General features: G+C 46.3%; 2 protein-coding genes across 4 annotated transcripts; one reads left to right on the plus strand and one right to left on the minus strand.

Annotated features, from left to right (window-relative positions):
- The first annotated feature begins 32870 nt into the window (after positions 1 to 32870).
- Positions 32871 to 48859, plus strand: LOC133897223 (sulfate transporter 4.1, chloroplastic-like). 2 transcript variants are annotated; one of them, XM_062337866.1, is made up of 17 exons: positions 32871 to 33456; positions 35062 to 35110; positions 35219 to 35420; positions 38735 to 38903; positions 40266 to 40331; positions 40439 to 40546; positions 42844 to 42951; positions 43026 to 43091; positions 43738 to 43798; positions 43923 to 44050; positions 45597 to 45638; positions 45890 to 46006; positions 46101 to 46152; positions 47410 to 47548; positions 47799 to 47884; positions 48045 to 48121; positions 48229 to 48859. In XM_062337866.1, exons 1-17 carry the CDS (start codon positions 33151 to 33153, stop codon positions 48550 to 48552), a joined length of 2100 nt encoding a protein of 699 aa, XP_062193850.1. In that variant the 5' UTR covers positions 32871 to 33150; the 3' UTR covers positions 48553 to 48859. The 2 variants fall into 2 exon arrangements, with proteins under 2 accessions (XP_062193850.1, XP_062193851.1); XM_062337867.1 differs by lacking the exon at positions 45597 to 45638.
- Positions 48860 to 50084: 1225 nt separating this feature from the next.
- On the minus strand, positions 50085 to 54549 carry LOC133897404 (uncharacterized). Of its 2 annotated transcripts, XM_062338133.1 has the most exons (3): positions 53156 to 54549; positions 51974 to 52071; positions 50085 to 50628 (listed from the first exon to the last, which is right to left on the minus strand). In XM_062338133.1, exon 1 carries the CDS (start codon positions 54443 to 54445, stop codon positions 53207 to 53209), a length of 1239 nt encoding a protein of 412 aa, XP_062194117.1. In that variant the 5' UTR covers positions 54446 to 54549; the 3' UTR covers positions 50085 to 50628; positions 51974 to 52071; positions 53156 to 53206. The 2 variants fall into 2 exon arrangements, with proteins under 2 accessions (XP_062194117.1, XP_062194116.1); XM_062338132.1 differs by lacking the exon at positions 51974 to 52071.
- Between the last annotated feature and the right edge of the window lie 17540 nt (positions 54550 to 72089).

Genomic DNA, 72089 nt, shown 5'->3' on the forward strand with positions numbered 1-72089 from the left:
CCTCTACGTCCCCATCGACAAGTTCACCAAGTGGCCGGAGGCAGTTCCAGTCATCAAGGTTACCAAGAACACAGCACTTCAGTTCGTCCGCAGTATCACAAGTCACTTCGGCGTCCCAAATAGGATCATCACCGACAATGGCACTCAGTTTACAAGTGCCCTATTCGAGGACTACTACGAGGACCTCGGCATCAAGCTCTGCTTCGCCTCTGTCGCTCATCCTCGGAGCAATGGGCAAGTCGAGCGTGCCAATGCTGAGATACCGAGGGGGCTCAAAACTCAGACCTACGACGTGCTCGCAAAGCACGGGAAAGGGTGGATCGACGAGCTATCTGTTGTGCTATGGGCCAACCGGACCACGCCAAGCCGCGCCACCGGGGAGACTCCTTTCTTCCTCGTGTACGGCGCTGAGGCGGTCCTCCCCTCCGAGCTCACTCTTGGCTCCCCTCGGGTGCATGCCTACTCCGAAGGCGAACAGGAACAGCGAAGGCGCGACGACGTCGACTACTTGGAGGAGCGTCGGTGACGTGCCGCCGTCCGAGCAACCAGATACCAGCAAGGCCTGCGGCGCTATCATCAGCGTCACATCCGGGCTCGGTCACTCGAGGTTGGGGATCTAGTTCTCCGACGCGTTCAATCGTGCGAAGGAAGGATTAAACTGTCCCCCATGTGGGAAGGCCCATATACCGTGATTGGTGCCCCACGACAAGGCTCATTCCGGCTGGCTACGGAGGATGGGCAGCCACTCCCAAACTCGTGGAACATCGAGCATCTGCGCAAGTTTTACCCCTAGGCAGACATGTTTGTGCTCGGGCCAACCAGGCCGGGGGTCCCCCCCGCCCAAGTTGGCCGGGGGCTACCACCAACCATGTAAGTCACCCAATCTTTTATAAAATTGTCAATATATACTCTCATTTTTCAGTTCTTATTTCAAATTCTATTTCAAATTTTCTCTCTAGAATCCATATGTTTAATCTGTCTGATGAGATGCTCAATTGTGCGAGAAAAACACGCTCTCTCATTTTTCCCGTTGATAAAAGAATCCCGATCGGTATGCGCGCAGGCAGTTACCGCTGACCTAAGTCTGTTGTGGTAGGCTGTGGTGTCCGGTGCCATGGCAGTACCCCGAGCATCACCGAGCCTTTGGGGTTCTTGGGTAATCCTACCGCTTGAGCAAAGAGTGGTTGGGACCGCCTAGACCCCAGGGGTGGGCTGTCAGTGCTCGGTCTGGTCAGTCCTTCCCGGGCGCCACCGAACTATAGGACCTCTGGGTTATGCCTCTGTCTGTATACTTCGTCGGCCCGGGTATTCGAGAGGTCTCAGGTAAAAAACTAGAGCAGTCTATAATGAGTACCGCACTAACAGAGCGTACCAAACAAAGAATCTTTTCCTATTTCCTATAGCTTACAGATCAACAATCAAGAATAAAGCAACCCGGCCGCAAGGGCCTCAGTGACCAGGGCGCTGCTCGAGCCTATGGTGTCCTCGAGCAGTCCTACCGCTCAGGCATGAGTGGTCGGGACCGCCTGGCCCCTATCTCCCTCTCATGCTTTCCAGTGCTCGGGCACTCCGTCCGAGGGAACCAAGTTCCGGGCACCCCGAGCTCGGAGCGCATACGCCACCTGGATCGGTCGGTCGAAAGGCTGACAGCTGTCTGGTGAGTGGCTAAAGTCATACGAGTTTACATTCTTACTTACTTAGCAATCTATAGTTCCCGAGTTATCCTTGGGACCCTCACATTCTAATCTGTTCGGCGAGATGGTCTCCTCGCGCACAAAACCCTGCCCACGTGCTCGCTTTTTCCGGAACGACAGAACAGACAGTAGTCGGGTGTACCGTACGAACGATGATGTTTGACCGAAGTCCTTCATGGTGGTCGTGGTGTTCAGCCAGCTTGGCAGTACCCCGGGCACTACCGAGCCTCTGGGGTTCTTGAGTAATCTTACCGCTTCAGCAAATTGTGGTCAGGAATGCCTAGACCCTGGGGGTGGGCTGTCGGTGCTCGGTCCTATCCGTCCTAGCCCGGACACCACCAAACCGTGGGACTCTTGGTCGTATTTCCGCCCACACGTGTCTCCGATCTGCTTGTTTGAGTGGTTGCAAAGTGGAAAAGTGTTCACTGGTTGTGGCATGCTCCGTGCTGGATCAACCTATCTCCCAAGCAAGGAAGTTCGTGCCTTTGTCTCTTGACTTAGCCGCTGCGGACTCGCGAGGGCTCGGGGGCTGAACACACGGATTGGTCTCACTACTCGGACGATGAGTGGTCAGGGCGACTTCGCTCTCGGGGGAGGAAGGTCGGCCTCAGTCCGGCTAAGTACTCCTCGGGACATCAAGTGAAAAGCGAAAAGACTTCATCAAGCATCAAGACAAACATTGGAGTTGCGATCCCAAAGAAAGGCTTCTATTATATTAAAAAAGAACCATTCGGAGGGATCACTCCCATATTTACAACAAAATCAAAAAACAAAGGCCTAATCTAGGTCTATAGGCTCTGAAGGCGGCGAGGAGTCTTCGCTGCTGCTGCCACTGCTCGGTACCGACGGTGGCTCCCACGTGAAGCACGCCGTCACCTTAGCGGCGACGCCCCGAATAGCCTCCCGGGCGGCCCCTTCCTCGGCCTTGACCACCCCCTACCAAACCGACTCCAGCGAGAAGTTGGGGTCTCGACTCTGGTAGCTGGCCAGGACGTGCTCGGCCACCGCTTGGGCCAGAGCGCACCCCTCCTGGGATGCCAACTCCTGCACAGCCCAGGGAAGAGCCTTCAAGCGCCAGCTGATCTCCTCGAAGCCGAGGGCGATGTGGCCGATGGTCTCTTGGTCCATCCCCTTCTCGCCCACGTTGACTCGCTTGAGCCCGACCACCCTCACGGACCTCTGTGCTTGCCGAAGGATGTCTCGCATCATCAGCTTCACGTTGGCCCGCTCGGCGACGACAGTCTCAAGCTCGTCCTTCACGATTTGCAGCCGCTCCTCAAGGCTTAACCCCTCGGCTGCGCTGGTTGGGACACCGCTGCTCGCTGAGGCTTTGGCTTGTCCCTGTTTTACCTACTCGGCAAGGGCAGCAAGGGCCCACTCCTGGGCGGCCAGCTCGGCCTCCCATTTGGCGGCCTGCTCCTCCCGTGCAGTTAGGGCCGCCGACGCCGAGGCGGCCTCCGCTTCGCGATGAGTAAGCTGCCCCTCCCGGCGTCCTAAGCCATCGCTGTGATTTCGACGTCGGTCTCGCAGATCGCGACCTCCTCCTCCTGACGGAGGACTTCGGCGCGACCCCGCTCGAGTTCGTCGTTTCAGCGGGCTAAATCTACCCGGGCGACCACCACAGACTTCTTGCGCTGCCCGATGGCCTCCTCCCGAGCACAGACTAGCCATTCCCGAGCAAGCACCACCGCGGCCCACTGCCGTGACATCTGCTCCAAGCGGTTGGCCTCCTCCTGCACGGTGACTGCCTCCTCGCGCACCTCCTCCAGGGCCTCCCACTACTCGGCCACCGCGCGCATCGCCCTCTCATGGGTTGCGTGGGCCGAGGTGATGCGGGCCTCCAGGAGCCGCCAACCTCTTTTAAGCACCCCCTCTCCTCGACGAGGGCGGCGCGGTCCCTCTCGAGCTGTGCTCGCTCCCCCGCCACAGCCGCCTCCAGCCGCTCGATCACCTCTCGGGCACTTCCTAGCACGTCCTGGAGGGGTTCTGCGGCCTAGCTAGACGACGGCCGGGCGCTGGGTCCCCTGCGAGCCCTCTCATCACAGGCGCTTGGGGTACCTGATTGTTGCCACATCTGCGTCGCCCTCCTCGCGGCCACTTGCCCCGCCCTCAAAGTGCTCGGGGCGGGCTCGGCCGGCGCCGGCTGCTCGGGCGCGGCCGCTGCCCTCAGCTCAGGGCAGGGCGGCGCCTGCGGCTCCGGTTCGGTCGGCACACTCAACTCAGGGGCACAAGCCGGCCTTGGCGCCTCTAGTCGCCTTTGGTCTCCGGCGGTGTCCTTGGCTGGCCTGAAAATAGAAAAAGGTTAGTCCCCTAACTTACATCCGGGCAAAACGCGCTCGGGAAAAGAAGACTCACATAGACTTTGGTCCGCGGTATTGCCACCGTGACTCTGGGATCTTGAACTCCGGGCCCTGAGGCTTCGGCCCGGGGTCCGCCTTCCTCCTCTTCGGTAGGGGGCTCTGTCCCTCAGGCCGTTGAGGGTCCGCCGTGGAGCCTGCCTCCGGCGGCGGGTCGGCCTGGGCACCCGCTGTAGCGCCGCCGCGCCGGCCTTGGTCTTCGGGCTCCCGCGCCCTAGAACTTGCCTCCATCGTAGATTCCGTACTGGACGACTGGCCGCCCCGGTCTCCCTCCTTCACGCCGCCCGCAGACGCCTGCTACCGTGGAGGCGACAGCGACGACAAGGACGATGGCTGAGGCACGAACACCCAGGGGCGCTTTCCTTTGTTCCCTAGGGCCACCGCTCCGCTGCCGGCGGCGCCTCTCCCGCCAGCCTGATGGCTGCTGCCTGCGGCAGCCCCTCAGCTGGCCTGCGGCCTGCCACCTGCGGTGCCCCTACCGCCGGCCTACGTCCGACCACCTGCGGCCTCCCTACTGCCAGCCTGTGGCCTGCCGCCCGTGGCGTCCCCACCGTCGGTCCTCTGCGCGCCGCCCGTTTCTTCATCTACCCTGGGAATCTGTATGGTCCCAGGGTTCCAGCGCCCTGTCCGGTTGACCAGACACTGGGCATCGAACTCAGGCAGCATCGCTTGCAGCGCCACCCAGCACAGGTCTGCACAGAGCGCCAATTGCTCCCGGGGCATGACCGCCCGAGTGAGGTCTTCCACGCCGGTCACCACCCGTAGCAGAGCCGCCAGCGCCCCCTCATCCAGGTTCCCGTCCTCGCCGATCTGGGTCCTGGAGATGTCATGGGGGCCCATGTACATCCAGCTAGGGTGGGCCCGCTCCCGCAGGGGTGCCAGGCGGTGGCGCAGATAGTCCGCCACCACCATCACCGATGTCAACCCCGCCCGGCGCAGGTCATCGATGCGGTTTAGTACGGGCCGCATCCTCGCATATTCCGCCGGGGCCGCTTCCCAGATTGACCTCTGGGGCTCCGCCGCCATCTCCGGCAGTGTGAGGCGGTCGTGGGGACTGATGTCGATGTAGATCCAGTCGTGCCGCCAGTCGTCCCACTTGCTCCATAGTATCTGCGGGATGTATAGCTCTGCCAGCCCATCCCGCAGTCGGAGGTTGCAGCAGCCGGTGACGTCCGTGGTGGAGGAGCCTCGCTTCTTCCTGATCGGCCGTAGGATGAAGAAGTGGCCGAACAGCGCCACCGACGGTGGCACTCCCACGAACATTTTGCAGAAGTGTGCAAATATCGCCAGAATGACCACTGAGTTCGAACTCAGGTGGATCAACTGGATGCCGAACGTGTCCAGGATCTGGAGGAAGAACATCGAGAACGGCGGCACCAGCCCGGCCGCCACGAAGGAGATGAAGACGACGATGTGCTCCGGCCAGTCTGTGATGGGCGGGAATCTCATCGGCCTCACCACCGAGGCCTCCCGCTGGCCTTTGGGCACCATAAGCTTGCTGACCTTCTCCGCCCCCTCCTCTTTGACGATCCGTGACTCCGACAGCACGCTATCGGGCTCCTTGTCAAGACGGCTGCTTCCTACCTTCGGCATTTTGTCGGTGGTGGGGAGTGTGCTGGAACATGTGGGGAAGGAGAGCGTTGTGGGCTAGAGAAAGAGTGAGAGCTCTGGAGCACAAGGAAGAAGAAGAAGCCAAGAGTCTTGATTGCAAGGATGGCGTAAAGGGGCAACGGTTCGCTCCCCTCTCCTTTTATATCCTACGGATTTCAAACGACGCCTACCGCAGCGCATTCGGCGAGACGAATTTCCTCGTTCTGCGCGGTTGCCAGGCGCACTATCCTCGATCTGCGCGGTTGCCATGCGTGCCGCCCACCTCGTTATCACGTGCCTCAGGAGTCGGTTGGACACGTGTCCATTCAGCTCCCCGCTGGGCCGTACCAGAAGCCTGGGCCAGAGAGACCAGTGCCTGAAAAAAGGCCATGTGGCTTCAGCGCTGGGATCGGCCTCGATAAAGACGAGGGCCACATCCACAGTCTCTGAGCCATCGCCTACCGATGGGCCCGGGGGCTGCTGTTGGTGACACAGGAACCAGGGGTCCCCGAGTCCTGAGGCCAGATCAGCAATGTGCCACGTGGCGCCCTCCTGCGGGATCACCTCCGCGAGGTACGAGAAGACTAAGTCCCGGGAGAGGGTGCTCGGGGCCATAAACAGTGGTCCCCGAGTACCCGAGTTCCCCGATGGCCCGAGAAGACCAAGTGTCGGGAAGAAGGTGCTCGGGGCCATGAACAGTGGCCCCCGGGCACTCAAGTCCCCCGATGACCAGAAAAGCCAAGTACCAGGAAGGTGGTGCTCGGGGCTGCGAACAGTGGCCCCTGAGCACCCGAGTACCCCGAGGACCCAAGGGAAGTCAGTTCCGGGAGAGAGTGCTCGGGGCCGTGAACAGTGGCCCCCAAGCACTCAGTTACCCAAGGATCCAAACAGTCAGTTCCGGGAGAGAGTGCTCGGGGCCATGAACAGTGGCCCCCAAGCACTCGGTTCCCCGACAGCCTCAGAAGTCCTTCACCGGTGGCCCCCACAGAGGTCCAGCGGTGAGGTGTCAACCAGTGAAATGCCTGATGCTGCATTTAAGAGGGCGCATGGCCTGTCACCCCCAACTTCTCCTCCACGCTTGCCGTTAGTCCCTGCCATAGCCTGGCAGGGAGGCGTGGAGACATGTAATGCTCGGGTCCCATCGCGGGACATCCGGCACGTCTCGGGATAACATCGCGAAGCCCAAGGCGCCCCGCCTACCACCCTGCTGTGTCAGACTCGCTCTGACCAGGCGGGCACGCCGGGCTGCTAGGTGGCTGCCCGATGGGCCCTCCCCGCGGCGCCCATTGAAGAACGGCATGATGACAAACAAGACCGGACAGGGGCACATTTTCAACCCTCCCCATCACTTCGCGCAGCTGCCCATGATGGTTGCTTTCCATTTATGGCACCTCGGAACTCGCACCCTCTCTTTCTGGGGACACTACCGCCCGATGAGTATTTAAGGCGAGATGAGCTCCCCGGAGAAGACAAGTGAAAAAAAAGAAGTTAGTGACAGCCAAGTGAATGGAAGCTAGGCAAGATAGAGGCTCAGTACAAGCACAGAAGCTCATATCACCGAAGAACAAGGAGCCCGAAGCTCTAGGCTAGATAAATATTCTTGTAACTAGCAACATCTCTGAGAGACATTCTCAGAGCATTTATAGCGTACACACAGGAGTAGGGTGTTGCGCTCAGTGCGGCTCGAACCTGTCTAAAAACCTCCTGTGCATTCACTACTTTCTGCATCCGATCCTTCCATTCCACTGCATTGCATTTACGCCCATTTACTCTACCCGCAAAATAGATTCAGAATCATCCCCCCGGCCGAATCTCAAAGGGGGTCCCTCCGGATCCCTGCTTGAGGAGTTCACCCTCCGACACATATCCTTGTAGCCCGGGCATAATCATGTTAATGTCTAACTTAAAATGTGATACGAGTTGCTTAGTATTGCATAGGTTTACGGTAGAAGTCGAGCGGTGAAATGTTTCATCGTTCGCGAGCATAGGCTTAGCAATTACTTACACAATGATAATGATGATGAGTTGATGAGTGATGAGCATGACACGAGATGTAAGCGGTGTTAGGGGTATCATCTGCCCTAGAGGAGGTTCCTAGGGTAGTTCGGGGAAGGAGCCTGGATACCATAGACCGCTTTACATCGGTTAAGCACCGATCATTGGCTGTCATTGTCTTAAGCACTTACTGTACTCACCACATGCCAATCTAATGGTAAGGCAAGCCGAATACCTTTGTAGCTATGATCATTTGGACCTGAATATAGACGGTGTGAGTGGGCAGGCTTGGAAGAGGTATCTAGTTTGCTCCGGAAGTAGTTCTAGATACCTCTGCGCTGAGCGATGCATGTATCAAATGGTTGGGGCTTATTGGGAAAGGTAGTCACGAGTACTCCCTTGTGTGCACTTTAGCGGGTGGCACAAGCTGAATGATCCTTGTGCCGTGTGGGTAAAGGAGTATCCCCTGTAGGGTGTAAAAATATTTTGAAATGACACGCTCTTGGTCATGAGCATGCCTTCTGTTCATGCGCACCATCGTAGAGTTCCGTTGTAGATTATGGTTGATTATGTTGGTTATGGTGGAGATGGTTCGTGTTACATTTATGTTCGTTATGATTCCGGTTACAATTATGTACAGTTGGTCTCTCCAGGGTATAGTGGTATTGTTGTTAGTTAAATTTAGGTGCTCTGTCAAGTTGCTTTTGTATGTAAATTTAACTTAACCATGTGGTCGTTTTCTTGCTAACATCCAAATGCATGATCCTTGGAATCGGGCTAATTATAAATTGCCCATTATGGATTAATTCTTTCGAGTACCTTCGTACTCAACTGCTCTACAGGTTTTGCAGGTGAGGAGGAGTTGGTCTTTGGCTACTTCATGCCTGCCGAGGGTGGTGGCAGGCATGAGTAGTGCATCCTACTATGTTGGCGTGCTTTTGTGATGGAGCCTAAGGGTATGTGGCTCCATCCTGCTTTTGTTGTATAGTTTTAGCCTTCCCCTGCCTAGTTTCTTTTGTATGTTAGGAGTTGAGAAGGTTTTAGTCTCCTCCTAGCTCTCTTTTGCTGAAAATTGTAATAACTTGGTAAATCCTTAAGAATTTGTATTGTAATTTAATTACTTGCTTTTTCTTAAGCTGTATTGTGATGCTATATGTTGTAAAGGCATGTGTTCCGATCCTGAAAGTAAACATGTGTCGGGACTACCGAAATGGCATTCTTGTTAATCAACGAGGTTATGATTGTGAATAATGATCCACCTAGTGATTAACTAGAATACTATTTGGGCAGTTCCCCCATAGTAGGTATTAGAGCCTGGCTTAAGGAAGTAGCCTAAAGATGCTTAGAACGTAGGTTAGCAAGTGTGTTTAACCCATTAAAGCAACCCACTAAATTTTCTTTTATGCCTCCTCATGATTAATATGAATGAATTTGCTATACTCTACCCCTAAGTATAACGAATGTTTGAGTGATGCACATTTACTTGTTTGCTTATGCATTGTGTCTTTTCCTTTTATGCATTGGATAATTATGTTGCATTGACACATCCCGATAGCAGTCAGTATTTGGGGCTCAACCGGTGCGAGGTATGGGCCCGGTGTGTCCCATACGGCGATGATACGGGAAGTGAATACGTGGGCAACCACGTATGAAACGTCGCTTGTAGTGAATGCATTTTCTTTTCACGCGGAGGGTGATGATTGATGATTTTTATGTATGCATGCTTGTGACGATTATGGGAAGAGATGCATCCAGGAAAGAAACATGAAGATAAGGGTCGAGCATACTTTTATGTTCCATTGTTGCCTTGCACCATAACCTGGAGCATGCATTTTTCCTTGTCAAGGTCTAAGTCTAAGTTTTTGCCCAAATTCTTGCGGACTCTCCGCACCTGACAGGGCCTAGAGTTAATGCATCACTTGCTATTGTTATCCGACTAATACTACTTCAATGATTCACCTAGTCAAATAGGATGCTTTTATAATACTTCGTTAGTATAGTTGGCTTTTATGCAAATTTAAACTATTACAGCTTGTTCCTTTGTTTAAGCAGCATGGCATTTTATTTTCCCACACTTGCGGAGTAAAAGTTGTACTCATACTTGCTGTTTCTTTCCAAATGTCCTCCAAGCGCTGCTTAGACATTGAAGGAGAACCAGACTTCTTCGTCGATGGAGATGAAGATTGCTAGGCTAGTGTTTTCCCCGGTCAGTTGCCTGTGGAAGTTGGAGCTTCGCAGTGTTTAGTTTGTGTGCTTTTGTTTAAGACTTTGAGGTCTTTCTTTACCTATTCAAGTTAAACGTTGTGATAATGACACTGCGTGTGATGCACTGATGAAGTTGCTGCATGTATCAAACTTGATCCTGGCATACATGTGGTTTACACCTGGTTTTGTCCCTTTCTAAAACCGGGTGTGACACATTTCACGTACTGGTGGGGGGCTTGACGATGACTAGTATATAACTACCATATCCGGATACCTTGGGGTTTCCAGCTATTCTAGGAGCGTATTTTTATCTCCAGGAAGGGGATCCCTCGATGAATAGAAATTGCTCATAGGCACCTATGATATCTCATAAATAGGAAAGTTTATCTCCCAGAATGAGAAGGAAGACTCCAGAGGACGTACGCCCCCCCCCCTCTCATATATACGGAGCATGGGGACCCTGCTGAGGAAAAGTCACAATCATTAGAAGCCATGACATGCCTACAAAAGCTCTGTGTCCACCAAGCCTCCTATAGCTAGATCTCCTTTGACTACCCATGAGGAAGCAGTCCTACTAGGTTAGATCTATCTAGGCTATCCACGCACTCCCTTGAAAAAGTCTCGAGATCAATACAAGACAAACATGGCCTTATTTGATCTAGGTGGCTGCAGGAGTTCTACCCACGAGGGTCGGTGATCGGCACTGGCTAAAGGGGTGTTGGGACGCCTATCGATTAGACTACTGAGGTGCATTTGATGCCTCCTCAGGGGTCTTCGAGCACCTACGTCGATTGATGACATCATGTAGATCATTGATTGGATGATCTTTAACCGACGAGGTCCTTCGGTGATTACGCGCTCGACTTTCTCGGGTCATCTTGTTCTGGGGATTTCATCTGTCAGAATTTGATCCATCACGATAGAGGGCAATGCAAGACTTCCCCCGATTAGAGTTGTTCCTGGCGACGACTAGATGAGAGTTCTCGGCCTGAATGAGAGCCCTCTTTGTCAAGGTGGTCATCAAGGTGATCTAGCCCTTACCGACAGGAGTTGTCAGCTCTGTAGCCGGAGGGCACATGAGAGCCTCTTGTAAAAGGAGGAGCCTCTGAGACATTCAGATTTGTAACATTGAGCCCCCTACTAATGGTTGGGGGATATTGGATCTCCTGCTGCATTAGGATTTTGGATCTGGGGGAGCATGTCTAGCGGAAGTTGACCATCACCCGGAGCTAGAGCAGGAGGGATCTGTGTGATTATGGGATCGTCATCACGATTGCCTAGACCATCAACCCTGTCTTCAATGGCAAAGACATCTCAGTGGTAATCTCTGCTACAGGAGGAGTCCAGATCCATCATGGATTTGTCATTGTATTGCTCCGGATAAGTATCTCTACAATCCATGTTATCAGAAGCTACGAGGGAGGATCCTGACTTGTAGTGACCATCACTTTCACGGTTATCTTGGCAGCTGAGCGATTCAAACTCAATGTCATAGTTCTTGGCGCACTAATCCATTGTAACACCCTAATTTATTCCATTTTAAAAAATTCTCAAAATTTGCTAAGTTCAAAATGAGTTTAAATAATTTAAAAGAGAGAAAATCCTATTTTATATGAAAGAAGGTATAAATGACATAGGATATAAATGTTTATTTTGCATTCATGCTGAATTAGGCAAATAGGATTTTTATTTCATTTTTAATGAAATTTATTTGAAGAGTTTTTGCCTTGATTTTGAATTTGAATTTGGATTTGAATTTAGAGAGAAAAGAAAAAGGATTAAAATCTTCACGGGCTGATTTTTCCTTTTTCCGGCCCGGCTCTTCTTCAGCCTCGGTCCATCAGCGGCCCCGGCCTCCTCTCTCACCCGGGCCGCATCCCTGCCTCGGCCCACTTCCGCGCGCCAACCCACGCGCCGAGGCGCCCTCACCTGAGCCGCCGACATGCGTGTCCCGCATGTCAGGCCCTTCTCCTTCCTTCGGTCGGACTCCGACTTGGACACGAGCACGCGCCAGCCGCCACCTCCCGTTCAAATCCGAGCCCATCCCGAACCCCAGAGCTTCTAGAAAGTTGCCAAATCGGATCCCCGAGATCTCCGCTATCTCTAACCGGCCTTATCCCTAAGGATTTCACGGTTAAACGAAGAAACCGAACTCGGATTTAGCCCTCCGCCACCGTGTCCGAGTCGATCATGCTACGCCGACGTCCTGGATGTCCCGAGCCGCCTATATAAGTAGAACTCCCCTCCCCGAACTCATCTCATCCGAAAATCACCGAGACCCGAGCCCTAGTCGTCGAGTTCGGAGCTTGCTGAGCCGCCATTGTTGCTGCTTCAACCGAGCTCGCCGACGTGTCGTTCCAGAGCAACACAGTGCAGCCCGAGCCCACCATCACGCGCGCCTGCACCTACTGAAGCTTTCCCCGTCATCGCCTTGGTCCCTGCGCCACCGGAGAGTTCTTCCTGACGAGATCCCGAGGCCTCCGCCGCCCCTTCCGTCGCCGCCCGCCTTCCCGTGCCGCGCCGCTTTTGGTAAGCCTCAAAACGGGTTCGCCGTCTCCTTCTCGTTGTAATCAGCCACTCGTCGTCGTGCTCCAAGGCCGGCGACGAGGTTAGCACCTGTCTCCGGCGAAAGCGCCGCCGCTACCCCTCGGTCGCCGCCGTCCCGCTCCTCTCCGGCCGCCCGAGCCCCCCCCCCCTCAGTCGTCGGATCCGAAACCCACGGCCGAGATTAGATCGCATCTATACCCCTTCGGTGGCCAGTAGTAGTTCTCCACGTGTCACCCTTAAACCAGTCAGCGTCCCATGCCTCGTCACCCTTCCACGTGTGCGACACATCAGTTGCTCAGCCCATGTGTCATGCCTAGTTAGAGCCAGTCAGCTACCACGCAATAAAAGATGTTTTTCAGTATAAAAATAATTACAGATAATTCCTTTAATTGGTAATTTTGCAATTTAGCTACTGGACATTTCTGAAATAACAAAAAGAGCCCTGTCTTTTTGCAGTTAGGTCCCTATACTTTTTCATAATTACATTTAGGTCCCTCTATTTTTACAAAAAGGTCCCTAAACTTTCTGTTTAATTCAATAAGCCCTTTCCTTTTTTCAGATTTAACCCTAGACTTGTTTTAACCCTAACTTTTTCATCGTAGCTCCGATTTAAGCGATTCTTGCGCCGATGGATTCGTTTTTCAGTGATCTTTCTTTTTAACCAGTTTTTATCTCGTTGTTCTTTTATTTTATGCTCTGTTATTAGTGTATCTTGTTTGTTTGTTTGCCGGTTATTGTGCGATTAGCCGACAACGTCCCGGATCAATTTGAGGAACATTAAGACCAGGAGCAAGAATACACTAAGCAGCAGCAAGGAGAAGGAAAGTGTCCTTGATCATATGGAACCTATGTTTTTAAATGCTTTGGTTTACAAAATTGCATGCAATGTCTATCAACATGATGGGTAGTCACCTATGTTAGGGTTTTCTCTAGATTTTTCCCTTATCATCCCTTGGAACCTAGATGGTTATTGGTTAGGAGTCTTTTATGGGTAGATTGCTTAGCCTTGCTTTTGGGATATTGGAAAGTGTCATAATTTTGACTAATGAACATATGCAGTAATGATGGTTAATATGTTGATGGTCTAGCAACATGGAACCTTAGGCCTTGAGCATAGGGATGTTGGTGATAGTGGTCATGGTTATGATGTTGGTTTAGTGTTTGCTCAAGTAACCTAAGTAAGGACCGGTTCGTGGAGCGACAACCCAAGAAGTAACGTACCAACCACGAGGCTGATATGGGTAAGGCGTGACATACTGATTAGAGTCTGTCCAGTGTGCATTGGGTCAGCACAAAAGGGGGCTTCTGGGTAGGAGCTTTGCTTGCGTAAAGCTTGGCGGTGAAACCTAGTGGGCAGACACACACTGGATTAGTCTCTGGTTAGTGGAAAGTGTCATACAGTGATTCTTGGTGGCACACCACTGACGTGTGTTAAGTGTCTTGCAAACACGGCAACATGGAATTCACTGACTCGTGGGGAAAGCTGGACAACCTCTGCAGAGTGTAAAACTGTTATAACAGCCGTGCTCACGGATATGAGAGACTTGGATCCTCACATGATTAGAGGGTGGATGGTTTTGGTTCTGGTACAGGGAGTACTAGATGGTGTGATTTTGGTCTTAGTACAGGGAGTACTGGACGGTTGTGGTATGCAGGGTGGGGAACCTTGTATGCTAGATGATGGATTGTTGGGTTACATTCATTTTAATACTTGTCCAATGCTTTTGGGTCCAAATGTGTTTTCATTACTCGCATTTACGCAAATATTACCTTGTGTTAGCCTATTCTTGATATAAGCCTGCATATCATTAATTTCCCACACTTGCTGAGTACTTTATGTGCTCAACCTTGCTTTCTCCTACAAAAATATATGCTGCTCAGTGGAAGACTTTGAGGATTTCCAAGACGACGACCTGGTGTTCTAAGGAGCGTGTCTTCCAGTCGGTGCCTGGAGTATTGGTCGCCAATGTTTTCGTCCCACTGCCGTCGTTTAGATGCTGTCGTTTAGGTTAATTTTGAGGTTGCTTAGGTGAAGTCTTTATTGTAAGAAGTGAACGTTTAATTAAATAAAGTATTGCTTTTGTTACTTTACCTATGACGTCCTTATGTGTGTTAAACTTCCTGGGCACACATAAGCCGTACTTGGTTTTGGCCGTTAAAACCGGGTGTGACATCCATGAAGCGACTTACCTCATCATTGGAATCATTGCTAGATAGTTCTTCATCGAGGTTCACCCAATTAATCACCGGATCATTGGTTGGAGGGGTAAAGTTGTCGTAGAACTCCTCGTCTAACAAACTGGTCCTCGGTGCAGGCTTGGGCGATGTCGATGGCATGTCATGTGTAGATGTTTCAACACCTATTGTCATGATCCCCACGGACAACGCCAGCTATTGACGATTGGTGAACCGCCGATCTTACGGATTTGTGGAAGAAGTAGGGGATGCTTCGAGTAGGCGAATCATAGAATACATGAAGGGGGTTTTATACAGGTTCAAAACTCCCTTGGGATAATATCCTTATGTCCTATTTTTCTAGTATTGATCTCTCAGACTATTACAATGGGGTTCTTGGCTATCCTAGATAGATATAAACCTAGTTGAATGGCTCCCTTGTGTCGATCATTTGTGAATTGCCGATCTAATGAACTTGTTGAAGAGCTAGGGGATGCTTCGAGTAGACAAATCACAGGAGAACACTCAGGGAGTTTAGGCAGGTTCAGGCCTCCTTAAGAATAATAACCCTACGTATTGTTTGTCTTGCAATGATTTGAGCTTGTTACAAGGGGTACGTGGCTAGCCTAGATGGATCTAAACCTAATCGATGACTTTCTTGCTTGGCTTCAGGTGTCTTCTGGCTTGTCGAAAGTTGTGAGTGACTTGTTCGACATCTAATGGCTCTTTCTTTCCGTAGGGGCCCCAGGCTCTGTATATATTGGGGGTGTCATACATCCTCTAGAGTCTTCCTTCCCATTCTTGTAGATAAACTTTCCTGTTTACGGGATACACTGGGTACTTACAAGTAGTTTCCTTTCCTCCAGAGATCCCCTTTCTAGAGATAGAGATATACCTCGGGAATTGTGAAAAATCCTGGGGTGCCCAGATATGGTAATTATCCAGTATTCATCATCACCTTGTATATAGTTGGGGCGATTTGCTAATATAGATCTAAACCACAAAGGCTCTGAGGTGCAGAACTTCCACAAAGCGCTAATGGAATTGTTTGGCTTCAATTGGTTTTTTCCGCTTCTCCCTCTGCAGGGCCCCCTAGCTCCGTATATATGGGGGGGTAATTGTACTGCCTCTAGAGAACTTCCTTCCTGGTTTTGGAGATAAACTCCCCTGTTTATGAGATATAATTGGTGTTTGTTGGTAGTTTCCATATGACCCAGGGTTTCCCTTTCCAGAGACAGAGGTATGCCTCAAGAATAATGAAAAACCTTCGGGATGTATCTCTATCTCTGGGAAGGAAATCCCTAGATACATGGAAATTGACCTCAGATGCTCAGGATATCTCATAAACAGGGAAGTTTATCTCCAGGAATGAGAAGGAATGACTCCAGAGGCCGTACGATGACCCCCTATACACAGAACCAGGGGATCCTATGGAGGAGAAGTAGATACAAGCCCATTGAAGCCATTCAAGTTTATAGGAGCTCTGAACTCTTGAGCCTTCTATAATCTATATTTGTATAAACAACTCTCCCTGACTACATGCAAGGGAGCCCTCCTACTAGGTTTAGATCTATCTAGACTACCCAAGAACCCCTTTGTAAACACTCTCAGAAGTTAATACAAGAAAAATAGGATACATTGGTCTTATCCTAAGGGAGGCCTGAAACCTTATAAAAATCTATGTATGCTATGTGATTCATCTACTGGAAGCATCCCCTACTCTTTCTGTAATTCATGAGATCGTTGGTTCACCAATCATTGATATAAAGAGTCTGAATGGATCACCGAGGAGAGTGTCGAAGGGAAATTATACACTTACTTGGCACCCTGCATGGTGAATCTAAAAACCTAAAGTCATCTGAGGACTCGGTGGTCGGGTCATCGAATTTCCACCCCAAGGTGAGCAGCCCAACACTGGCCACATAGTATTCCTCGACGAGGTCGTGGACACCTAGACACTTCAAAATCATTGTAGTGGCCTTGACCTTCGCCTCAACAGCGGATGCCATATTACCACTAGCCTCCCCCGTAAGGCGATCTCCATGGCATTGGAAGACATGTTGCATCCTTTCGGAACGCGGTGGTAGAACCAAAATACGATCCAGTCACTGCTCTATTGGTTCTGATATGCCTTCACTGGCACCACCCACGCCCCATTGGGGATGAAGGACACACTACCATATGAAGTGATGCACTCCTGGCTGCTCACCTACAACCGCTTTGGATAGCAGTGCACGTAGTGCAGGAAGGTGAAGGCTACAGAGTTGGGCATCTAACCTTGAGACTGCTAGGCCCACACGAGGGTGGACAGGAGGACAATGGCTTTCGACGTTAGCTGCTAAATATCCATCTCGTATCGATCCAATACGCTGGCTAGCATAGCTATCCATGTGTAGCGGAGGCTGGCCATGAAAAATTCGATGAAGACTACAACTTTGCCTTTTTGAGAATGTAGTATCATCTCCTCCTGAGAAGGCACCTGGGCATCACTGGCTTTGTGAAGCCAACCCTTCTCCACCATCATCTCAAGATGATCTTTTGTGAAGTGACTAGCCCTGAAGTGTGGTGTCAAAGGATACTTAGTGCTCGCATGTTGAATCGTGGACTTCATCATCACACGGAAGGGAGTGGAGTAGAAACAGGACGAAGGTTGGCCCCGCGAAGGAGGAAGAGTAGTCGCAAATTTGACGAAACCAAGGGTGCAGATGAAGAGGACAACAAGAAAAGGAGGGAGTAAGCATTGATATACCATCAGAGGGGGGAGTAACTCGTGTATATATATGCCACCCCTAGATAGCACGACCAGAAAAACTGGGCACACTAATGCACGTAGGATGAATGATCAAGCGACACGTGCCCCGATGCACTATTCTCGGATCGTCTGGGACACATACGAGCAGGAAAATTGTGGGATGTGAGCATGAAGCATAGTTCAAAAATCGAGAGGTCACGTAGTGCCTAGAAACCACCCCCGCCGTCATACAAGGCCATTAATGAACACGGCAGAATTACAGTGACACCTGACATTCCATCAAAAATCGCAACGGTTGTCATTTATTCCGAGTAGCTTGTGACTATTCGCCTCCCAAAAACTGTCTTAACTCACCACCTATAAATACAAAACCCATCACCGTAGTTCCCTCATAACCTCACAAGAGCTCAAACTCACTCAACTCTTCTTTTCACTACCCGGCTAACTACGCCCACCTCAGTAGCAGCCAAGTTTCACTGATGCCAACCATGGACTAGGTCGGACTTCCATGGCATGTTCTTCGAAGCATTGTTGATCGCTTCACCAAACCAAGGGATTTCGCGTCCTTCAGAGTAGTTTACCTAAAATTGTGTGGTAACATCCGCTGTGAAGACCACTCGCAGTTTGGCTCGTGGATCCTCAAGAACAACGAGTTCCATGAGTTAAGTGAAGTCTTCTACTAATTGTCCCATGAGAACATATTTATCATGCGTGTCACAACATTCTCAGGGTGGTGAACGAGGTTGGCAACCTTTGGGACAAGCCACCTCATAGGGTTCAACTAGTGCGATGACTTCTTGGCCGTAGCTGTGAACCCGCTAACGGGGGAGACCATCATGCTGCCAAAACTTTTGGAGTGGATTCGAAGAAATCTCCCAAGTGGTTTCTTCATGCGTCTATGAAATGGAGGCCAAAGCAGACACCATCGTCATCATCTACGCGTATCACGACCGCTACCTAAAGTATGAAGAGTGCGTCATGGAGGCATCATGGTGGCGTATTGGCAACAAAGGTGGCTGGACTTCCAAACTATCATAAGACTTTTGAGCAAAGGTATGGCCCAAAGGAGGAGAAGACGCTTGTGTCATCCAGCCTAGGGGCCGGTTGCTTTTTCTCCGTGACAACAAACTATGGATCCCGCCTCTTGAGAACACCAGATGGGTCTCACCTTCACGAGCATCGTCCTACTTTACGGAGCGCTACATGCTCAATAATGTCTCAGCGTGCGTGGGCTGGCACTAGACCTCAGAGTTGCATGGCAAAATTATCTTGCAGAGTTGGGATGACACATGGTATATGCTCCCAGAAGACAAGGACATCGCGGATTTTTGCAATGACTGCATCCACTTCCTTAGTCAACACGATCACCACAGAGGAGAAGAATACTACATGTGGTTGGGACTCAATGGCCGCTGGGGACTTGGTTCATGCCGAGCTTCAAGTAGTATGCCTCGCTAAAGTGTAATAATTAGTAATTTTTCATAGTTATTGCAAATAGCTACGGTATATAGGTCGCATGGACATATTTTGGCTTCATCTAGTGATAGCCTAATAGGTGGTCTCATCACGTGAAGGGTATATTTTGGTTTCATCATGTGATAAATTACTAAGTGCATTCTACTTAATATATTTATATTCCTTCCTAAACACATGTTCATTCTACTAATTTCTGGGTTGACTTCGATTGGCCGAAGGGGGACTGAGAGAAGAGGTACCACCCCACTATCTAAAGATTCTTGACTTCGGCCCCCTAAATTTAGGACCAAAACTGTGAAGGGGGCATTGTTGGGGGAATGCTACCGCATTGGGCCCCTTTGTTGACTTCGGCCACATCAGCCAACCCCAAAGGCAAGGTAGCAATACTAATGTCGCAATGGAGATGTTTTCACCATGCTTTGCAGGGACAAGGCCAAATGGCATATGACGGAGGGTAAGAGGCATGGAGATGTGAGCGACAACCCCGAAGGGAACATATGAAGAGAGGAACATCGAAGGGCAAAAGCGGTAGCGAAGCCTAGAAGACGAAGCCCAGATGTGAGGCGAAGGCTGAAGCATGAGCAAGAAGCAGAGACCAAAGCCTGGAGAGCGAAGGGGTACAACCAAGGAACCTTCAAGGAACAGAAAGAAGGTCGACCTCGCAACAAGCATACGGGTTATCGAGGATCTGGCAGGTAGATGCCAAGAAGGAAATCACATGTGATCCCGAAGGGAGGCCCGACGCGGGCCTCTTGGGACATGTGTCAAGCATGTCTAGATTAGAGTTTTGCCAATGTACATAGTCCGTAATACATAAGAATATTCTGGAATTATTCCTAGGGTCAAATGGAATATCTCTTTGGATAAGTGGTATAAATGTAATGATGATTGGGGTGGTTGAGGTATGTGTGAGGAATTGTCCAAATTGTATTCGAATTAATCATCAGGATGATCATTTACACAATCATGATCACAATGATTAACCAGACTCCAATCCCAATAGTCTCGGCATGTGTTTTATATAAAAGATCAAAACACATGCCTTTACAACAAGCTTCATCACATCAAGGAATAATAAGAGAGAGTAATGTAAATATATTACAAGTCCTCAAGTTATTACAGTCTTTGACAATTTATAGAAAACAAAAGCTATAAAGACAAAAGAACAGTTTCATCTCCTAGCCAGTTAGAGTTACTATGTAGCGGAAAATAAAGTTTATTAACAGCAAAACATAGGTGGAGCCATTTGCCCTGAGGCACCACCCCAAAATGGCATCACACGAGTAGCTCACACTACTCTTGGCCGTCACCAACATCGGCGGGCATGAAGTAACCGTATTCTACTTCTTCCTCACCTGCAAAACTCATCAAAAACAACATGAGTATAAAGATACTTGCAAGACTTAATCCATAATGCATACATAGAATAACCCAACTTCAAGGATTATGCATTTGAGGATGCGTAGCAAGTAATGGGCCAAAAGGGGTAAATGAATTTATAAGCAAAAGCCTTTTGTTGACTCAAGATTGTGAGCATCTACAACCTAACAACTTGTACCTCATAACATGAGATCATAACAGTAAACATATCCGTCACATATTCATAACCTTACCAACACAACCAACACTAATCACTTCACAACAAAATCACCTACAACCAAACATCGGAAACTCTATGATTCATGCGGATGGACATAAGCATTCTCATAACCGAGAGCACAACAATTTGAATTGATCTTACACCCTGTAGGACAGTACATCTTTACCTATATGACTCAGGTCCATCCTCTTTGGACCCGAGACAACTTTTCTCATACCCAGAACTACCTACCTGCACATGCCCCTATGGCACCGGGGTTACCGTGAGCATGTCTCCGGCTCCTCTGCGGGGTAGTCCACCTCAACATGGTGGTACTTGTCAACTGCATCATCTACTTTGACCGTGGTGTAGCCCTCCGGTATCGGATGTCCGTGCAAATGTTCATGGGAGCCACGGGGATAAGCCACGCCGGAAGCCACCTTGATGGTAATATTCCTAGCACCAATGTGTAGTTTACACAGTGTCCGTGCTGTGATGAGGTCCACAGGATAAGTGATGGGGTTAGCTTCCGGAACTCCCGTGGACACACAGCTACTCCGACAATGACCGAGGCTGGAGCGCACAAACTCAGGAGACGTTGCCGGCCATTCCTGTTCGCTCACAATGGTGCCTCATTCACGCATGAGGGATTGTGCTACTCCTTATGCTATTTTTCTTCTGTATGTTCCCTCTCCTTTTTTAGCGCTTGTTCAAGCATTTCTATCATCCTAGCTTATTCTGCCTCTCGTTCTGCATCCCGCTCTGCTTGGATCTCTTTCGGCTGTTGTAACTATCAACTTCGCCTGGGAATCCATATTTTCAACCCATCACCCCAACGCCTCATGTGCGACCACCGTACTCCTTGTTTCCTAGGGCCAAAGTGAGTTCGTCTCTATCCCTGTCTGGCTTGAAAGAGCCTTCTGCAGACTACTCGTGGGCTTCCGCAAGCTTTTTTGCAAGCGTTTGTGTCACTTCCTGGTCTAGAAGCACCCGTCCGAAGAAGGAAGCGCATCGATCGATCGCTCCAGCCCTCCATCTCAGGCATGGAACCTCTCTCATAGTTGATCTAGCTGTTGTTGCCACTGCTGTTCTTTCCTCACATACCCACGGCTGCCAACTTTGTGGGGGTAGAGGTTCTTCTTTGAGTTCGCTTTGTTCACAGCACTCAACCTATGTGCTTCTTTCGATGACTTATACTCCGCAAAGGCTTGATAATGATCTTCCAGTTGCGGCCACTTGGGGAAATCTGGCGTTGTACCTTTCTACACATATGTTCTTTTTAGTGCGCACTTCCAGTTCTTAAATGAAAGACCCATGATCATTAGTGTCTTACGCTTAAATACTTCCATATCTATCCCTTTAGGGAAGTCAAACTTCTCTAATATCTTAGGCCACAAGATGTCATTCTTGATTGAATCAGGAACCACATGCGGATCACCTCGTTCGCCAGTCCACAATTTGTAGCTGATTGGCATGTGATCCTTAACAGCAATCCCATAGACTGACTTGTATGGCCCCAGAACTCTCTCAAGTGCAGTTGGCTCCCCTGCTGGAGAGACCTTCGTGATCACAAATTGCCCGGTATACATCTTCAAGGGACCTCGGACACGATGCCGTGTCTGGGATTGTTCATTGTCGTGACCCTCCAGAGCATCAAGAATCTGCGCAGATGCGAAAAAATTATTGGGGGAACCTATACGATAATATGTGGAAGAGATGCATTCATCTAATTATGAATTACCTCATCGACTCCACAGACCACAGGCACCTATTTGTTCTAGGTTGAGGTAGTGGCTCAAGCTACCTTCTTCAATGTTTGGCGGCACTACATCTCCTTCTGGCATCTGGGCCGGATCGGTGGTTGGTGGTGCTATTCCTTCCTGGAAGTTCTGCATACGATGACAATGAGTGGTTGAGTAGTATACATATATAGAGATGAGAAAGGAGGGAGGTAGAGATAAAGCCGATGAGGGAGTGAGAGAGGCTGTCGAAAGAGTGAAATAACCATGAAGGAGTTGATAGATAGAATGCATACACATCTAGCGTAGCAAAATATGCATAAGGTAATATGAACAAGGGTTCCCGATCTTCCGAAAGGTTCTGGTAACTCTCGATTTGGTGGAAACGAGACACAAGTCGATCCGGCTTCCGAACAACACGATCCGAAACCCCACAATCGCAGCACCACGTCTCCTCTGGTTATCAACCGGCGTTGCACGGTTGACCTCGCCAAGAAGGCTAAAATCCTTGCCTGCGAATCGAAGAACACAAGCAAGAACAAGGAAGAATGCAACCAAATTGCAGATGAATGATTAATCTCACGAGTTGAGGTCTCACAAACCGACGAAACGGCGAAACTGTTCTTGACAGAATAATCTAAGCAAAACCAAACCCTAATTAGGGCGGCGGCTACTGTATATAAAGGATTAGGGTCGGCCAAGGACCCCTGGACGCGTCCCTAATGGACTCCAACACGATACATGGCCCAACAGACCAAAAACGGTGACGCAGCACCGGGACAGATTCTGGACGCTGACTTGTTTCGACGTTTTCCGTTGATTCAGAAGGAATTTGGACCTCAAACCAACGCCATTGGTTTCCTTATGAAATTATCTTTCCAACCATATGTGAATCGTCGAAAACGGAGTCCGGATGCGTCCTGGACGTCCGTTTTACTGCTCGCTGGTCCTGGAGGTCGAGGCTGATTCGGACTCGAGTTGGACTGGACCTTCTGCTGTTGTTGGACGTCCTAGCTGCTCCTCCACGCCTCCAAGCCTTCCTCTATGTGTCTCCTTGTCCTCTCCATGATTCCTAAGCAACACATAATCATTAGGTAGTAATCTATTCTCAAAATTATATAAAGAGTTGCTTAGGAACGAGCTCACTTCTAAATTTAATTGTCGTGCGCGAGCCCTTGTGATTGGACCTTGAAAGTTCAATGGAGGATCATTGTATGTATCCGAGGGAGTGATGTCCTCATCATCCTCCCCCTTTTGAATTCGAGTCGTCCTCGACTCAAGCTCATCATCGGCTCCCAAATAAGGTTTCAAATCTGCAATGTTAAAAGAAGGACTAACCCCGAACTCTGGTGGCAACTCAAGTTTATATGCATTATCATTTATTTTCTCAATTATCTTATAAGGACCAGCAGCTCTTGGCATTAATTTAGACTTACGCAGCTCTGGAAACCTATCTTTTCTTAAATGTAACCACACTAAATCACCCGGTTCAAGTTTGACTTCTTTCCTACCTTCACTACCAGCAATTCTATACTTTTCATTCATCTTTTCGATATTTATTTTAGTTGTTTCATGCAACTTATGAATAAAATCAGCACGTGCACTAGCATCACTATGTGTTCTTTCAGTGGTAGGTAAAGGCAAAAGATCAATAGGAGCGCGAGGGGTAAAACCATACACTACCTGAAAAGGACTTACCTTGGTGGTAGAATGTGTTGCCCGATTATAAGCAAACTCCACGTGGGGCAAACATTCTTCCCACATCTTCAAATTTTTCTTCAAAATAGCTCTCAACATGGTACCCAAAGTGCGGTTCACTACCTCCGTTTGGCCATCAGTTTGTGGGTGGCAAGTAGTAGAAAACAATAGTTTTGTACCCAACTTATTCCATAGAGTGCGCCAAAAGTGACTCAAAAATTTAGCGTCGCGATCTGAAACAATAGTAGAAGGCATACCATGCAAGCGAACAATCTCTTTGAAAAAGAGGTCAGCAATATAAACGGCATCATCACTTTTATGACAAGGTATAAAATGTGCCATCTTAGAAAAACGATCCACAACAACAAAAATGCTATCCCTCCCCCTCTTAGTCCTAGGCAATCCCAAAACAAAGTCCATCGAAATATCTGCCCAAGGAATAGAAGGAACAGGAAGAGGCATATACAAACCATGTGGATTCAAGCGAGACTTAGCCTTTTGACATGTGGTACAGCGTGCTACGAACCGCTCAACATCTCTCCTCATCTTTGGCCAAAAGAAATGTGTGGCCAACATATCCTCCGTCTTCTTAGCACCAAAATGTCCCATCAATCCTCCTCCATGTGCTTCCTGCAATAACAAAAGACGAACGGAACCAACTGGAATGCATAGACGGTTAGCTCTAAACACAAATCCATCATTGATCACAAACTTGTTCCACGTACGTCCCTCTTTACAGTTCAGCAATACATCTTTAAAATCAGGATCAAGCACATATTGTTCTTTTATTGAGTCAAGTCCAAAAATTCTATAATCAAGTTAGGACAACAAAGCATATCGTCTAGACAAAGCATCAGCAATTATATTATCCTTCCCTTTCTTGTGTTTGATAACATAAGGAAAAGATTCAATAAATTCAACCCACTTAGCATGTCTACGATTCAGATTATGTTGAGAACGAAGATACTTAAGCGATTCATGATCTGAATGTATAACAAATTCTTTAGACCACAAATAATGACGCCACGTCTCTAAAGAACGTACAAGTGCATACAATTCCTTATCATACGTAGAGTAATTAAGAACAGGGCCATGCAATTTTTCGCTAAAGTATGCAACGGGCTTACCTTCTTGCATCAAAACACCTCCAATGCCAACTCCACTAGCATCACATTCTAGCTCAAAGGTCTTACCAAAATTTGGAAGTTGCAGCAATGGCGCGTGCGTAAGCTTGTCCTTCAAAGTGTCAAAGGACTCCTCTTGTGCCTTACCCCAATGGAACACCACACCTTTCTTTGTCAACTCGTGTAAGGGGGCAGCAATGGCGCTGAAATCCTTCACGAAACGACGATAAAAACCTGCAAGTCCAAGAAAACTTCTCACCTGTTTGATGGTTTGGGGCACCGGCCAACTCTTTATGGCTTCAATTTTCATCTCATCCACCTCAATTCCCTGTGGAGTAATAATATAGCCAAGAAAAGAGACTCGATCCGTGTAAAAGATGCACTTCTCAAGGTTACCAAATAAACGTGCATCACGTAAAGCATTAAAAACAGCATGTAAGTGATCCATATGTTCATCCAAAGACTTGCTATAAATCAATATATCATCAAAGTAAACCACCACAAATCGTCCAATAAAAGCTCTTAAAACCTCATTCATCAAACGCATGAAAGTGCTAGGTGCATTAGTTAAACCAAAAGGCATTACTAACCACTCATATAATCCGAATTTAGTTTTGAAAGCTGTTTTCCATTCATCTCCAAGTTTCATTCTAATTTGGTGGTAACCACTACGCAAGTCGATCTTTGTAAAAATTACAGAGCCACACAACTCATCAAGCATATCATCAAGTCTAGGAATAGGATGGCGATATCGAATAGTAATGTTATTGATGGCTCTACAATCAACACACATACGCCAAGTACCATCTTTCTTAGGAACTAAAATCACAAGAACAGCACAAGGACTAAGGCTCTCACGTACATACCCGCGGTCCAAAAGCTCTTGGACTTGCCGCTGAATTTCCTTAGTCTCCTCGGGATTGGCTCGATACGCAGCACGATTTGGCAATGTTGCTCCCGGGATCAAATCGATTTGATGCTCTATCCCTCTCATAGGTGGCAGTCCCGGGGGTATCTCAGCTGGGAAAACATCCTCATACTCCTGCAAAAGGTTAGTGGCAGCAGGAGGTATCGAACTAATAACATCATCAAGCGAATACAAAACTCATTTGCAAACCAAGGTGTAGCAAATATCATTATTAGAAATTTCAGCAAGGTCACTTTTTAGTGCAAGCATAACACCACCCTTCAATTTTATGCCCTCTACCTTAGAACTAGGTGCAGACTTATCCTTTTTAGGTGGGTAAAGAGAATTAGCAACTTGCTGATTTTCAGATTTAGTATCACGCAAATTAGCAGCTCGTTCTTTATCAGCTTGTACAATTTCAGCAGGGGTCATAGGAACCAAAGTAATTTTCTTTCCTTTATGCATAAAAGTATATGTATTACTTCTACCATGGTGTATAGCATCATTATCAAATTCCCAAGGTCGACCCAATAAAAGTGAGCAAGCTTCCATAGGTACCACATCACAGTCAACATAATCAGCATAGGAACTAATGGAAAAAGAAACTCTGCAAGTTTGTGTTACCTTAGCTTTTCCAGCATCATTAAACCACTGAAGCTTATATGGATGGGGGTGTTGGCGTGTGGTCAAGCCAAGCTTCTTGACCAAATCTGAACTCACCAAATTATTACAACTACCTCCATCGATGATGACACGTGCTCGCCGATTTTGGATGACGAAGAAAATCTGGAACAAGTTATGGCGTTGCAGCTTCTCTGGTTGTTGTACCTTTGTGCTGAGCGCCCGCTGCACAATGATGCTCCTATAGGTCGCTGTGTCATCACTGCCCAAGATTTCGTTGCTCTCCTCAACAACTGGTTCTTCTTCTTCTTCCTCCTCAATGTCAGAGGAGCTGATGTACCCATCTTCCGTTGCAATGTATGCCCGCTGACTTGGGCAAACCTTCTGCACATGACCGATTCCATGGCAGCGACGGCACTGAATGCCAGAGGTGCGTCCCGTTGATGCAACAGAGGAAGCACTCTTGGAGGGTCCCTGCAAAACAGAATTTTTACCTGAGCCTGAAGGTCGTGTAGTGACCGGATTTGGTGCCGTAGCTACTTGTTGCTTGCTCGCTGGTGAGGGAGCCCTATAAGTGGATGGTCTGGACAGCCCAAAGGATGGTCCTGTGCACGGCGTGTATGTGGTGCTGGCCTTGTACTTGCCCTGCTGCTCACGCCCCTGCAACTCCTTCTCTGCAAGCATAGCAAACTGAAACAACTGGTTGACATTGTTAAATTCTTTATAATCAATAATATCCTGGATTTCACGTCTCAAACCCGAATAAAATCGACAAATAGAATCTTCGTTTCCCTCTACTATGCCACAACGCATCAAGCCCTTTTGAAGCTCACCATAATAATCCTGCACAGATTTATCTCCCTGTTCTAAGCGCATCAATTTCTTACGCAGGTCTCTATGATAAGATGGGGGAACAAATCTATCACGCATAGCAACCTTAAGCTCTTCCCATGTACGAGGTGTGGCACCATCTGCAGCTAAACCAGTCCACCAAATAATAGCAAAATCTTTAAACTCACTAGTGGCTTGTCTAACTCTATGTTGTTCAGGTACTTGGTGGGCACTAAATTTTTGCTCTACTATCATCTCCCAATCAAGATATCCCTCAGCATCATAATGTCCCAAAAAAGAAGGTATAGTAAATTTAACCTTAGCATAAGGATCTTCAGGAGCTCGATTATACATACCTCGATGGTGGTGGTGATGTGTAACGCCACCCATACCTGTGGTGTTAGTGCGAAGACGACGTCGTAATCTGTTTTGCAATGTCGCCGCTGAATCAACATTAACATCGTCATCATACAACTCATCACCGGTGTTGCTTCCATTCACATCTTCGTTGTGCACAGGACGGTTTTCCAACGCATTTACCCTGTCGGTGAGCTCGGATAACCGTTTGTCCACCCGCTCAACCGCGTTTGCGAGTTTCATCTCAATTATCGCTTCAGTGACAGCCTTGATGACTGTCTCCTTCATCTCCTTCTGAGCATTATCTACAACAGCTTGTAGCTGCTCTTGGCTGACACACTCCTTGAAGTCCTTTGGCGTTTTATCTCCTTCAACTGACATTGTGGAAAAAAACACAACAACAAACAGTGAAGGTTATCCCTAATAATCGTACTACAAAGGTGGAGTGGTGCCTCTCAATCAAGATCAGCAAAGGTAGACACCTTACCAAGCTCTTACCAGGGTTCTTACCAGCAAAGCAAAGGATACCTGGAAGGCGTGCGAGCGATTGCAGGGATGCAAACCAGTGCTGTCCAGAAGAATCTGTGGAGCTTGGAAGGCACACAAAGAGAACAAATATGTATATGTGGAACACAAATCAGAAACAGATAGTAATGCTGAATTATAGTCCCAAGTACTTATTCTCGTTGCTGGCCTAAAGTGTTGCAAGTACCAAGTATGTGTGATAAACAAGGTGGAGAAACAAGTATGATGGATAGCAAGAGCAACAGAAACAAAGAACTAAACAGCACACGCTAACACAGCTCACTTTGCCCTTCTCTATGTGCTCCTCTAGATATTGTTCCTCTTTTGCCCCTCTCTTTTTTCTATTTTTTTGGGCTGTCGTTGTTTTTTTGGGAAAATTCGACTTTTTCTTTTTATTTTTTTGATATTTTTTTTTCACTTAGGAGCACACAAGAGGGAACCACAGAAAATTTGAGCTTAAACAAGTGAAAGACGTGGCCTGTAGAATTTTCTGAAGTTCAGCCGGAAAATGAGAAAAATATTTGGAAATTGAAAACTCAAACTTCGGAGGCGAATTCGGGAATTCTGATTTCGCCGAACCCGACAAAGCGGGGGACGAACGCATCCGAAATGCCGTTTCGATGCGAAAAACTCTGTGACTTTTCTGAAAACGGAGTTCGTACGCGAAAGTTATGCCCGATTTAAGAAACGACTCCAAATTAGAGGACAAAACGGGAAGAAAGTGGGAAAAATATGCGACGGAGGCTAGGGTTTGATGGAAACGGTGGGAAAAAACACACGAACTGGACTCTAACACGACCTAACCAGCAACAAGACCTTGACCAGGACACAAACTCAACACGACGAACTCTGAAACTGAAATATGCAAAAGCTAAAGGCGCAGAAGGGTTGTAGGACAGGAAAAAAAAACGATATGGCAGTGAACTATGGAACGAAGGCGAAAACACTCGAAACTAAGGGTAGATATGAACCTGACGGTATACCTGAAGCTCTGATACCACTTAATATGAACAAGGGTTCCCGATCTTCCGAAAGGTTCTGGTAACTCTCGATTTGGTGGAAACGAGACACAAGTCGATCCGGCTTCCGAACAACACGATCCGAAACCCCGCAATCGCAGCACCACGTCTCCTCTGGTTATCAACCGGCGTTGCACGGTTGACCTCGCCAAGAAGGCTAAAATCCTTGCCTGCAAATCGAAGAACACAATCAAGAACAAGGAAGAATGCAACCAAATTGCAGATGAATGATTAATCTCACGAGTTGGGGTCTCACAAACCGACGAAATGGCGAAACTGTTCTTGACAGAATAATCTAAGCAAAACCCAACCCTAATTAGGGCGGCGGCTACTGTATATAAAGGATTAGGGTCGGCCAAGGACCCCTGGACGCGTCCCTAATGGACTCCAACACGATACATGGCCCAACGGACCAAAAACGGTGACGCAGCACCGGGACAGATTCTGGACGCTGAATTGTTTCTACGTTTCCCGTTGACTCAGAAGGAATTTGGACCTCAAACCAACGCCATTGGTTTCCTTATGAAATTATCTTTCCAACCATATGTGAATCGTCGAAAACGGAGTCCGGATGCGTCCTGGGCGTCCGTTTTACTGCTCGCTGGTCCTGGAGGTCGAGGCTGATTCGGACTCGAGTTGGACTGGACCTTCTGCTGTTGTTGGACGTCCTAGCTGCTCCTCCACGCCTCCAAGCCTTCCTCTATGTGTCTCCTTGTCCTCTCCATGATTCCTAAGCAACACATAATCATTAGGTAGTAATCTATTCTCAAAATTATATAAAGAGTTGCTTAGGAACGAGCTCACCTCTAAATTTAATTGTCGTGCGCGAGCCCTTGTGATTGGACCTTGAAAGTTCAATGGAGGATCATTGTATGTATCCGAGGGAGTGATGTCCTCATCATAAGGGTACTGACAATTGACACATTGTTCTTTCAGAGAATATTCAAAAATTATATACTACAAACCACCCTATCAGCAAAGAATATTCTTGCAAACCACATCTAACGTAGCCTTATTAAGAATATTGGGAACATGCTAATTAATTAAATAGAAAAAATATAATTGGAACTTTGTACATACCTAAATATCATGGTGAATTTTTCTAATTCACTAATATCAACCATAAATATGCTCATACCTAAAGTTTCTATATTGAAGCTTGCTAATTAATTAAAATATAAAAAATATAATTGGAGTTTGCTATATACCTTAATATCATGACTAAAGTTTCTAATTCATTAAAAACAAAAATAAATATACTCATACATATAGCTAATGTAAATCAATAATAAAGTCTCTTTCCACCAGAATTGAAGCTTCCATATCATAAATGAGGTATAATTGCATCTACATTGTCTCAAAACATCATGGTCATAGGTTCATCTCCATCATTTCGAAATCTAGAGCAATTTAGCAAATAAAAATGGATTGGAGAGGAAGTTACACACCTTGGAACACCTAGGGCATGAGGATTCCTCAAAATTTTGAAGCCACCAAGATCCTGGTGAGCAAAAAGGTCGCCACCGAGCAAGAACAGAACTTCTCTCTGTTGTGCTCGAGCTTGCGGAAGGAGAGGGCGACTTTTATATAACTGGGACATCACTGCCGGCTGGTTATGCTATCACTACCTGTCGGTGGATTAAACCGGCAGTGAGAAGGGAGCAGGGCGTCACTGCTGGCTCAATCCATCGACTGGCAGTGACGACCCTTATCACTGCTGATTTATAAGCCACGATGATTGATTCTTCCCGCGCGACTTATGAACCGGCAGTGACGCCCCATCACTGTCGGCCCATTAGAAACCAACAGTGATAGACCAGCATATAAGGACAGTTCTGTAGTAGTGGATGAAATACCTTCAGTCTTCTATCTTATCTGATGTTAAACATAAACAAGGGGATTCCCCTTGTTGATATGATCTTCTCAAAATTAGACATTTCTACTTGCAAAGTAGGAGGATCATAGTGCAAAATGGGAGAAATTCTAGGTTTTGGAAAGATTCTTGATTGCTCCCAAACCTTTGTGTGATATGTTTCCAGTTCTTTACATAATATGTAATGATACTAATATTATTGTTAGAAATGCACATGATAGAAATTGGAATTTGTCCTTCAAAAGATGGTTGACTAGTGAATTGCAATCCTAATGGGACTTTGTTAAAAATCTGTTAACACCAGTTGAGTTGAATAATTATGATGATGTGATTATATGAGCCTTTGAGAAGAGTGGAACTTTTACTATTGAATTAATGTATAGATGGTTAGTGAGAAACTCTCCTAACATCTCATTTGAGCATATCTGGAAAGCTAAGATACCTCTAAAAATTAAGATGTCTCTCTAATTATTAGAGCAAAAACTCTTCTAACTAAGGACAATATGATAAAACATAATTGGACTAGTGATGGTACTTGCTATTTCTGTACTCAAACGGGAATCATGTGCTCATCTTTTTTTTCTTTGCCCAGTGGCTAAAGCAGATTGGGGTTTTGTGACCTTTTCATTGGAGTTGATTCTATCCCTAGCTCCAATACTCAGTACAATGGTTAGATTAACTCATTCCTACCACAGGGGAAAATGTTTCATGTGATTGGCTTAGTTGTAATTTGCTGGACAATCTGGAAAGTGCATAACAAAGCATATTTTGAAATTAAGTTAATCCATAATCCTAGTGATATAATATTTCATGTTTGTTCCTTCTTAAAAATTTAGACAGATCTCTTGGCATGAGTAAGGAGGAGCTGATACAAGGGGTGCAAGGTCTGTTGAACACTATGATGAGTGTTCTTGCTACACAACAACATACTACATGTTCAGATCTCTCCCAAGCAACCAAGTGATAATTCCTAAGGATCAATCTAAGGAGGATGAGCAGCGACCTTCGAAGGAGGACGATGAGGCTCATTGAAGAATTGCTTGAGTATCTGCTTCTAGATATTTTGTGGTTTGGAATTATTCCACTAGTTGTCAAATACTGTTTTAGTCTCGGTTGCTTAGCCATTTCGAACTTGTAATCGTAGCATGGCCATCTAAAATTGTTGTTTCTCATTCTATCCATTCACTATTAGATATAAGACATTAAACGTTCTATGGTTCCGTTACCTGATAATGGAAATGGGGTATCCTCATGTAAAAAAAATCTCACATACCATACTTGCATGCTTGCCCAACTAAGATATCTACGTTATTTTGTGTACTATAGAGCTTATCATTTTTTATCTATTTCACTGATTGTACTTTTGACCAATTTGAATATCTAGTATTTTTTTGAAAAAAAGCAAATGTCTTGCTTCTCTTTGCTTCTGCTAACTCTTTTCAGATCCCAACTCTCATGTATTACATATCCTATCCTACCTTTATACGGATTGAAAGTGCGGAATCTTATCTCAATCATTATTTGTAAGGATTTTTTATAAGTTATTTTGCCTTTTGGACCGAACATTTATTTCATGTCCCTATTCAAAGATCTAACTTATTCTTCCTTCTCATTGCATCCGCACTGAATCAATAATTAGTGACAGGAAGCAAACGAAAGTCCAGTGAAATTTATTTTGATCCTCGTTCCTTGCAGACCACAACCAACGAATGCTGTCCACGCATCCGTCCAGGTACATCACTATCATATGGATAGAATGACGATGCACGCATTCGCCCCGTCCAGGTACATCAACGCCTCAACGGTCAACCTCTCCTATCAGGACCGGCGGGTTGCTTCTCATGATCTAGCCGTTCATATTGCGGGGAAGCGTACAGCCATTCCCGTTGGCCCCCGTCGCTCGCCTCCGCCTCCGCCTCGCCTCCTCGCCCGAGCCCACCTCGCCACCGCCTCGGATGCCCACCGCCACCTTCGCTGCCGTCTCCCGCTTCCTCTCGCAGTCTAATTTGCTGTGCCCGGCGAGCAATTAACGCCCGAAACACAGTTGATTCTTCTGGAATTGAAAAAGGTGGAACCGTCAAATCAAATGGAGAAGTCATCGTACGCGTCAAGGAGCTCCGGCGAGGTATCCGCCGCAGCTTCCGTCGGCGGGAGGCCGGTGAGGGTGATACCGCTGCGGCACCCGCCGGAGGCGGCGGCCCGGGGGTCGACCTCCTCCTCGTCGCCACCGTGGTGGCGGGCGGCGGTGGGAACGGCTCGGGGCATGGGGCCGCTGGAATGGGCGGAGGCGGCTCTCCCGTGCGTGGCGTGGATGCGGAGGTACAGGTGGAAGGAGGACCTCCAGGCCGACCTCGCCGCAGGCATCACAGTCGGCGTCATGCTCGTGCCCCAGGTACTCACTTATTCCCGTCATACACTAGATTTTGTGTTGCTTCGTGAGGATTGAATGTCTCCTGGGACAAATAAGCTTCCAATTTGTTCGTAGCGCAAATGGTTGCCAAATGATACAGATGTAGATTTTTAGGAGAATCGCGTATTAGGAGGATCATGTAGCCAGTGTGGTGTGTGATCTTTGCTATTATTGTTCCCAAATGTTTCAGTGATAAGTCCAAGAAGCCAGATTCACATCAGATCTGGTGTTCGTAGATATAAAGTGATTTAATTATATAAGTCTAGAATATAAAGTGACTCAGCTCAGGCTCCATGAATTTCTGAAGCTACGGATACCTTACTGATACCTTACTCTAAGAATTCTTGGAGCTGAAGCTCTGCCAAACAGGCCAAAAATTCCAGGATGTAACCGAATTTTTTTGGCTCCTTATTGAGCTCGTTAATTTATTGGTTTCTCTCTTGCTTGTCTTGGTATATGTTGGTTGTCCTTTTGTGTCAAGGACTAAAAATGTTGTGAAAGGCTATTTATAGTTTGGAGGTTGATGATTGCTAGTTCTGAGATCTAGATGTATCGGTGCACCCTAATTGATACTCCCTCCGATCAAGAATGTAATGCATATTTTGTTTTGAAAAAGTCATCAAAAGTAAGCTTTGACAGTTAATTTCTCTTATAATATCTTGCCAATTGCTATAAAATCAACATGACATTTTGCCAATTGCTATAAAATCAACAAGATATTAATAATAATTTGAAATACAAATCTATTGAAACAAATTTTGTGTACTAAACATGCATATAATTTGACTAATTGTCAGTCAAAACTTATGAAGTTTGATTTTTTCGAAACAAAATACGCTTTACATTCTTGAACGGAGGGAGTATATTTAAGTTGCAGTGTTGCCATTAGGAACTCGTGGGTCCCATGCATAGGCTGCTTGCACGCGTAACTGTTATTTAATGGAGCCTTGCTTTTCTTTCATGTGGCTTTCAGATAAATATCATTCTTAGTAAATAGTTGTTTCCATTAATACATTCAGTTTTAGATGGAAGCTAGTTTATTAAAATATAGAGCTTACCTAAACGAATGGCAAGTCGACTGCACCCATTGTTAGCAAATTGCAAACTACAATTTTGCAATTAGGATGGTTTGCTTGCTGGCAGCCACAGTGCTTTCATGTCATATTTTCTTGGCCATGGACTGCTGCTGCTCGATAAGATGCAACATGCAAGAGGGTTCATCCTTCACATAGGTTGAACTTCTCAGATAAAACGGTAAACTGCCTATTATCTTTCTGTTGGATACTGTATATGTTAAATAGTCTCTGTTTTGTTTATAAAATGTGGTCAACGATACTATCAAGACCTATGACAGTTGAAGCTACATCCTATTGGATGAATTATCTGTACTTATTGGGTCTCCTTAGTCCTTGCTGGCTTCTACTGAATAAGTTCACCTTTCATCAAAAAGTTTCCATTTGACTTATTGTCACAATTTTTTTACAAAATAGTAATAAAGAAAGCATTTTATTTTTGAGTTTGCCCTCCATCCAATTTATATTTTCTCCAGAAATCAGAGCATAATTTTTTTATTGTACTATACTTTAGGGAATGTCATATGCAAAGCTGGCTGGGCTTCACCCAATTTACGGGCTCTGTAAGTGTTTCCATCTTTAAACCTCCTCTCCATATTTTCCTTCATTTTCTGAAGTGAGCTCAATTGGTAATACAAACCATCTCTTTTCATTTCCATGATTCTGAACAGACACAGGGTTTGTCCCGTTATTCGTATATGCAATATTTGGCTCATCACGGCAATTAGCAGTAGGTCCAGTGGCACTTGTTTCTCTGCTTGTATCCAATGTTCTTGGGGGTATAGTTAATTCATCTAGTGAGCTGTACACAGAATTAGCCATATTACTGGCATTCATGGTTGGGATATTGGAGTGCTTGATGGGATTGCTAAGGTAATTCTGTTTACCCAGGAAAGTTGGAATTCCTTTTTATTCATGTTGGAGCATTTGACATTTGAAGCATTGAAGTTGACCTTTATAGACAAGGCTTGAAACATTTATACAGTTTTATGTTTGTATCGTAATTTAGAACTCCAATGTTAACTGTTAATGGGCTAATGTTCCATCTCAACACCACACCATCCTAGAGCTAAGTTGGCTTTATTTTTCTATCTGTTAGCGCCTATCAACAAAGCACCCATTTGTGGAACACTGGAAATTTGCGGCATGTGAAGGATTCACTGTTTTAAAAATTTGAGGGAAATCATAGGTGCAGACTGCTCGAAAAAAAAAAGCTGTACACCATGCACCACTTACATGCCTTGCTTGTCTGTTATTTCTGCGCATGGGTGTTGGTTCGAGGACTGTGGGTTGAGTGCCTGCCCTTCGCCTGTCAACTGATAGTTCTTCTACCATGCTGTTAGTCAAGGCTATGAGGCCTGATTGAGAAGGGAGGGAGATACTAGATAAGTTAGTCTTGTTCCCTCAATGTTAAGATAAGGTGGAGATTTTTTTCTATGCCATTGCAATTTTTGGAAATCCTCTGAATGTGCCAATGACATGTGGGTCCATGGCCCACATTTCAGTGACACATTTTGGGATTGCAAAATTTTTGCAATGGCGAATAAGGGATTGTAGGTAAGGAGAGATGTTTTCAAACATTTCAGCAACCTCTTCCTTCCACACCTTGTGCCTCCTGGCCATGATCATTCCTTAGGGGCCTTGGGGCCATACCATTATCATTTACTGTTGGGGGAAAATAAATCAGCCTGAGGATAATAGTTAAAGATTACTATCCAGGTCCCTCCGGAGCCTTGATCTTCGGACCCTCAGCTAAAGGCTCGATCTCCGAAGTCATCAGGTCTCTTCGCGGTACCTCTTTGTACCTGCGAAGTCTTCCTTTGGCTTAACCGGCTCGGCCCCCCCGAAGGTTCAGCCTCCCGAAGCCCGCCCCCCCCCCCCCCCCCCCCGAGACCTCGGTCCCCAAAAGCCTCGGCCACCTGAAGCCCCGGCCTTCCGGAGTCCTGCCTCTCGAAACCTTCACCTCTCGGAGCCATGCCTCCCGAGGCCCCCGTCTCCAGCTACTCGGGCTGACTTCTCGGAGACTACAAGGTGTCAGCAGGCCTTAGGAAAGATCTGTCGGAAGGGGAGCACTGGTCGTGCTTTACCTGCAAGGAAGTGACCGGCATTAAACGTCTATACTGATGGATGCCGCTCTGACACTCCGGCGTAATGGAGGCTATCCTGGCACCCCTGACAGTGTGGCGCTGGGCCGCAATTGGCGACCGGCTCGCCATCTTAAGGGGCAGGCACCATGATAATTACTAAGGTGGATATTTGTCTCCCAGATGGGGTAGAAAGTAGTTATCCGAGATAAGACTCAGTAATTCGATCAGGTCCCAGATATTTGTACATTATGATAACTTGTACGCCAAGCTATGCACGACCCTATAAATAGAGAGTCATGATCGCCTGGGAAAAGGACGTGAGCTAGACAGCAAAAAGACAGAGGTGAAAACACACCAAGTCACGCTGTAATACTCCTCTCAGATCGATCCATTTCTTCTACCATCAATACATTCGTAGTGTTCCTTCCTCTTAAATTTTGTCTCCAAGCTTGAGTCTCCTTAAAAAACTCTTGCCGTACTTGCTGGGGTAAGATGAACTCTTGCTCCAATAGCGCGCCGTCCATGGGGACTCGAACACAGAAGTGCTAAGAGGTAGAAATCCACCAGGAAAATCACCAAAGGGCTAGCCAAAACCGCCATACCCACCGTTGTAAGCATGCGACCACATGCATGGCTGTCTCAGCCATAGCACAGTATGCATGCTCCAGCCCCGCTGCAGTGTGGGACGGCGTTCCTCCGACCTTGGCCAATCCAGAACCTTGGGTAGGTACAGGAACTCCACACGGCGTGGAGGCCTTTCAGCCTCTGCACGATGAAGACCGCCTTCCAGTGGTTCTGGGCGGTCCAACGTAGGAGTGTTCTCGCCTGGGTTTGGTCCCAAAGTATCCCCTTCGACAACACCTGAGATACCCCGAGCAAGCCAACATCTTCGGAAAGTCTGTCCACCCAGCTCCCCTTGGGCTCCTCAGGCGAAAGAGGGTTCCAAGGAAACGCAGAGCTTCGGGGTGCGCGGATCCCGCCAGCGTCTCCGACGCCGCCCTCGCAACGCCAACCGCGCGCAAGGAACCCTAAGCCCATCTCGTCCGGGGAGGCATAGTCAGAATCACTTCTGCTCCAAAAGTCAGTTCACCGGACAGCCTCGACGGTCTCCCAAAGGGAAAGGAGACCTGGGGAAACCATAGGCTCCGGGACACATTGCCTTCGGTAGTGACCCCAACTACAACTCCAAGCTCTGGTGCCCCCGGGGGCACACGGGTGCATCCGGCACGGACCAGGGCGTGGTCACAACACCAACGACTGCCGCACCCTCATAACCTTCCGGGAAGAATACCTCGGAAGGCAAGCAGAATACCTGGTCGCAGAAGGAGCCGGCGAAGGACGACGCAGGGTTCGGAGGCTTGGGGCAAACCCCCGGGCAAATTCCCGACCCCTCAACCCTGCACCGTCACTACCAACCCTACTACCAACGGTACCATATCCAGTAACGAGAACGGAGTACCTCCGGAGCCGGGCAGCGGCTAAGGGCCGAGGCGGTCGAGGACCACCTCTTCCGAGTAGCCTTTTTGGAATAGTGCTTTTTCATATTTATATTCAAACAGCAAACGAGGACTAAACTATTCTATTTTAAATGTAAAGACACGTATGTTCGGCTTTTGTAATCAGAGAGATCTAATACGCTCCCTTTCTAGTATTATAGCAACTTAAGTCGTACTTTTCCAAGTTGTTGGACCTAAATTGTCCTTTTCTCAATGTGTAGTGGCTTTAGCCTAGGTTCCCTGCCTTAACTGTCTTCTTAATTTGAGGGGAGTATAATCAAGATGTCATTTTGGTATAATTGGGGAGACTTAGAATATTGAGGAAGACATAGGAGAAGGGCACCAGGAACTAGATTGATTTCTCTTTCTTAATTGATTCCTTAATCACGGCTGGCGCTGTGTATATATAGCCGGCCTACAATGTCCTAATTCAAATCTAACTCTAACTTATCTCTAACTGAATCTGCTTTAAACTACTAACTTACCTCTTAACTAATCTAATCTGATTACAGTAACTAATAGTTCTTATCTATTCCAACTGCCCATAACATATGATCATTCTCGCTGAGAATGTGTAACCATTTCATATGTTTATTCTGTACAGGCTAGGTTGGCTTATTCGTTTCATTAGCCATTCTGTAATATCTGGCTTCACTACAGCATCAGCCATTGTTATTGGTTTGTCCCAGATCAAGTATTTCTTAGGTTACAACATCACAAGAAGCAGCAAAATTATACCACTTATTGAGAGCATAATTGCAGGAATTGATCAGGTGGGCTTCCTTGTGGCCCCATGATTTTATTTATTGTCTTCTTTCCAGCCTATATTCTTTTTTTCATGTTTTCCTTTTAGTAAAATCTTTCGTTTTCCATTTTGGTCCTGCATCTTGCATCGCATCGAATATTGTTATTAAATTATGGCTTGAAGGGAATTAGGGTATTAGATAAGGGATATAGACTATAGGCTGTGAGGAGATAACATTAGACAAGAAAAACACGTATTTATTGTTCATGCTTGACTATGGAAGATACAATGCTATCCTTTTTATATCTGGAAGGAAAATAAAACCAACTAACAATAAAACCAATTATTTTAATCTCTAATTTCCAACTAATTCTGTACCTACTGATAAAATGACCGTACCAACTGAGCAACGTAATGGATTTTGGAATTTATTGACATTCTCTAGAAAGTGTACTTTCAATAAGCCCATAGCTAAGACACCAGTAAGAGAATGGCCAATTACTTATTGGGTGTACCGCTGCACAACATTGCACCCCTCTCAAACAAGCATCTAGTCCTCAAATTAGTCTCCATTGTTGAAGCCCTAGGTGGGCCCATTATGACAAAATGACCATACTTAAGATTGACGACGAAGGACAGTCCTTGGCTTGCCTTGATATTTTGTCATGTGAACCCTGAGGCTGAAGTTTTAGGTAGATGCGATGTTCTCTTGTCCTAACATTGTTGGGGTGCCTTGTGCTATAATTTTTGTGTAGACACGATGTCCTCACATCATGACCTTCAGGTGGAGCTTGATTAGGAATAGAGGAAGGGGCTAGATTAGTATTTACTTAAAATCTAAGCTGCATAATTAATAGCCTAGCTCAGTTGGTGGGCGGTGTGGGTGTACACCCCCACCACCCAGGTTGGAGTCCTTTTCAACTCGAATTTAGGTACCTATTTCTTCTTATTTACAATACCACCTAATTCCTCCTAGGTTGGTCGAGTTTTCTTTTAATAAGCACTAACTTAACAAGTTTTCTAGATGTCTTACTGTTGTCCATATTACTCCCTCTGTTCACAAATACTTAATGTTTTGGACAAGATCTGGTTAAACTTTGACTATCATTAACTTTTAAAATATTTGGTTTATAAACATGAAAAGCATATGTAGATTTGGCTTGAAAAATATTTTCATAACTCATAAATTTGTTGAATTTTATAATATATTATAGTACAAAATAGTGGTCAAAGGTTTTTTACACATTGAAGACCGTGTCATGTCCAAAACGTCAAGTATTTTTTACCAGAGGTAGTACTACATTATATGTTTCCTTCAGATAATTATATTCATTTTGGTATTTAAGTTACACATTTTTCACAAACTTAACAAATCAGTTACTTTTCGCAGTTCTCCTGGCTTCCATTTGTCATGGGATCAAGTTTTCTTGCTATTCTTCTAATTATGAAAAATCTGGTTAGTTTTGTTTTCTTCATTTATCATAGATATTCTTCAGTTAACTGTCTGACTCAAAATATTACATTCGATTTTTTTCCATGTTTGTGACCTCTAAAACCTTGCAGGGAAAATCCAATAAAAGATTGCGTTTCCTAAGAGTTTCTGGCCCCTTTACAGCAGTTGTGCTTGGAACAATTTTTGTGAAAATTTTCCGTCCACCAGCCATATCAGTGGTGAGATAAGCTCCTAAGATTATTTATTTGTAGTTTGGTTAGAGATATGAACCATATATGGTCTTTACAGGAACAAATTTAATCTGATAGCAACATTCTGTAATGTTTTGGATTTATATATGCCCATGATGTGTGTTATTATTCTCCCTACTCAATAGCCCATGATGTAGTGCTTGCCCTTTCTTTGTGTAATTTGCAGTGTGGATTAGTTTAACCAGAAATTTGGCATGACTCATGTGTCACAACATGACATGTACGACATCTATAATTTCTCGTACAAACTTTTAGAACAACGATTATGCACATGTCACAAATTTCACCAATGGGATTGTTTTGCCAATAGGGGCACTAGATAATCTCTGATTATATAAACTACAAATAGGTAATTCTAGTTACTTCTGGATGTTCATCTTATCATCCGTTTGTTTGTCACACTCTTCTACTTTGCTACTATTGAACCAAGAGACCTCAGCCACGATGGACATAGGGAAAACCTATCTTTTATCTCCCATGGCAGCCCCTAAGGCATTGGGTGCTCACTGCTGAGCCATCGAGTCTAGGTGGTGATCCAAGTAAGATACAAACATTAACATGATGAGTGGACTATTTTTTAATCGGAGTGGTATAGTGGCTGTTTAACATCTGCTCCACTCGGATGCTAGTATTAGAACCAACTTGAGTGACGACATCTTTTATGGAAGAGCTGCTGTCATTTTCTCTGAAGACATGTACTGTTCATAGAAAGATTTTTCTGGATACGATACTCTAGGGAATCGAATCAAATGTTACATGTGTGAGGTGCGGTATTTAGATGCTTCGTATACTCAAATGTATGTCTATGATAAATGTAAACTGTTCCTTCATTATCGATTGTCACCATTTAGACAGACAAACTAATCATCAGTTTATATAGCATAGCAGCTTTTAAGTGGTCCAAAAAGCGCACCCTAGAGGTAGTTTACTGTGATGATGTGGCACTTCAGTACAGTTAGATATTAACACCATAAATCTGCAAGAAACACAAGCATTTTATCCCATTTACACATTTCTTGCATTTTAGCCACCCTGAAAACAAAGAACCGTAGGCTTAATCAAATACAATCCCCTTAGGTCAACTGCATTGCACATGACCTGAACTTGATTATACTTTCAGACTACAAACTATGTTATATTCGCCATATATGAGCCCAAAATTTGAACATTCCTATAAATATTCTACCCGTCTATGCACAACAAACCATAAAGTTACAGACTACTATCGTGGTTTGATCCTTGCCTGGAGTTTGCCACTGGGTCCATCCAACTGCTTCAAAGGACCTATGTGCTGGTACAACCTCTCAGACCACTTGTTATGCCCACTTGTTCCTTCTAGCGCCCCAGACTTGTTCAATCCATTCTTGCAACTAGAGGCAATTGAAGCAAGACTGAATCTCTTCACCCTACACGTACACGTAGCCTATTATTATGGACCACTGCTATCGCCACCTGGGACAGTCACTTGGGGAGGGGGGCATAAGATGTTAAATGTCACTACAAAAAGCACATATTTTTGGTGGTTTTAGTTGGCCAAACATAAATTTATTAGAGTAATTTTACGAAACTATAGGTATATTTCCCAAAAATATTGAAAAGCTACAGATTTAAGATCCTATTTCAAGGAACTGCAGATTTAGTGCTACACTGTATCACAAACCTACGCATTTCGCAATTGCCCATTTGCCCTATCTTCATCTTATTTGACTTTGATGCTCCACCTGAACTGTAAGAGAACCTTCGAGCATCATCTTCCGTTCCATTCCCTCGAAAGCTCGCTCCATGTCGTTGATACATCGGTTAAACAGTAATGAACCTGGTCCACAAAAAACAGCTGTGCATTCACCTAGCTGAGTTTCTAAAGGAAAAGATCGGCTGCTTTCTGCTGGATCAGGATCACTAGTTCACCACTGTGTAAATGAGGTCTCAATGACATGGAGCAAGCTTTTGACTGAACAGGACGGGAGACGATGTGCCTCGATGTTATATTACGCTGTAGGTGCTGCATCCTGATTACATACAGTTGAAGATAACTAAAAGCTGTAGTTCTATGGTACAATGCAGCACTAGATATGTAGTTTCTTGAAAAAAGGTCTTAAATATGTAATTTTCTGATAGTTTAAATTTATACCTATATTTTTTTCTTAAAATCTACTCAATTTATTACCAAGCTTATGTCAAAACACACCACACATTATGGACAACTACATAACAAGTAACACACGCTCTCTCGTTCTCTATCTCTTCATCTCTTGAGTGCTTAGGTTGGTGAAATACCACAAGGTCTTCCAAAGTTCTCCATTCCTCGAGGATTTGAGCATCTAATGTCACTTGTGCCAACTGCAGTACTCATCACTGGTGTTGCCATTTTGGTAAGAAAGTTGTTTGGTACTAGTTTTCTTATCTTTCCTTAGTGACCATTAAACATTTTACCATACGATTTCAGGAATCTGTTGGGATTGCTAAAGCTTTGGCTGCAAAGAACGGGTACGAATTGGACTCCAACAAAGAGGTAAGCTATATATTATTGACTAGCCTAATTAGTTTATGTTGGTACAGGCTGCTGAAGATTGTTACTGCAAATGAAATTTCTTTGTATTCCATCATTTTATGTAATAATGAAATTTCCATGCACAATATATCTGTGGAGGTAATAACCAGTAGACTAAAGCTCTTCTACAGGGGTTGTCAACTTATGCATAGAAAGACTTTAAGTTTGTAGGTTGCAACGGTTAATGTGCCAATAATAAATTAATGAAATATAATTTAGCTCCCATGTATGTTCTGGATCCCTTAAGCTTCTGTTCAATCACATACTGAGCACTTCAAATTTTGATAATAACAATTTGACATCAAAGCATGTCGTGTAAGAGCTAGTGTGATCCGCACACACCTGTCCTAATTGGTTACCACAGAAAGTTTGGGGCTGTTAATTTTAGGACATATGAATAAGATAGTCAATTATTCCACAAATCTCAATTGCTGCGTGGCACATGCTTTTAAGATTCAGTAATTTACCAAGGTTGCATGACAAATGTGGCTTTTAGAATGTATGGAACTATGTACACATTTGTATGTAGAATTGTGCTGTTTCTCTTAAATATTCTAAATTTGTTTAAAACAACTGTTTCATTGATGTTTTTTTTTCTTTGGCACAGTTATTTGGCCTTGGCATAGCAAATATATGTGGTTCATTCTTCTCTGCATATCCTGCTACAGGTAAATATTTTAAGAATATAAATGGGAAATAACCCAGTTCTCTATTCTTTATCTGAATATTATGCTTTAGCTGCTAGAGGAAAACTTTAGAAAGCTGATAATTCTGTCTATCCATGCAATGCAGGCTCCTTTTCTAGGTCAGCTGTGAATCATGAAAGTGGGGCAAAAACTGGGTTATCTGGAATCATAATGGGCATAATCATTGGTAGTGCTATCATGTTTATGACACCATTATTTACTGATATACCTCAGGTAAGACTACCATGTGTCATTCTGGTACCATGTCCTTAAGATTTGGCTTCTGTGTTGGATTTTCCTATTTGGAAACTGTAGGATCGATTACTCACTGATTAGGGGGGTGAATAATTGCATAAGTCAAATTCAAATTTTAATTCACCCTAGTCAAAAATCAAATTTATTCTCGTATTCCACTCTAGATAGACTTATTCCACTCTAGATAGACTGCAGACACATCACTAAAAATGATGTAGATCTAAATCCGTAACTCTGATCAACCTCAAATTTTAATAGCAGAAACTAGACATAGTTACAGAATCCAACAAGAATCACGTCAATCAGATATCTAGATCTAAAGTTATGAACCTCAAAAGCAGAATGTGATAGATGGTGACGAAAATTGATTAAACACTAATTTTGTGATTAAGCAAAAATTACGAAAATTCAACCAATCAAACTTTTCAGAACCTTACCTAGATGTTGAAACTTGATCTTCATTGCACAAATGGGTTCACAAGATGCATCTATGCAGCATCCCTGCAAGAATTTCTACGAAATCTAAAAACCTAGATTTCTCTCTAATCTCTCTGGAAACAGCAGACGGAGGCGTCTTTTTATATTGGTCAACCTCTTGACTAGAACCGAGTCAGCCACTAGCCCTTAATTGCCTTGGACTTGGCCAGTCGCTCGCGTAACCGAACAAAACACGGCTTAGGACACCAACGCACCAGCCAACCAAATCAGCAGCGCACCACCTGGCTGCAATTTTTTTTATCTATCATGCATGCAATTCGTAATACCTTTTTTATTCTCCATTGACCGGCATGACTCCAATTGCCACTACAATCGGGTCAAATATGAAACAAACACAAGGTCGACCACTGTTTGCCTACCTGTCGCGCATCACCAGCCAACTGCGACATTTCTTTCTTTCTTTTATTCCATAGCACACACATGCATACTCCATGGAATACACTTTCACGCCATACGCCTCATGGCGTGATCCATCCCCACCGTATCATAGCTCATACATCTCTTATGTACTATCTAAACCTCAATTCCTCCCTGAACCTAGTTCTAATCTCTGACCACGTTTGCCCTCAGGACACACATGCATATGAACAAACAAACAACCAATTTCGAGCATAAGTTTCTCCAAACTTGACTCAATGTCATTCCACGCAACACCACCCACACGAGTGTATTGTATATATTAAAATCACAAATATTACTATGCTACCACGAGCATATCCCAGCAGCATATGCACATCACCATAATGGACATAAACACAACGAACAAGGAAACTAACTATTCTTATCTATAGCCTACTAGTGACAAACAGGTTGGTTCCACATCAACAGTACCCAACTGCTAAGTACCACATGAATAATATTTTGTTGCTATAGTACCGCTACAGCACCCACCGCGCAACCATGGGGTGTAAATGTTCACAATTTTGAGTTTATGTTTGACTTGTACTTCTAGGATTTAATATGATAAATAAGTTTATGTAATACAGTGTACACATATATGCTAATTCGATGTCAATTTTTCCCCCAGTGCGCATTGGCTGCCATCGTGATTTCTGCTGTCACTGGCCTGGTAAGGGCATCTTAATGTCTTCCTTATCACACACTATGATTGAAAGTCTTGGTGCCTGCTGGTACTATAGTGTCTTTTGCCAAGAAATAAAGTTATAATTTTACTTTCTGTTGTACCTCTATGTTTGTTCTGTAACATATGCCATCTTAGTTTGTTTTGTAGTTCTCCTTCTCAAGGTTTTTAATTGTTATTTTGTGATTTAAGCAATTTCACATTTGATTTCCAATGGATATTTGCGGTCTAATATTCAGGTAGATTATGAAGAGGCCATCTTCTTGTGGGGTATTGATAAGAAGGATTTCTTTTTATGGGCAATCACATTTATCACTACATTAATTTTTGGCATTGAGATTGGCGTCCTTGTTGGGGTGAGTCTAAAGTTATCTATTTTCACCTTATCCCAGATTTGTCAAATTTGGCATTAAAAGAGCATTCGTTTAATTGTAACATCTTTCTTTGTAGGTTGGATTTTCATTGGCCTTTGTAATCCATGAGTCGGCAAACCCACATATAGGTATTTAGAGTTGCTTCCAGTCAGCTAGATAGTGCCATAGTTTCCTGAATTGAATCAAGTGGTTCATCAGGTTCAGGGTTTGGGTTGGTGTTTGCCACCTTTTTAATGTAAGGCTCGTTAAGGGGTGTATCTCTTCAATTTGCAAATGTGGAATGGGGCCAACCTGACAATTTCAGTGTATATAGTAAAAAAAAAAAAGTGAACAAACACATGTAAAAGAAGTAAAGGCCACAGAAGGTCTCTAGACCTATCACATATAGGAAGTTAGACTAAATTAATAAAGGAAAAAATGAAACATAAGCAGTTAGGTAGCGCTGCCCAACAAAGCTACATAACCCTTTCAAGAGCTCCCACTCTGCCCTGGAACCGAGCCCACTCATCCTGCTGCCTCCAGCTCTTCCCTTCTTGTCGTCAACCACCTTCAAGCAATGACACTGGCCAATGCCATGGCGACATAACAGTGACCATGGTCTATCGGCGAAAAAAGAGACAGAGAGGTCAACACCCTTCCCTCTTGTTGTGCTCCTACCCTATTTTTCCTATTTTTATGGAGTAAACGCTCCTTACCTTATCTCATTGTTCACTTTCGTTCATCCAATTTGTGCACTCCCCCTTTGCCCAAGGCCCAAGAACCAGACTCTGTACCGGCACAAATCAGATCAGCGGTGATCTAATTCGCAATTCACTGAGGTGTGCTGTGAATCTTGCAAATGCAAAATATGTTCAAGGTTTCAATTCTGCTACCAACAGGCCACTCCAGTAACTTGTGTCTGGTATTCCTGATAGGTACTGGGAGAAAAGATCCCGGCTCAAAGCACTTAAATTTACAGTAGAAACTTTGATTACAAATCGTAAAATAGTGATTCTGGGGAAACCAGTCAGTAGCCAATCAACTTGAAATTTTTCATTTAAATTCAATAAAACAGAACAAACCAGCCAGTAGCCAATCAACTTGAAATTTTGCATTTAAATTCAATAAAACAGAATCGGTCGGGAATTGGTAGCTTCTGTGGTCCAAGATTTTTTTGTGAATCCAGAATTTGAAACCCTGAGTGCAACATCGTTTCATGAACTCAGAAACTACCTTCTATTGCACTCTGCTCCTCTGTACATGCTTTGCTCTCCCTTACTTCTTTACTGAAGGGTTCGAGTGGACTTCACTATTCCTTCCCAACCATTACTGTGCTAAAGTTTTTTAACTGTTTGATTGGGGCTTATCTGTTGTCGCTTAAACATGTTTTTGTGGTCCTTCTGCAGCTGTGTTGGGCCGTTTACCTGGCACCACAGTGTACAGGAATACGTTGCAGTACCCTGAGGCTTACACGTACAATGGGATAGTAGTTGTTCGAATTGATGCACCAATCTACTTTGCCAACATTAGCTACATCAAAGACAGGTAAATATTTTGACATGTTTGAGTCGTTTGTGCTATTAAAGTTTGCCATTAAAGGAACTGAGCCTAGCTCAGTTGGTTAAGAGTGCATGTACGTCTAGACCACCTAGGTTCGAGTTCTCTTCGACGTGAATTTGGGTATTTATTTCTTTTTATTTATAATGCCACCTAGTTCCTCCTAAGTTGATCGAGTTTTAAAGTTTGCCGTTACAAGATAATGGAAGTTCTTCTGGTAATCATAATCCTTTGTCAGGTTGCGCGAGTATGAGCTCAATCTTCCGAATTCAAACAGGGGACCTGATGTTGGAAGGGTCTATTTTGTTATCCTCGAGATGTCCCGTAAGACTTTTATTTTCTGTTACATAGTTTACAAGAGGCTCATGAAACACTGTTGTCTGTAACAAATTGTTTCCCTTTTGTTATTTGAAAAAGAAATTTATGAGCATCAATTGGACTTTCTGGAACACTTCTTAAAATGATAAAATATTTGGTCATGCAGCTGTTACATACATCGACTCGAGTGCTGTTCAAGCTCTTAAAGACTTGCACCAAGAATACAAAGCGCGCCATATCCAGGTTCTACTCATGGGCACTACTAATTTTTGCAGTGAAAAACTAGTAACAAAAGTGTGCAGAAGCAGCATTTCCAACCCTGAGAGAGCCTTTTTCTTTATTGGTTGCAGATTGCCATAGCAAACCCGAACCGGCAGGTGCACCTTCTGCTGTCAAGATCAGGCATCATCGACTTGATCGGTTCTCAATGGTGCTTTGTGCGAGTGCATGATGCCGTGCAAGTATGCCTCCAGCATGTGCAGAATTCATCACCAAGTGTGATGAAGCTGGCATCGCAGGCGTCAGGGGACTTGGCCGACTCCATTCCAACTCCCAAGGCAGAGCAGCAGCAGCAAATGCGGTATGGTTTCTTCAAGAACCTATGGAAGGCACAGGATGGGAACAGGGAAGCCGGTGGCGAAGTGCAGCCGCTGCTCCGTCAAAACCTTGTGTAATATTTGGAGGGACGGCCGCTCTCACTGGCCTCAATATGTATGTTTTTTTTTTTTGACTGGCTATCTGTATGTATTTTTATGCCTTCGTTGTAGTGATGAAAAAAAAGGGAAGCACGCCATTATTACTGCGTCACTTTTCCCCTTATGATACCTATAGGCTATAGGGATCTAGGATGGCTGGAAAGGGCTGGAAAAGGACATTTCCTGTTCTGTGATTATATGAAGCAGGAACAGTTGGAACTTAATATGACAATTGTGTACTTGGATCAATTGATAGAGCAGAAAGATTCAAAGGTTTGAGTGAACATTTCCGTGGAATCTTAGCTGACATCACCTTCTTATGCAGAGTGTTGTCCTTCCTAATTTGATTTGAATTCACACCAATTGAACTGCCAAAGCATCCATAGCTTTAATCAAAGTTTTGAATCATTCATCTTACTAGCTTATTATCATGAAAATTATACAAATGTCTACCTATAGACTGCATTTGCACGGATTGGCGAAGAACTAAAACTAGTACCTATTTAGTAGGGTTTTGGATTTTGATTATCCTGGATCTAGCATTCATTTCTTGGATCTAGCATTGATTAAGAGGCGAGGGCGACAAGCTGAGGGCATCTTCAATAGCTATTATATCTCAACTGAGAGAGCATATTTCTCAAAATTTATATATCTCGTTGTTCACAATTCTTCATACCTCGTAGAGAAGAGATATGCTAAGGTGATTTACAAATACCTAGCTCTTCATTCTCTTTACTGTTTTCCTCCCTCCTCTGTTAAGTATAAAGAATCGTGTTAGTTACAATATTAAAAAGTATACTCTCTTATCTAAGAAATAGTAGTAATTTCCAACAATTAGAGATGCTTTATGATTGGTTTATGAGTAGGTGTAGCATAGAGCAACAGCAAATGGGTGGATTGACACGGGGTGGCGGGGGAGATAAATTGTAGCGTTTTGACACATGTCGGCGTGTGCAGGCATGTACGCGCGCGTGCCGTGCGATCGTACGTGTACGGCGCTGATGAGGGTCTCACCGGGGTCTCACGCGTGCGGGTCTCATAAAATTTGTCTCCGGTGGCGGGTGCCACGGCTTTTTACAAGTGACTAGGCAAATAGGCAACCAGCTTTAGTGGTAGGTACGGAAGTAGAGGGGTGTATTCATATAGGGATTGCCCAAATATTTCGGTTGAGAAAAACGGCCAAACCTCCGCTATTCCTGTGCATTCCGTTTTCAACTTTGAATAAACAATATAACCGAATAAGCCAAATTACTACAACACTTCGTAGTTTTGCATTTAAGTTTATTTCTCCAACTCAAACTACAACACTTCGTAATATAATCTGGCATGTGAATTTTGTATATATTATGTCTATTCACGATGCCAGAGTCAATGATCATTTGGATTTTAATTGTAAATCGCTGTTTAAACTAATTAATTTTGTAAATAACACAAACTATCCATAAGATTAACGATTAATAAGGCAAATAATGTATTTATTGAACAATCTTTTGTAGAATAGACAGCCGAAATAATCAACCAAATTAACAAATTTTTCACCCGGTTAATCTGGTTTACAAGAATGCAAAACCGAAAATTACATACCGGTTAGCATTTAAAAAAAAAAACTGGCCAAACTAACCGAATACAGACCCTACAATTATGAATCAGTTCTGCGTGAACCCTGTGTAGAGCGGGGGAGAAATTGGGTGTTTCGTAGATCTTCTCTAGATTCAGGGGTAAATCGACCCTGGGAGATCTACCAATCAGGGCCTAAAAAAGTTTTGTTTATTGAATGTGTAATCTCATTGATTGATTATTCGGTGCATACAGTGTTATTCACCATTACATGTGCGGATGGTATAATCATTTCTACTGGCAGCTGCAGACGGGGATGTCACCTTCGACTTCACAGTAGGCTCCATAAAAATAAGAAACGGAATGCTGCAGCTCATCTGTGATGGCTCACCTAGTTGATGTGACGCCTTATCTTCCAAACAGCTTTAGGCCACGGAATAACTTTCTTCCTACTTTCAAGCTGAACAATGTTTGATCTATAACCTTGAAATGGAGAATCTGTGCCACACGTCAGGAACAAAAGAATCCACATCAATATAAAAAAAGGAAATTATAGTCGTTAATGAACACCTAAAGGTGAGGACCAGAAAGGTGTATCCTAGTTTCTTTCTTCTTTCTTTTTTTTTTTTTTTGATAGGTGTACAGATCTACTATCAATGATGAAGTAACAGTTCAAGATAAGTTTTAGTTCCTCCATTGAGAAATATAAGGCGTATATTATGACTAAATTGATGAGAAATATAAGGCTTGCATTCTGAATAGGCAGAAATGGCACTTGTGAAGAACCACACAAGGGTTGTTGTTGCTTTTATTGTTCTTATATATATATGGTCATGTGTACCGATATATATATATATATATATATATATGTAATTTACAATATATATATATATATTGGAGTATATACTATCACCTTATAACATATAGAGTATCTCATATGATAAATGATATGTGCATAAAATATGTGAGTATATAAGATCATCCAAGTGGTATGTATGCTTTTTTGATAGTTTGTACATTTTTTTTTTTGAGTACATTACATTTTATGTACAAATATGAAGCCATTATCAAAATCTATTAAAATTGATAGACTTCTTTTTAATTTTTTCATGTAATTCACGTTGAAGTATCTTAGAATGTGTATATAAGTATATTTATAATGACAAAGGAGTATATCCAGTTTATTTATATGATATATCATAGTAGGAAGTATGTACTCCCGAGAGTACAGACTAGTTTTCATATATTCCGCAGGTATGTTCACTGTAGTTTATATCTGCGCACACCTCACAAGTTGTAAATTACAGTGTTTCGGGTTGTAACTCACAATGTTTCGGATTGTAACTACGGGATGTGCACAGTACGAATAACAAGTTGTAACTTACAGTGTTAGCTTCTCGTGTTGCAATATGCATTTCTGGATGTGAAGTTGTAACTGAACTACCTAACAAGTAGTAACTCATAGTGTTTCGGATTGTAACTGGGAATCTGCGCAGTGCAAATAACATGTTGTAACTTATAGTGTTAGTTTCTGGTGTTGCAATTATGCATTTCTAGACGTGAAGTTGTAACTGGTCTACCTAACAAGTTGTAACTCATAGTGTTTCGGTTTATAACTGGGAGATGTGCACAGTGCGAATAACAACTACGTATAGACGTAGAATAGCCTCGCCGTATGTGTGTGTAACATATATATATATACAAATATTTGTACTAGAATTCCACACAGATGGATGCACAACAGAGATATGTAATAATTGGGAAACTGCTCACTCTACTACCAGATCTACTTGAATGACTAAGGTCACAATATTTATGGATAAATTCTACAACAGCACTTCACCTCTCAATTGTCTTTCCAACCTCAAAGCGGCCTGCTAGGGGATGGCAGCGGCACTGTGCACAAGTGTGTGGAAGAGCGGTGGTGGTAACCAAGTGGCACTGGCACGAAAAATTAACAGACTTTGAACATAGGTCGATGAAGCAAAATTTCATCAATAAAAGTTGAAGAGGTGAAATAATGTCAGTGTTTCAAACCACAATGCTTGCCATCAAATGCTTCAACTAAGCGCTATAAAAGAATGTTGTGCATCTCTGCATGCCACAACTTGTAATACATGATGATGCCTAACTGGCTATCATTCAGTGAATTACACCAAGTTTGTCATAGTATATGTATACTTTTAAGGTGATATAAATTTGGACATCCTTGAGGCACCTATCATGAACCATCAGATCTGAATCCAACAGTCCAGATTACCCCTACTTCCACGGTTCCACCCTCTCCTAAGCCTAATTCCTCTGAAGATTTTGCAAGATTTAATTCAGATTAAATCTAGCAGAACTTTTGTTCATAACTCGCACCTTCAAAATTACCGATGAGGTGCAACCGTTTGCTTAACCTCCTCTTGGTTGCTTCATACATCTCACGATTATGTATGCTCAATGACCACACCTTTCACTGTTTATGGATTTTACAACACACAATTTTACTTTTTTTTTGCAAGGACACAATTTTACTTATTTAACAGTTGCAATGTATGGGTACCTTGTTGTGATTTACTGTCAATTATTAGGATTCTATATGGAATATAAGATCTCTGATGTGTACTGGATAGATGGAAGGAAATAATTGCATTCCGGTTCAAACCCTCAGAAAAGCTGACAACTCTATTGTATAACATACTATCTGAAATATATTTTTTTTGTTTGATTGCAACAATTTGTGGATCTTCGATTCGTGAAAAGTGGTTAGGGTGTGTCAACAGTGAACCACTGAAAAATTGGGTAGAAGTAAAATAATAAAAACTGAAATGATACTACATGCATAGTGGAGGCAACTTTCAAATTTTGGGAGCAAGATAATAGGTTACTAATTTTAGTATTATCCAATAATGAGAATATAAAAGAATAATTTACAATTCTAAGCAACATATAAGAATATCGATTTTTCTGTAAATGAGTAGATCTTAACCATCAACACATTGCTCAATAACTAAAGATGAAGAGCTCAAATAAAAATTACCTGTTCTACTTTCTTCTTCCACCAGGTTATGATACCTAGTCGTGCATTTCCTCAAGCACCTTCGAACCCAGGGTCCACGGTGTTACCTACCAAAGAAGGAGGCCACGCCATAATGTAGGGATGAACATGACTGTCATATCTCTTCTGAAACAGCTTCTCCAGCTCCCCAGTTTCCAGGCAGAAGGACAGGAACCAGCACGGGAAATCAGCATCGTTGAAAGTCTCGTAGGTGGACAAGTACACCAAGCCGTCGATTATAGCCACAACCTTGAGGGCACCATGATCCTCCAGTGAGCCCTCGGTGGCCTCAACGATCTCTGTCTGCAACGGGAACATCTTGTCCAGCATCCACTTCTCATCGCCATCCTCGTCCACTCTCCGGTACCAAACAACAAGCGTGAATTCGATCGTGCAGACGATGCAGAGCTTCCCGTCCTTAGTCTCCCCGGCTCTGAACGTGTGGCCTTGCCCCTTCAGGTAAGGCGGCAGGTCGATCCGGGAGAACTGCAGCGACGCGGTGTCCAGCGTAAGCATGTATGCCTGGTTAGTGTGCGTCCAGTAGATGATCCCGTTCACAAGCGTTCCGGCGTAAAGCCAGTACTTGTCATCCTCCGGCTGCGGCGTCGCGGCCGCGGCCCATGGCAGAATCAGCCACTCCCGGGTGTCCGAAGACAAGACGGCGGCGCGCGCCCGCGACTCGTCGTGGCAGGCGCAGACGACGCGGAACGACCCGGGTTCCTCGTCGGAGGAGAGAATGTGATAGTCGAGGTAGGTGAAGTAGCCGATGCAGTCATCGGAGATCTCGTCGGGCGGTGGGGAAAGCAGATCCATGGCGCGCGTCAGGGGGTTGTAGGCGGCGATCTGCTCGGTGCTCCAGTTGATGAGGAGGAGGTAGCCGCCGCGGCAGTCCCGGATCTCCCACCCGGGGGCCGCGTCGTTGTCGTCGGGGAGGCGGGTGAGGAAGAAATCGGCGCCGCGGACGGCGGCGACGAGGTCCGGATCGGAGCGGCGGCGGAGGGGCGCGAAGGCGGGGATGGCAGGGCCGTCGGGGTCGAAGAAGAGGCCGAGGAGGGGTGACTGATGTATGGCGCGGAAGCGACGGCGGAAGGACGAGGAGGAGCGGACGGCGTGGAGAAAGGAGCGGCAGGTGAGCGCGGCGCGGACGAGGCTCGGGAGGGAGGGGAGGCGGAGGAAGATCTCGCGGAGGAGGTCGTCGCCGATGGCGCTTATGGTGGTGGGGTAGGGTACGGATGGGGATTTCGGCGGCGGCGGTGGTTGTTGGGAGGCCATGGCTCGAGTCGACTCAGAAATTGATGGCTGTATCTCTCGGTTTATCCTGGTCCTCGGCGGGGAGCAGCTTCTCTTCCCAGAAATGGAACACCTTCTTTTGAGCTAGCAATGTGGGATTTGTTTGTTTGGGATTTTTTTTCCGAGGTGGGGTGTGTTTTACAAAATTTCATCTATACTATCAAATTTGATCTGGTACAGTGGTGTTCAATAATTCATCAAAAAGTTTTCCTTCTAACTATACCTCAGTATTTACAATTTTCTTTCATAAATACCGTCAACTATCTTCTTCCCTGTTAAGTACGAAAGTACCCCTCCATTATATCCCTCTACATCGCCTTGCCTCCATCCCCCTCATGTCGTTGGCCCTCAAATCAGGCGTCTATGTCATCCAAGATCATGAAGGATCCTCACTGTCTAGTCCTTTGAGATCATGACCCAAAAACCAAGGTCGAGTCCACCTCCTCCACGTAACACGACCCTTTCCGATTGTGCATGTTGCCGATTTTGCCGTGGCCCCTCATTTACTATTGCTAGTGTTACACCTAAACCTGCTAATGGGTTGACTACCAGTCCAAAACCAAACCAACCCATTCTATCGAATCAATATCCTCTCAGGCCACCTAACCCACCACTCCCTCTCCCAAACCCAAACCAAACCAACCCACCACCAGCTTCAACCCAAACCAAACCACCCTAATTCCCTTCAAACAACTTCAAAACATTTTAGAACCATGGTTTCAGTCCCATCCAGCCTAGTAGGCTAGTACAGTTGCAGATAAAAATAATTAGTCAATCAAATTATTTAAAGCTCACAGTTGCGGGACTTTAAAGCTCACAGAATTAGTCAATCAAATTAATTAAGCTAGAGGTGATTAAAACAATACAATCTGCTAATGCAGTATAGAACAGTTCAAAAACAAATCCAAGGGAGATTATACGATTTGTCAGAATAACTTGTTATATTTCTTATATGGGATCGTTGTGTCGGTGCCATATGGGTCCAGATCCCATATGGCATGAAGGGATTTGGTTTGACAAAAAAATCTCTCCTAGGGTTTACTTTCCTGGAATTATCTTACCTAGCACCCAAACAAAGCCCTAAAGGAGTGTAATCCATAGCGGCAGCATCCAAATCATTATAGTATGTTGCACAAAGGAGAAGAGTTTTTCATGTATTTTTGTTTTCTAGCTCCTTATTGTATTTTTGTTTTGAATAAAACATCCTAAAAGTACAACTACTTGTACAATAGATCAACATCTCGAAATATGGGTGATGCTATATTTCAGGCGCCTAAAAAATTTGATTCAGTCGACGCCTCATGACCACAAGATCTGCAACGAACGGCCTAGATTGTTTCTTCTTGCTCCTTACTGTCTGACACTTTTCTTCTTTTCACGTCAACAATGTCCCTCATTAATCCGCACCACTCATCTGCACTCGCATATGGTGGCTCTACCACCACCGGATCCGTCACCATCGCCCTTCGTTGCGCTAACCAGCCCATTTTTGTGCTCCCTCACCACTACCACTGCCTAACCATCAGTCTTCCACCTCATGTGACCGGCGGCCTCCCTACCGCCCCACCCCTGCATCTTCCACCGCCACCATGGTATCCTACCTCCCAAAGACATCATTCTAAGCTCGGCAGCAGTCGAAACCCCCAAACCCCTCCTCCATAACCTCACCGACGGAGTAAAATCATTGTTGACAAGGATATGTAATTGTTAATTATATATTCTATGCATATGGTGTATCAACAAGGGATACCCACGCCGCACAAGTCTTTTGTTCATTCCGATATAGTTTGTAACCGCCACAGAGTACCTAAGGCATCTAGATAAACATCGAGTAAGTAATCGCACATGACAAAGAAACCATCCCTGTATTTAGTATGTTTCTCATACATATCTAGATGATCTAAAATTTAGAGAAGATACACTCGGAGGAGTCCGAGTAGATTACGCCCGCATTACCCCGACTATAAAAAGAGGGGACAGATACATCCAAGACACGACTTTCTACAAGCACAAGATGCCCATAGTAGCTTTTTTAACCACAGAGGAACTTGCACTTTCAAGATTTATGAAATCACAACACACGAGATCAAGCCTAGTCAGGTAGAATCCATAACATCCATTGAAGATCCACTTTAGAAACCCTCATCATCCGAATAGAGCTTTAGAATCAAGAACACAAAGAAATCTGCCTAGATCCTTATGATAGATCTACGTACCCCCTCTATTTGTAATATATGTTCCTAAGATCAATTAAGACAAGACAAAATGTAGGGTTCTTATCCTCTTGGAGGTCCCAACCTATATAAAGATGTGTGTCTGTTTTTGCGATATTCATCTGTAACTAGCAAGTATCCCTATTTTATCTATATACATTTGGTAGTCATTTTATGAATCGTCGACAGCTGTCCACTATAAGAATAAAACAAACAGTCAACTGTCAGGGGATGATCCCTGACAATGGATCCAGGGTATACTGGATGACAAGCATGTTGATCGGCGTATCTTGTGGTTGGATCAAATGGACACAAGAACACGGGGATTTATCCAAGTTAGGCTTCTCGTCGGATAATAGCACTACGTCATGTGTATTTTCTTATAGATTGGATGAATTTGTTACAAAATAAAAAATCCCCCTCGGTCACCCCTTCCACCTTTATATAGCAAGGGAAAAGGAGAACGTACAATGGACAGGGCCAAGCCCTATAGCCGGTCTATTCTTGATGATAGCAGACCTACCTCTAGCTCATCATGACAGGGGGTAGGCACGTCTGACCTGCTCTGGTCATCCTGCAAGTCCTGTCTTGTCTGCCAAAAACTGTCACTCTTGCCTACGAAGCCATCCTGTAGCATTAAATGTTACGAGACGGGTCACTCCATCTCCACGCCTGCCCACGACCTTGCTCTCCGAAAGGAGGTGCCTGGGGAAGGAAAATATTCGAGTGGACATTATTGAATGTGATTCAACGGGTTAGGTGACTCCCTGCCCTACAACCAGTAGGGACTAGTCACGGGGTTTTATCCTTGACCAAGGGACTGGTCTATGGAGCCCTATCCTAGTCGCAGGGTGAGGTTGTGGTCTTGAGGATATCCATCTGTCGGCTGACATTTGACAGCGAGGCACCCGTCTGGTGGGGTACCCCCTTACCTATTACACCGATAGTAGCCCATAAGCTCTCCTGTGGATGTAGTGGACTGAGTTGTTCACCATAGTGGTCCGTAGTCTCTACGCGCCTTGTGGTCGTGCTCAAGACAAGTCGTGCCACTTGGGTCCCAAGTGAGCGCATGTTCGCTTGTGGAGTGGTCGTCGATGTGGCCTGCTTTTGTGGTCAACTCAGGAAACCACATTCCAAGGGGAGGTTAAATGTTTGAAGAGAGAGAACGTGGGAGGGAGATACTAGATGACACCAGAACCGAGGGAATTTCATTTCCCGAAGCATGGTCTTTCGAATTTCAAGAGGAGCGGACCCTGCGATGGTTATGGAACTGTGGTGGCCCTTTAAATTGGAGCTTCGAGGCCCCTCCCATACTTTTCTGTCGTCTCGCATCCTCGATCGTGTCTCCATCTGCCTCCAAGTTTCCTCACCCAGAGCCCTTCATCTTCACTTCTGTTCTAGCTATCGAAGCGTCCTCCTCCGGCGTCCGATGGCGCACACAAGCAATGACCCCACCTTCCCTAGATCCAAGTGCAATGCAACGAGGCTGAAGCAAATGCACGATGTCGGCCAGCTCACCCGCTGCCTTTCTTCTTGGTACCGCTCTAGGGAGAGTGTGCCTGCTCCCCGCCAGAGGGAGATTGTGATGTTTGCCTCCTTCTTATTGGCTAGCCTAGTGCCGCCCTTCTCCGAGTTCTTTACAATTGTCATCTCCTTTTATGACACCTATCATCTCCACCTCAATTCCAAGTCCATTCTCATGCAGAACGTATTTGCTCATTTGTGTGAGAATTTTGTTAGGGTCGAACCGTGTCTGGATCTCTTTCGATTCTTCTATACATGTCGGTCGGTGATCGGGACGACCACCAAAAACTACGGTTCCACCTCTGCGATGGCGTCATTGACTCTAACATCGATGTGGGCCTCAAGTCATCATGAGCGAGCTAGAGGGAGGAGTGGTTCTACCTTGTGGTAGACAAAGCTCCTTGGACAACCTCCGCATGCCAAGCGTGCTAGCGTAGGTCATCGACAACTAGGGGAGCGCCCCCAAGAGAACCCTAAAGCTGTTGACCCATGCCAATGAATCAGCAAGCTCATAGAGGCTAGGCTAATAGGGTTGGATGTCACCCATGACTTCATCAAGTACCGGTTGAGCCCCTTGCAGAGGAGAGCACATCTAGCATTCCAGTACGCCAGGTCTGATGACGTCACCTAGGAGAGTTACTCAAGTAATAACGCAACCATTCCCCTGGTGTTCTTTGTTAGGTGTGCGACCTCTAACTTCTCCCCCTTTTATCCATAGCTTACTAACAAGGCCATCGACTCGCGAGGCTGGAACCTTATGTCGACTACCACAAGAAAAGAAGGTCCTCTGGCTGGCGCTGTAGGGTCTTCCTGAGGTCGATGTCCTGCCCTTGATAATCGATGAAGTCATGGATTTCCTCAAGTAGAAAGGCTTGCCGAGACATTCATCCTAGCGCCCAACAGATCTCTACCCCACCTAGTACTAGCCTAATCGACAACCAACCTAGTTGCGGTACCGACCCATCTAGTCATGGTGATGACAAGCTTGCTCAGAGTCTACCGTTGATCTCAAGCGTGGATTCTACGAGCAGTGCCAACCAGCAGAGGAGCAACCAGCCTCGCACCGAACCAGCCGGGGGTGCCCAGGCTGCCGCTCTTTAAGCCTCCGAGCAAGGGGGGAAGAGGTCAATTGCGGATCCGACTTCCCCAAAAACATCCAAATGCACCCATGAGGCATCGACCATTGGCAGCCCTTTGGCAGCTATAGCCTCCCCCTTGCCTGTTCTTAGCGGCTTCGCGAGGGCGTTGTGCTCACCACTTCAACCATGTGGTAAGCTCTCCGGTTAGGCCCAGACACTTCACATTCTTTCCTTAACTCCGCAATTTGCTATTGCTGTAGGTCCTTGACCCCCTCAACAACTTCAGTCGCAACTCCTCCGATGCCCCAGCTGGATACTTCAGCCCCCTGGGCAGCCGCGATCCCGACGCTAGCACCAAATGTTGTGGCCTCTATAGCTGCAGAGCCGTCCGCGGCATAACTCATGGTGCCTGCTCCTTTGTCCAACCCATGCTCCCTGGTCGCCAGCCTCTCCGCTTCCATCAGCAAACTGATCACAGAGAAAGAGACGACAGACCATAGATGTGCTGAGCTGGAGAGGCTGGTGGCCGATGAGAAGAAGGCAAGGCGCACACCTTCAGCAGGAGAGGGCCTTGCTGATCTCCTAAAGTGACAAGCAGTTGGAGGCTAAGAGGACGACCCATGGCTTTCTAAGGGATGTCTTCTTGGTAATGCGGGGCTCCTAAGAAGTGTCAGACTGGAAGTCAACGAGCCAAAGGAAGAATTCACACAGGGCTAGGCCTATGCCATCAGCGTCTTGGAACAGAAGTTCACTAGTGCAGGGTACATGGTGAAGGTGGTGAAAATAACGGCGAGGTACGTTCTCCAGTGCTATCGCTACCGCAACCCTGACTTCAACCTTGAGCTTGTTCGGGAGGGGATTGTGACTGCCATTCCCGAAGCCTAGGCGAGGCTGCAGGCGGAGAGCCATGGACTGGTGGAGTTTGTAGGGTCTCTGTTCCGGGTGACCACCAAAGAGTAAACACCACACTGTACCTTAGGCTCATAGCATATTTGAATGAAGTTTTCATTTCTTTGATGGGCTTATGTTGTTGCTGTGGTTGTAGAGCCTCTGTGTCGACTAGCCCATCCCTGACCATCTCCATTGATGACTCCATTGACCAATGCAGTTGAGAAGTGGTGGCCGAGTGTGAACTTAGGTTCGCAGTCAAGCAAGAGACCCTACAGAACAATCTTCGAGGTGCGTTGATCTTGCCACAAACTAAGCCACGTGTAGACTTAGGTTAGCTGAGTAAGACTCGACCAACTGACTCCTTTGTGTTTTGTGACCTGTTTTCTTCGACCAACTTGTCAGGAGGAGCTACTTGTAGCGTGAAGGGACCTGGAAAGAATGATGATGGAAGACAACTGGCAGCTTACGTACTTCTACAATTTCCTTAATAGGATGTTTTCTCCCTTTAACTCTTTGCTTCGTTCCACTGGCGTTCAAGTTCATCCAACTCCCAAGGGCACTGTGACTACCTGTCTAAGGAAACATCCTTAGACAGGTTTAAGGTCAGAGTCTACGGCACCTACCTTGCCCTTTCCTGCATCAGCGAGCACTTCCCTGATCTCAACTTTGCTCCGGTAGTCTTTGAAGGTTTCGCCGGTGTCCGGAAGACCACAGAGGAGTTGCACGACCTTGCATACTCATTTCTTCTTGCAGCTTGCTCCCTTCTTTGGACCATCTAGTTCAAACCATTCGGAAGCATCTTTGGATCCTGGGGACATAAACCATTGCAGCCAGAGTCATCATCCGTACCGACTCTCAGATCATCACTGGTCACATCAATAAGGACTTCCATGCCCGGCATCCGGACATGACAACATACCTCGAGGCCATTCGTAAGGCCGAGGCACACTTCCGCGGCATATCAATATGAAGCATACCGTGGGTGGACAACAGTCAGGCAGACGCCTTAGCAAAGGCCGTAGCCACATTTTAAAGACCCACTGATAGGCACCTTCCTCGAGACCCTACACTAGCCAACCACCAGAGCTCTTGACGAGACGGCCGCTGCCATCCTCCCTCCTATCCTTCCTGAGTGGAACAGAAGAATCGGACGACCCAATTGCACTCCATTGCATCCAGCATCGCGCTAGGGGCTACCATCTCATAAATGGCGCCCTTTACAAGACAGGTGTCTATGCTCCCCTCCTTCGATGCATTACTAAACAAGGAGGAGCCGACCTCCTCTGAGAAATACATGAAGGCCTTTGCGGCAATCTTTTGGTGCCTCGTTCCCTGGCTAGTAAGGCACTTCGCCAGGGGCTCCATTGACCTACGATCATGTCCGATGTGAAAGAACTCGTCCGCACCTGCCAAGGATGCCAATGGATAGGATGCCGAAGCCACCGACCTCCAACTCCCTTGCAACCAATCGCCCCCGTCTAGCCCCTAGCTCGTTGGGGTATGGACCTCATCGGTCCATTTCCCCATGCCAAAGGAAACCTTCAGTACGCAGTGGTAGCATTGGAGTACTTCTCCAAATGGGTCGAGGCCGAACCCCTCACTGCAATCACGTTAAAAAAATGTTCAGAAAATCTTCTGCAAGAACATAATCCGCCACTTCAGCGTCCCACAACAGCTCACGGTGGAGAATGGCACACAATTTGACTTTGGGCCTTTTAGATAGTTCTACGATGACCTCGGCATCGAATTATGCTTCGTAGCGGTTCGACACCCTCAGTCCAATAGAGCCTTCGAAAGGGCCAACGACAACATCCTCTCCGGTCTAAATAGCCGCCTCGTCAGCTTAGCTCGAGGCCTATGGGTCGAGGAACTTCCCAAGATTTTATGGTCCCTCCGCACCACTATCATGCCGGCCACTGGGTTCACACCCTTCTGCCTCCTGTACGGAGACGATGCCAAGACCCCCACCGAGGTCAAGGGCTGCTCACTCAGGGTACAACTTCCGCAAAGTGACGAGGAAAGGGAGCTCTCCCTCGATCTTACTGAAGGCACGCGGCTCCATGCCATTCAGAACCTCAATCACTACAATAAGAAAACTAAGGCCTGGTACGATCTAAGGGTTGCACCGCGAAACTTCAAACCCAGCAAACTAGTGCTTCGATGCGCCCTAGCCTCAGGAAAGCTACGCAACAAATGGGAAGGCCCATACCTGGTCCTCATGACTAACAGGCCCAGCTCCTACCGCCTGGCCGATACAGAAGGGACCCCCCTCGAACACAGTTGGAATGCGAAGACCCTCCTCAAGTACTATGTATAGAGAACCCTAGGCTCAGTCCTCTCCGAAGATACCAAAAAAAAAAGACCCCCTAGCATCTTGAAGGCACAAGCCTCCGTGCTGGACAGGCATTTCATTTGCCATCTTTAAGCTCTCACCAACCTATGTGACGGATAGGCAAAGACCGGTCCAGCATCTTAAATGCATAAACCTCCGTGCTGGCAGGCATTCCGTCTGCCATCTTTAAGGTCTCACTAACCTACGTGGCGGATAGGCAAAGACCGCTCCAGCATCTTGAAGGCATAAGCCTCCGTGCTGGACAGGCATTCCGTCCGCCATCTTTAAGGTCTAGCTAACCTACGTGGTGGGTTGGTAATGACAGCTCCAGCATCTTGAAGATGTAAGTCTCCGTGCTGGATAGGCATTCCGTCTGTCATCCTTTGGGCCTAGCAAACCTAAAATGGTAGATAAGCAAAGACCGCTCTGGCATCTTGAAGGTAGTACCTTCATACCGGACAGGCACAATACCCTCCATCATTTCTAAGGCCTGGCTGGCCTAACATGGTGAAGGGATAAACACCCTGGCACCGGCACGACTAAAAGTCTCCATTCCAAAATCACCTGACCCGTCCGATGCTCCTAGAAATCTCGCACCTCGTGGCCACTAAGCAGCCGCAAGATGCGAAGGGGCTGGGTTAAGGGGCACAGGTGAAGCGTCGATGCAATCAATCATAAAAAAAGAGAGAAAAAGAAACAAAAACAACAAGCTAACACAACGCAAGTTGTACACACATAACATACAAAGAGCCTTTTTATACAGTTAACCACTGTACATCGAATCTATACCCAGCAAACTGGCTAGCCTACTACGCCTCCCTGTACCACTACAGGAAGACGAGGGTGCCCGACTGCCACCCCTCCCGGAAGCACCGCGGGACCTGGAGAGTCATCCCCAACAACTGCGCATAGGAGGCCGACGTGAGCCCCCTCCGCAAGAAGAGCTACTGCCCAAAACGAAGACTCAGCCTCGAGAAGACGAAGGATCCACTGAGAAAGGATACAAGTCGAAGGCCGAGAAGTCCAGCTCTTCCTACTCCTGCCCCCCCCCCTCCGGCGAGGCCTCTGTAGCCTGTACCTCCTCCACCTTCACCTCGCCCAAGATAGACTCGAGAATTTTTGAGGGCACTCTTCTGTTAGAACCCCGGGGATGGATGAAGCGTTGTAAGAATCATGAGCTAGCTACCTCCCGAGCTGTTCGGGCCGCACACCAGTTATCCCTTGCAGCAAATTATACATCCAGAGCGGACACCGGGGGATCCTCCGGCTAGACCTTAACCAAGACATTGGTGATCACCTACGGATCAATACGCCCCTCGAAATCGCGGGGCATAATGAAATGACTCTGCCAACGAACGAACAGAGTAGCCCCTGATACTCCGGACGCATTTGATCCCTCCCCAGAGGAACTATCCAAGGTACGGACGAGGCCTCCTCTGGCCTCGGGCCTCCATACCTATACACGTAGATCGGACTCTGGTTAAAATTCAAAGGCACAAACATTCTGAAACAACACAGGCAAACCACAGGAAGACAGGCGCAGTTCCATCAAATAAAGAACAGATTATATACATGAAGCAAAAGGGAGCAGTCAACATGCTAGAACTTGAACCCCCCCCCCCCGGGAAAGAAAAGAAAACAAACACAGCCCACGACAGAGCTACACCTCCGGGGCATCCACGCTCGGCTCTAACGGGGCAACAGCGCCATACGAAGCTCCCCCAGAGGGCCGCGAAGCGCCCATAGACTCCGGGTGAGGGACGGACCTCCCAAGGAAGAAATCGGGCGAAGGCCCCCCGAGGCACCCGGAGTCCCCTGACCGGCCTTGAAGCGCAACGTCATGCTCTGGCCATGCTTCATCCATACACCGTGGTGGAAGCTCTCCAGGGCTGCGCAAATCTCTGCCAGAGGTGCCTCTGGCTGGAGGCCTCGACCATGGTGTCCGGCACCTACTGCTCCAGTGCTTCGAAGGGACCAACCCCCACCTGGTGCAGCAGGGTCAGCTAAAGCGTAGTGGCCACATGAGCGCTGTACCTCGCATAGACCTCCGCGGCCCTAACCATGACCTTCGTGGCAGACCAAAGCTAGAAGGCAGCATGGCTGACACCTTCGAGTCGGAGGGCAGTGGCGGGCACCAAGTCCCTAGGCCGCTCAAGGCATCAGAGGTAATTTTGGCCACCTCCGACGCTAGTACTGTTAACTGCTGGCACTCCGAACGCAGTGCCCCCTCCGATGCCTAAGCCTCCTCCAGCCCTCGCCGCATATTTACCACTGCCGCCCGAAGGGTGTCAACGTTGCTCTCAGCGGACACATGGCTGCGTTAACCGCATCGGCAGCCTCCCTCACCTCCCGGAGGTCTTCGGCAGCCTTCCGCGCCTCAGCCTCCGCACGCTTGCGAAGTGCCATCTCCTCCCAAAGACGACCCTCCACGGACTCCGCCCGCTTGCGAGCCTCTTCCAAGACCTGTGATGGCCCTCAACCTCGTCACGGGCCGTAGAAAAAGCCTAGTGCTCTCCACCTCCCAGCGCCCTCCACCTCCTAGTGCCCTCATCAGAATTACTTACTACAAGGCACCACGGAAGATGGAAAAAGATAGAATGAGCTACTCAGGACCCAACATTGGACCCGGCAAATCATAACCAATACTACTGACCTGAAGGGCTGCTGCTACCAACCGCACCTCCAGCTCCTCCAGAGGACGCTGGGCCAATGATCGCTCGACCTCTCCACTCCGGAGAAGAGAGGAGGCCGCACAGAAAGCCCTTGACGCCTCTGGGCACAGCATGAAGTCATCCAAGGTCAAGACCCCAAGGCCAGGGCTCCCCTCAACCGCTCCAAAGGGACCCTCAGCGGAGGGCACGGTGCCTCTAGCACCAACCGTCAAGGGAAGGTCACCAGCTAGCTTGGGGCCCCATAGAAACGAAGTCACATCCCCTGGGACGGCCTTCGAAGACCCCTCCAGAGGAGTCTCCGATCCCTGCTGGGCCTCCGGGGCCTCGGGGGTGGAGTCAAGGATGCATCCACCTCGAGGGTCGCTACAAAAAAGAAACACAAATCAAGATCCCAGCGCACGACCAAAACAAGATATGACTAACGAAGCAAATCACACCTAGTTCCTCCGAACCTCTTACAGGAGGGCCCGTAACGTCCTCAACGTCCGAGCCAATGATTCTAAAGTTGTAGTCCACGGAGGACACGCCTCTCTGTCGGCTCTAGCTGTGACCCGCAATATTCGGGGAGGCCCGGCCCTTCCCCCGGTCATCGCCGCCACCCTGGCACTCGCCTCCGGACTGGTCGCTCATGCTCCTAACCCGGCTCAGGCACTTCTTGCGAACCAGGGACACCTCCGATGACTCGGCCGTTGAACCGGTATGCGAGCCTCTGGAGGTGAAAGGCCGCCGGGGCTAGAGCGTCCTCGCACGGATTGGGGGGACTACACGCGCTCATTTTCTAGCAGCCCTAGGCTTTGGAGGATCCCACCATGCCGAAGCCCCCACACCGAGGTAAAAGTAGACACAGTTGTATCGCTCCCAGCTCCTTGCCAGGGCCACCCGCCAATCCCACTCCATGAGAGTAGGGTAGTGATCACCTCCGCGATCTCTGTCATGTACTCCAGCGAGAGGCAGCTCTTTGGAAGAAAAAAGATGACTCACATCGACAAATCAAAAACCAAACTACAAAGGGAACTCACCAGCACTGACGGGCTGGCCGGAATACACCTTCGGCCACACTTTCGTACCTTGCTCAAAGATGTAGTTCCAGCCCATTTGAAGGGGTCGAACGTGCAACATGGTGAACTCCTCCACGAGGTCACACATGCTCATCTTTTCGGCCACCCTCCGGAGAAGGGCTAGCTGTGAGGCGAACTGGTCGTTCGTAATCCACGTCTCCAGCTCTGGAACATACGCAATATCCCGGTTCATGGAACAAAGGAGCGATGCAGGGCCGACGTTGTAGTAGAACCACCACTGCAACCAGCCAGTGTACCACCGACCATTGATGGCCTTCGCCGGGAAGGCATCACAATACTGCGGCCGTATCTGGAAGTTGACACTCCCGAAGCTAAGGGGCCTCTTCATCCCCTCGACCTTGATCAGCTTCAGCTGGCAGCTAGCAAAGTGGAGGGCCGCGAAGAAATCTACCCTCCCTTCACACCCCTCCACCCGCATGGCCCACTCAAAGGTGGCCAGGTGGGCAATGGCGTTCGTGTGGAGCTGCGGAAGCTCCACATAGAAGTGGCGGAGCACCTCTTCGAGCAATAGCACTGAGGGAAAACCCAGACCTACCTCAATGAAGGCCTCAAACACCGCGACCTCATGGGCCAGGGGCTTCGGGACCTCCTCACCCAGGGGAGGACGGGCGATAGCTTAGGAGTGAATCTTCCCCTCCCTAACCATCCGGTCGAGCTCCTCATCACCAATGACAGACGTCCCCAGCGCGGTGGTTTGCTAGGAGTGGCTTTTGCTAGCACGCCAGATCTCCTCTCCTGGCGGCGGCCTCATCAGCAATGGGAAAACCGGCGCCACCTGAGGGTCCCCCGCTGCGGCTACTCTGGCAATCTCCCCCGCCGCTCGAGTTCTAGCTTCACTCGGGGTACTCAAGCCAGCCATACGAACCACAGGATGGCAAAAGGCACTGGACTATGAGAGAGAGAAGAGTAGGGATCAAAGGATGACTCACACAAAGCAAAAGATGCCAAAGACAAAGGCAGATGAGAACGAGGATTTAGCGATAAGGTTGCTCTGAGCAATCCCCCTCCTACTACAAATAGGGAGCAATTTGCCCCCCTAGGCAGCGGGCGCACGCGCTATCCTTTCACCTGCTAGGCCAAAATCATGGGGGAGCGAAACCGGCTCCCTTGAGCCCCCAACTACAAGAAATACGTGTCCCATGCCCGCCTGATAGGGCAGGACCACACCTTTCCCCAGGGTGCATTCAATGTCCCCTTTCACCAATGTCATCCAGCATGTTGTTCTGTCACCCGGTTCAAACCGTCCTAGACAAGCCAAGTAATACTTGAACCACGAGCCATCAACCACAAGCCAGGGACCACCGGAGGCCTTCCTCCGTAGGAACCACGGGCCCGACCGCTCCGCTGGCCGCCCTCGCGAGGGGCTACTGTTGGGGGTCATTATCAAGGACCCCCGATGGTCCCTTGGCTTAATCAACCTGGCCTCCCAAAGGCTCGGCCTCTCGAAGCCTGCGCCTTCCAAAGCCCCGGCCTTCTGGAGCCTTGCCTCCCAAAGGCTCAGCCTCCCAAAGGCTCAGCCTTCCGAAGCCCCAGCCTTCCAGAGCCCTACCTCCTGAAGGCTCATCCCTACAAAGTCTTGGTCTCCTGAAGCCTCCGCCTTTCGGAGTCCCGGTCTCCCGAGGCCTCCGCCTCCCGAAGCCCCAACCTTTCGAAGTCCTGCCTCCCAGAGGCTCAACCTCCCAAACGCTCGGTCTCCTGAGGCCTCGACCTCCCGCTGCCTAGGCCTGCTTCCCGGAGGCTACTGGGTGAGTCATCAGGCCTCAAGAAAGACCTACCAAAAGGGAAGCACCGGCCGTACTTTGCCTGCGAGGAGGTGATCGGCATTAAATACCTAGGCTAGTGGACGCCGCTCTGACACCCCGGCACGATGGAGGCTATCCTGACATCTCTGACAGTGCAACGCCGGGCCGCAGTTGGCGACCGGCTCGCCCCCTTAGGGGGCAGGCACCACAATAATTACCACGGTGGATATTTTTCTCACCGATAGGGTAGAAAGTAGTTATCTGCGATAAGGCCCAATAATTCGATCATATCCTGGATATTTGTACATTATGATAAATTGTACGCCAAGCTATGCATGGCCCTATAAATAGGAGGCCATGTCCTTTGGGCAGGGGATAGGCAAGACAGCAAAAAAGACACAAAGGTCAAAAACACACCAAGTCACATTGTGATACTCCTCCCAGAGTGATCCATTTTTCTACCATCAATACATTCGTGGTGTTTCTTACTCTTAAAATTCGTCTCAAAGCTTGAATCTCCTCCTTAGAAGAAACTCTCGCCGTACTTGCTGCGGCAAGACAAACTCTTGCTCCAACAGTCATCAACATAGGTCTCAACATTGCTACCAAGATGTTGTCGTAGGATTAGCTAAATGCATCGTTGGTACATAGCACCGACTCTTTTTAAGCCAAAAGGCATCTTTACATAGCAAAATACCCTGAAGGACATTACAACAGCAATTTTCTCCTCATTTACCCCATACATGCTAATCTGATGGTACATTGAACGAGCATCTAACAAGTGCAGTAGGTTGTTGCCGGCAGTCGAGTCAACAAGCTGGTCGGTCCAGGGTAGAGGAAATAGATCTTTTGGGTATGCTTTGTTGAGGTCGATGAAGTCGACGCACATCCTCCACTTGCCATTAGGTTTTTGGACCATGATGGGATTAGCTAGCCACTCTAGGTACCGCACTTATCGTATGAAGCCTACTTCTAGGAGCTTGTCAATCATCTCTCGAAGTGCTTCCTTTTGGTCGGGTGCTATTAATGACAAGATTTGACATCTATAGTGGTCATTGCAGTGATGATCGGCTTAATGGGATATTGTTGGACCTGGTCTAATTAATGGGAGTGGTCGAACCGAGCAGGTGGTCTCTAAGCAGTTGATCTTTGAGAGGGTGATCTATGGCTATGGTTATCCCTGACTAGGTGATCTCCAGCTATGGTTATCCCTGACCAGGTGATTTCCGACAATGATTATCTCTGACAAAGTGATTTTTGAGCAGGTGGTCTCTAGCTAAGGTGGTCTCTGACCAGGTGATCTTCAAGTAGGCTGGTGCGTGTTTTCGACTGGTCAAATTCGAGCACATGGTCTATGTGGAATGATCGGACTAAGCAGCTGGTCTCTGAGTAGGTGGAAGGACTGGTCAGATTCTAGCACATGGACACATAGAGCAATCGGTCTCTAAGCAGGTGGTCAAACCGAGCAGGCGGTATGCGAACATATGTTCGGATCGAGCAGGTAGTCGAATCCAAGAAGGAGGAATTGCAATAAAGGATACTCGGGTAGATGTATGGGAGTTTACGTGATCTGATAGGAAAGATATGTTAGTTATAGAAAGTTTTGAGATCATATGGTATAGCCGAATCATATCTGTAAATCTTGTTCGGTTTGAATTTGGAGTCCTGATCTTTTACAGTTAACACCTACCACCCTTTAAATATGAAAGGGTCATGGCCGATTGAGAAATCATCCAATCAATCAAACACAATTTATATTACCTTTCATTTTTATCTCTTTTTGCACTAATTCTCTTTTCCAACCTACATTACTACTCGTTCTTGATCTCGATGACCAAGGACAAGCCACTAGCTATCTACGCTCTAACGGGATCCCACCCAAGTGTAGGTGTTAATGAAGGTCCAACAACGCAGCGACATGACCAGGGTACCCTGGGTGCTGCTTGTCGGATATTGCACATGAGGTGCTCAGTGTTTGGCATGCAACATCTTTTCACGTCAACACTTTTTGGTGACTCCGCTAGGGAATTGATCTATTCGCTAGCCATGACGAATGGATCTGAAGTCGACCTTGACAATGACATTGTGCCTGCAATTAAGGAGCTAGATGAGGAGGCACAACAAGAATATGAGAAGCACAAGATGGAGTTCGACTGAGCGTTTGCTTCGTGCTACCAAAAGACGAGATAGGGCATCATCCGAAAAGGAAGAGATTTCACACCTATCTATACCAAGCCCAAGGTAACTCCCACTATAAGTAACGCACCTCATCTTGAAGAGAAAGTTGCTTTGGTGATTGATCAGCAAGTATGTGCTTATGTGTCTAATGTGTTGGATAGTTTGTTACTAGTCATCTTAAGGTTGATGGTTTTGAAGTGCAAAATGAAAAAGATCTAAAACAACCTGTTTTGCCTCATGCTAATGGTAGCAGTAATAGTGACATCTAGTATGGCTCCTCACTTGCTTCTGCATTGGCACCAGGAACACTATCTAAAGCTACACCGCAGGGTGTGCTGGTGCAACATATACATAGCCGAACTAATGCGATAGGTTCAGTTGATCATGGTACATCACCACATGTTATTCTAAGTACTTCTATACCCAAATCTGTAGCTCCTATGCCTTCATCATATATGAATGCTAATATGGTCAATTCGGGTGCGCCTAATTTTGGTAATTACACTAGTATGGGAGAAAATTCAGCAAAGTTGTAAACACCTTTGTACCGCACTGTATCATACAATGTACCTCCCATGCCACCTCAAGGTTCCGGCATTCCATATGGTCAACTACCTACTAGTAATTTCAATAGTTCTCTGTAACCTATAACATATGCAAAATAATGTTTTTAGGCCATAACAACTAGTTGATGGAGCACCCACTCGGCCTACAGCCGAGCCATATATGGGGCCTGAAAATGTTAGAGAGCAAGTGGTTAATACTTTGAGAGAGTAGTTCAGAATAGAGCCCAAAGGTACAGAACATGCATATCAAAGACCATACCCTAATTTCTATGAAAATGTTCAGTATCCCAGAGGGTTTAGAGTGCCTGAATTTATTAAGTTCACTAGAGATGATGGTAGAACCACTTTAGAGCATGCTGGTCAATTTATTTTGCAGTGTGGGGGAGCTAGTTCTAGCGATGCATTAAAACTAAGATTGTTTCCTTTATCATTGTCCAGTCCTGCATTTACTTGGTTTACTGCTTTAGAACCTAATTCTATTTATACATGGTCTCAACTAGAACAAAAATTCCATGAGTATTTTTATCCTGGGGATACTGAGCTTAGATTGTCACATTAAAATCGGTTAAACTAAAACACAATGAGCATGTTACCGATTATATTCAAAGGTTTGGAGATACAGGGAACAAATGTTTTAATGTGGCAATATCTGACAGAGACTTGGCTGATCTAGCTTATCCTGGTTTGCTCTCTCACTTAAAAGAAATGCTAGAGAATCATGATTTCCTAGATGTTAGTCAAGTGTTACAAATAGCTCTGGCTCAAGAGAGTCATGCTAAGGAGTCTAGGAGTTTTCATATGTCAAATGACAAAGTCCGAGTCGATCGTTCTAATGTTCACATACTTGAATATGAATCCGAAAAATAAGACGATGATGATGTTGATGTGAGTGTGGCCAAATATGATTGGTCTTCTAAGTCTAAACCATTCGTATGCTCTGCTCTTAAGCCGATACCTCCCAAAAATCGGCAAGAAGTCATCAAATTTATTTTTTATGTAGCAAAGTGTGATAGAATTTTTTATTACTTGCTGTAAGAAAAATAGATTAAGCTGTCTCATGGTCATGTAATTCCACCAATAGATGAATTAAAGAGACGAGCTTATTGTAAATGGCACAATTATTATTCTCATGCAACCAATGATTGTAATGTTTTTTGTTGATAGATTCAATCGGCCATCAATGAAGGACGATTGAAATTTGCGGAGATGCAAGTAGACAAACAACTGTTCCCAGTTGATGTGGTAGATTTCAAAGACAAGAGCATCCTAGTTCGGCTAAATCAAGCCAAATCAACTAAAGGGAAGAATGTAATCATTGGTAAAGGAAGACCTAAGCCTTTGGGGGAAAGA

The sequence above is a fragment of the Phragmites australis genome, chromosome 17 (genome assembly GCF_958298935.1).
Source record: "Phragmites australis chromosome 17, lpPhrAust1.1, whole genome shotgun sequence".
In the NCBI taxonomy this organism is placed as follows: Eukaryota; Viridiplantae; Streptophyta; class Magnoliopsida; order Poales; family Poaceae; genus Phragmites; species Phragmites australis.

What these genes read in the sequence shown, in the direction of transcription:
- LOC133897223 (XM_062337866.1), top strand. Translation starts at nt 33,151, where the DNA reads ATGGAGAAGTCATCGTACGCGTCAAGGAGCTCCGGCGAGGTATCCGCC. An exon ending in TTTCTGCTGTCACTGGCCTG is followed by an intron (nt 45,639 to 45,889) that starts GTAAGGGCATCT and finishes TCTAATATTCAG; the next exon opens with GTAGATTATGAAGAGGCCAT. An exon ending in TGTTATCCTCGAGATGTCCC is followed by an intron (nt 47,885 to 48,044) that starts GTAAGACTTTTA and finishes TTGGTCATGCAG; the next exon opens with CTGTTACATACATCGACTCG.
- LOC133897404 (XM_062338132.1), bottom strand. Translation starts at nt 54,445, where the DNA reads ATGGCCTCCCAACAACCACCGCCGCCGCCGAAATCCCCATCCGTACCC.